The 61,848-nt window shown below is 38.8% G+C and overlaps 2 protein-coding genes across 2 annotated transcripts; one reads left to right on the forward strand and one right to left on the reverse strand.

Annotated features, from left to right (window-relative positions):
• Positions 1 to 27,021: 27,021 nt before the first annotated feature.
• On the reverse strand, positions 27,022 to 43,532 carry ubald2 (UBA-like domain containing 2). The gene is made up of 3 exons (XM_079889399.1): positions 43,249 to 43,532; positions 34,073 to 34,126; positions 27,022 to 29,791 (listed from the first exon to the last, which is right to left on the reverse strand). The coding sequence occupies exons 1-3, from the start codon at positions 43,366 to 43,368 to the stop codon at positions 29,438 to 29,440; spliced, it is 528 nt and encodes a 175-aa protein (XP_079745525.1). The 5' UTR covers positions 43,369 to 43,532; the 3' UTR covers positions 27,022 to 29,437.
• A 9,348-nt stretch (positions 43,533 to 52,880) lies between these two features.
• Positions 52,881 to 60,380, forward strand: foxj1a (forkhead box J1a). The gene is made up of 3 exons (XM_079884868.1): positions 52,881 to 53,098; positions 55,116 to 55,696; positions 58,553 to 60,380. The coding sequence occupies exons 1-3, from the start codon at positions 53,056 to 53,058 to the stop codon at positions 59,402 to 59,404; spliced, it is 1,476 nt and encodes a 491-aa protein (XP_079740994.1). The 5' UTR covers positions 52,881 to 53,055; the 3' UTR covers positions 59,405 to 60,380.
• The last annotated feature ends 1,468 nt before the right edge of the window (positions 60,381 to 61,848 follow it).

Raw genomic sequence — 61,848 nt, forward strand, 5'->3', positions numbered from 1 at the left:
AGAGTTCAGGTCAGGTCCAGAGTTCAGGTCAGGTCAGGTCCAGAGTTCAGGTCCGGTCCAGAGGGATGCGAAGGAGAAAACACGGCGGAATTTGTTAAAGGTCTGCTCACCACAGTTCTACAGCTACCTCAGGATATGGATATAAAGATTGAAACGGCACACAGGGCCCTTGCAGCCAAACCAAAAGACCCCATCGCACCCCCGAGATCGATAATAGTGAGATTCATCATTCCTGGGCTATGCGGTTAAGGACGCAATCTTATGAAAAGCCTGGTCACAGAAACAGGTCCTTTACAACGCGAAACGGATCTTCTTTGCCAACGACTACTCGCCTGAGTTGCAGAGGAAGAGAGCGCAGGTACGAGACGTAATGAAACGGCTCAAAATGAAGGATATGCGAGCTCAGTGTATCTATCCAGCACAGATAAGGATCTACCTGGAGACGGGAGTAAAAACTTTTCCTACCCTGATGGATGCTGCACTAACTCTACGGGACCTGGGAATTAAAGTTCGAGTGGATGAACGAGACCGACAAGCAAGATAAATATCGAAGGCAAGATGGTCAATGCAAGGTTAAGGTAGACGTGGATCGAGCACTGCGCTGCTGTCCGACGCGGATCTTCAAGCACTTTTGCAGGATTGAATCGCTCAAATATAAAGAGGTACATTTAAACGGGATATTTCTGCTTCAGAATGTGAGTAAACTCTGGCTAAATTATAAAAGAAACTGGCTCATTGTAGAACACATATGGTATTTTTTAACTATTTATTTGTATGATACAGCTGCAAATAAGTATCTGACCACCTGTCTATCAGCTAGAATTCTGACCCTCAAAGACCTGTTAGTCTGCCTTTAAAATGTCCACCTCCACTTCATTTATTATCCTAAATTAGATGCACCTGTTTGAGGTCGTTAGCTGCATAAAGACACCTGTCCACCCCATACAATCAGTAAGAATCCAACTACTAACATGGCCAAGACCAAAGAGCTGTCCAAAGACACTAGAGACAAAATTGTACACCTCCACAAGGCTGGAAAGGGCTACGGGGAAATTGCCAAGCAGCTTGGTGAAAAAAGGTCCACTGTTGGAGCAATCATTAGAAAATGGAAGAAGCTAAACATGACTGTCAATCTCCCTCGGACTGGTGCTCCATGCAAGATCTCACCTCGTGGGGTCTCAATGATCCTAAGAAAGGTGAGAAATCAGCCCAGAACTACACGGGAGGAGCTGGTCAATGACCTGAAAAGAGCTGGGACCACCGTTTCCAAGGTTACTGTTGGATTTTTTTTTTTCCAGTTTTTTTTTAGATTATGTCTCTCACAGTGGACATGCACCTACGATGACAATTTCAGACCCCTCCATGATTTCCAAGTGGGAGAACTTGCAAAATAGCAGGGTGTTCAAATACTTATTTTCCTCACTGTACGTTTTGGGTTTTAGGGAGAAATGACAGCGCACCGCTGTGAAGGGAAGGAATTGCGCTGGACAGAATGCGGCTTTAGTTTTTAATGGTTATACCTCAAATATCTTCTTTTTTATAGTCATTGGAATCCAAAATCTAAATCTAAAATAAAATTAGTTTAATATCAAAGTTCTAAAGTGTAACCGTTTGAATGTTTAGTTCTGTCCTCATCGTCACTCATTAAGCAGGGCTGTTGTGTTGTGTGCACCATGGCTCCGCGTGAAAGATCACTCTCTCTCTCTCACACACACACACACACACACTCTCTCTCTCTCTCTCTTTAGCAAAAATGCATCACAGACAAATGGTTCAATATTATTATATATAGAAGTGGCTGGCGAGATTAAATTTGCAAGATAATAATTTAGCAATAATAAACAGCACTTTCTTAATTTCTCCAGTACCGACAATATAATATCCGAGCTTATCGATCCAGCGGTCTTTCATAATTCAGCACCGGTGCCCGTTTAATACCGGGTCTCGGTACCCATCCCTAACTGGGTGTTTCTGGAACAGACTCTAAATTATATGGGGTTTCATGACACTTTTGTAAAGTGGGTAAAGATTTTTTACAAAAATCCTAAATCAAGAGTTCGAGTAAATGGTCAGTGCTGAGAGTTTTTTAACTTGGGTAGGGGAACTCGTCAGGGAGATACAATGTCTCCAGTCTAATTCGCTCTTAGTATTGAGCCACTAGTGGAGTTAATAAGGAGCAACCCCACAATACAGGGGATAACAGATAAAGGAGGGAAGTGTAATAAAATATCGATATACGCCGATGACATATTAGGTTATGAACCTATTTGAACCTATACATAAAAGACCTCCAACAAATGTTGAAAAATATGTTATCAATATTATTGAACATGATCTACCTACTAAAAACCATATAGCACATATTTATGGGAAGTTAATGCAGGGCCGATCTGATGACACATTTGATATCAAAAGATACTGGGAACTAGAGTTAAATACTGTAATAGAGGATGAGATGTCGATAAATGAGTCAAATGTGGAAGGAATTTGATTGGAAAATGAAAATGAGATTCTTTAGAGTTCCACTGGTGGTTGCCAAATTTGACAGTACTTCGCCATTATCACAATGCTGGAGAGGTTATGGGATGGTGGGGTACTATGTGCATATATTCTGGGAATGTCCCAAAATACAAGCGTATTAGCAGGGGGTTAAATGGGAAATCAATAAAGTTTTAGAAAGAGATATTCCAATGCACCCAGAATTTTTTTTGCTTGATGATTTCCCCTCAGATCAGTTCAGTAAATCCCACTTAATTGTATTACATATATTGTTAATGGCAGCTAGGAAGATAATCACTGTGAACTGGATGAAGGTGCTTGAACCCACTGTGACAGAATGGACACATAGACTGAAACAGATATACATGTTTGAGAAGATGACAGCAGACTTGCAGTTGAAATCGGACATTTTTCGACAGAAGTGGGCACTAATTGAAAATTTGCTTGAAATAAATAGATTAAATATATGTTAATGTTTGAACAATGCAGATAATGTACTGCTATGTGGTTTATTCTCTGAAGTGCTATCAAGGATTTGTGTATTTATTTTAACTATTTGTTGATGTTTTCTTTTTTCTTTTCTTTTTTTTCCAGTTCAATAAAAACATAGTAAAAAAAAAAAAAAAGCCAATAAAAATGTTTAAAAAATGTAATACCATTTACAATTTAGCGTATACTTAAAGGGGTCATTTGATGGTTCTAAAAAGCACATTATTTTGTGTGTTTGGTTTAATGCAATGTGTTTACCCGGTTTTTTAACCTACTTTTAGGTTAAAAAAAGTAATTTTACACATACTGTACATTATTGTTGCTCCTCTATGCCCCGCCTTTCTGAAACGCATCGATTTTTATAAAGCTCATCGTTCTGAAAAGGGCGGAGTGCTCTGATTGGCCATTGATCCAGAGCATTGTGATTGGCCCAAAAACCTTAAGCGTGTGACAGAAATGTCACGCCCCTTACCATATATGCAACATCAGCTCCCAAAGCAATAATGAGCGGTGATAATGTCAGCCTAGAAGACTATGTAAACATAAAACTATGTCTGCATTTGTGATCGTAGAAGCGACAAGCAAGTGCTACTCTTTACTGCTCAAAACTTGCGTTTGAATAGTCAGTAGAAAATTCTTAAAATATGAAAACATACTTACAGGCTGTGTCTGCGAGTCAGAAGTATTCGCAAATATGGAATTGCTTTTTAGAATCAGCCTTTGTGCACAGCCGGCCTTGTACTCTCCCAGGTTCTGGAAACAGTCCTCCAAAAAATATGCAGGACACAATCGAAAATTTTAGTTCTGGAACAGTGTTGTAAATAAAGCTTAACCACTGTGTTCTAATTTCGCTTCTGATCAAAATCTGACCAATTTACGCTTTCTCAACAAACAACAGTAATACAGCGAGAATAAGAGTTACGCCTTCTTTCTTTTCGGGCGTATACATTTGGGCGGTGTTACGAAACTCTGCCCCCACACATTGAAGTAGATTTGAGGGGGAGTGTTTGAACAAAGCGTTTTAGGAAGGCGTGGCTGACACTTAACTTTTATAAAGCACATCTCTTAAGGTTTGACAATTTGAGCTTTGTAACTCTGCAGATCTTATACTTACAGCTACATAACAGCTACATAACACACTAAAGAAAAAGGAAACATGAAATCGGATCATATGACCCCTTAAAAAAAACTCCTTATACGGAAATAACATACTTAAGTGGGAACTAAATTTAATGTTGCCAGACACTTAATTGCATACTAATTGCAATTAAATGAAAATGCATTATATTTAAATTAGTGCTGGGCAACGATTAATCGCAATGGACAAACGCGATGGACAAAAAACTGACAAAAATTCTGGTGTTTAGAGTTGTGAGTGGATTCTAACTCAAACACCTCTGATTGGCCACTGCATTCAAGCAATCAAAAGATATGTTTGTGATTGCATTGCACAACGCTGCAAAACACGTTGTAAATAGAAACCTTTGACGCTCTCAAGAGTACAAACACCAAATCTGTTTTGTCATTATGCTGTTATTACAGAGAAAACTGATCCTAGAACAGCAGTTACGGAAAGCTCTTCACTCAATCAGCCTAGGCGAGGCAGCGAGCAGACCTAGGCGAGGCTGCTCTGCTGCAACCTATGGGGAAGCAGCTGTGACGTATGCACCAATTTGCAACCAATTTGCATTGGTTCAGAGGGCGCTCATGCCCTCTGAACGCCACGGCCCGCCAAAATGGGCGTGGCTTATGGCTATAAAGCCCAGACCGGCCCAGGTTGCCCTTGATTTCATTCTCCTTCAGCGAGTGATCCACTTCGCTGACTCTGGAAGAAGCCTTCGCGTCGTCGAATAGCACTTCAGCGGGACGAGCCAACTGCACTGCAGACCTGAAGAAGCCGACCTTCAACTCGCCGCCTCCCGCTGCGCCATCCGGCGCGCTACACATATCCTTTAAAGCTTCCGTGTGTCACCACTGCGTTCACATTCATTCTAAAAGAGTAAATTAGCGGCCGTTGTTGCAAATGCCCCGTGATTCCTGGTTCCTGATTCCCTCACGGCTGGGGACCGCCACATTTTATGTGTTTCCTGCTTGGGGAAGGGCCACGCCGACCACGCGCTCTCCAAAGGCGGCTGTCCGGAGTGCGATGATATGACTCTACCGACCCCGCAGGCACGATTAGCCATCTTCGGCGAGGATGCTTCATTTACTAGCACATCTACTTCGCGAGTACTTCACATCTACCTTGTTCTCAAGCTGGTGCTCAGCATGGAACGTAGACCCACAATGCTGTGGGGTAACGGAGATTCTCTCCTTCCTTCAAGAGCTTCTGGACAAGGGTAGATCCCCCTCCATGCTCAAGGTATACGTGTCGGCCATAGCAGCGTTTCTAATGCCAACGCATGGTCAAGTCACTAGGGAAGAACGACCTGGTCATCCGCTTCCTCAGAGGGACTAGGAGGTTGAACCCTCCTCGACCTCCTGCGGTTCCCGTCTGGGACCTTTCCACGGTCCTAGAGGCCATGAAAGGTGGCCCGTTTGAACTTTTACAGTCTGTGGACTTGAAATATCTCTTCAAATATATAATATATAAACAAACCGTATTCCTGATGGCCCTTGCCTAAGTCAAACGGGTGGGTGACCTGCATGCGCTCTCTGTCGGCGCTACATGTTTTGAGTTTGGGCCTAATGACTCCAAAGTCATCCTCAAACCTAAGCATTGATATGTTCCTAAAGTGCTTGCCACTCCGTTCAGAGCGCAAGTTATTTTCCTGTCTGCTCTCCCTGTGTCTGACAGCGAGAGTGATGCTAATCTCCTCTGCCCTGTCAGGACTCTTGAGAATTTATGTGGAGCGTTCTGCTGCTTTCAGACAATCAGAACAGCTCTTTGTTTCTTTTGGTGGTCCCGCTAAGGGGCTAGCTACCACGAAACAAAGTCTTTCACGATGGATAGTCAATGCTATTTCATTGGCTTATACATCCAAAGGCCTCTGTTGCCCCCTGGGCATCAGAGCTCACTCCACTAGAGGCATGGCCTCTTCCTGGGCTTGGTCCAGTGGGATTTCACTTCAGGATATTTGTATGGTGGCAGGCTGGGCCTCCCCGTCTACATTTATACGGTTTTACAACCTAGAAATTTCCGCTTCACAGGCTAGACTTATCGGTTTAGCTGTGATATCTGCAGTTACCTGCCTGACCTAGGTCTGGCCTAACTGTGTTATAGTGTTTAAGCACTTCATTATGTATACTAGGGCCCAAACTGTGCTTGGCCCTCATACTGCTCGTTAGGCTCACTGTCGTTGGCCGAGATGTTAGCATACTCGTCTCATGAGCCCTGGGGACTTTTGACTGTGGAAGTTCTTAAGCACGAACGGTGTTTTACACTGGGTTCCCGTAGCATAAGCTAGCTTACACAACACGAGAGTACTCTTGTAAGAGAACAACTTGGTTACTCACGTAACCTCGGTTTTCTCTAGATGAGGGAACGAGTGTTGCGTTACCTTGCCGTGCTTGTGCTACGATCTGGTATCGCTTCAGTCGATGAAACCAAGGTCAACCTGGGCCGGTCTGGGCTTTATAGCCATAAGCCACGCCCATTTTACCGGGCCGTGGCGTTCAGAGCGGCCTCATTGGTGCATACGTCACAGCTGCCTCCCCATAGGTTGCAGCAGTTGCCGCAGAGCAGCCGATAGGTGCGCGAGCTGCCTCGCCTAGGACTGCTCGCTGCAGCAAATGCGTTTTAAATTATAGAAAAATTATGGATAATTTTTGTCTTCAATCTTCTCGAGAAAAGGGGTTTTCCCGTAGCGTAAGCTAGCTTAAGCAAAACTCGCTCCCTCATCTAGAGAGAACCAAGGTTACGTGAGTAACAGAGTCGGTTTTGTAATCAGGCTCTCAAAAATGATATACAATTTTTAACTTAGATTCATCAGCCTATATATCGGTTATCGACTTTCAAATATAAAGAGTTATCGGCCAAAGTTTTCATATCGGTGCTTCCCTAGTAAAATGTACTTGCACTGAGACACATGCCATGGTAGGGACTTCCTGTTGACTTAATTTGTACTTAAATTAAGCTAGTTATAATTATTACACCCTTGCCCAACTCAACCCCTTACAGAAACCTTTAGCAGTTATATATGTGAGATGCTGTACGAAGCACATAGACTTATGTTGTGGCTTTTCCAGCGTCTGTACAAGCTTTTGAAGGAACTGGATGAAAAGAAAGCGGACAAGGAACTGGTGGAGATGAAGATTGTAATTGTGAGTTGTTTCTTTATACCATTCATAAATATTTCAAGTTCCCCATGGGACACTCACAGTCAGTGGACGTCGTCTCTTTTCTCCTCAGAAAGCAGACAAACAGGCTCTGGAGAGCAAGGTGAGCCGCATGCAGTTCGACAGCGTGATCGAGCAGCTCAATAACATGTTACAGGAGCTGCTCGGGAAGATCAGCGGGCAGGAGAAGGACTGGAACAAGCTCATCGAGAAGATCTCCACTGAGATGGACTGCAAGGTGAGAGAAGGATGGACAGAAGCAGTGCTGTTGGTACAATTCTTCCTTAAAGGGATAGTTCACCCAAAAATGAAAATTCTGTCATCATTTACTCTCCCTCAAGTTGCTCCAAACCTGTATGACTTTCTTTCTTCTGCTGAACACAAAAGATGATATTTTGAAGAAAGTCGGTAACCAAACGACTGATGGACCCCATTGACTTCCATAGTAGGAAAAAAAATACTATGGAAGTCATTAGGGACCAGCAACTGTTTAATTACCAATCTTCTTTAAAATATCTTCTTTTGTGTTCAGCAGAAGAAAGGAAATCATACAGGTTTGGAACAATTTGAGGGAGTAAATGATGACAGAATTTTCATTTTTGGGTGAACTATCCCTTTAAAGTCATTTAACATCTCTATAAGTAAATAGTAAAGTAAAATAAAGCATCTCTGTAAGTAAAATACACTCTATAAGTGTAATAAATATTTGTCCCACTGTTAGGGACCTGTACGTCTTAAATCACTCACTGATAGGATTGTTCAAAACTTTAAATATTAAACATTATACATTAAATATAACAGCTTTTTTCTATTAGTTCAGAGTTAAGTGTGCTATTATGGTCATTTTTCCCATTACAGTAATGAGAATGAATTTTTAACAGGTAATGAGAATTTGGGGGAAATGTGCTTGATTGCCTTGATTGTAATGTCACTGCATCCTAAAATAGGCATAATTTCTTGTTTCGGCCCCACTTTATATTGAGTGTCTTTAACTACTATTTTAATAATATTGTAAATTAATAATTTAAAATAATTTGTGTTATTTTTTACCCTCTGGGGTTCCTTGTGTGGCAGTCAAAAACGTTTTTACCAATTTTGTGCTATATTTTTATTCAAAAAAGTTTTTATTTAATATTTTGAATTTTTAGGCAATTTTGTGGTACTAAATTATATTTATGTAGTTTATATATTTAACTTAAACTGTGATAAATCTTGAATGCTTTGGAGCACAGACTTGAGTTTGATCTCTTTTCAAAGACGACACTTGGCAGATTATTATTGTAAAGTAAAAAATAAATAAATAACTTAAAGTTATAAAAGTTTAAGTTTATTGTTAGTAAAATGCACAAAAATATTACTTTTAATATTTATATGAAATATTTATATATTATTTTATTTTTTTTAAACTGTTAAACTGCAAGAAAATCAAAGCCATAAATCTACACAAGTTGTGTTCCAAATTTGAGGTTGATATTACCAAACATGAGCTTTCAGTCAGACTTTGTTTGGCCGCAGTACCAAACGTTTCCACTAGATTAAATTTCTTCTACCATTTATTTTCAATGTGTCACTTAGATCAGGAGAAGCACAAGTGTGACTATTTTTGTAGGAGGACCATTTAACTTTTTCGAATCATGTCCACAATTATTTGTGTTTGTAGTACCTGAAGAAGAAGTACAAAAAGATTAAAGAAGAATAAAATAAAAGAGAGCGCTGGCAGTGATTGCTTCTTTAACGGTGTATTGATTCTGAATGGCAAATAATAAAAGCATACATGTATAACAGTACATTACATTATCAGTGCATACATCACTTTTCTTACAAAGTAATGACTAGCTGTAAATATAAGTCACTTCAAGCATGTCTCATCACACTAGAGACGTGTGGCATTTACAACTGACACAGTGACAAACTTTTTCAGACTAAATATTTACCTGGACCCACTAAATGACAGTATGAAATTGATGACAACAATGCAGCTGAGATATCAATTACATGCTCATGTCTAACCAATGTTCACTCCATCGTGTCCAATGTATTTCCTACAATAAAGTCACTAACAAGATTGATATTGAAATGCATAACTAAATTCACAGACATGAAGGAGTTAATTACCCAAATGTGCAAGTTTCAGATAATTCATAAAACTGAAACAACATCATGAACTCTTATATATTCAAACAATGTTGACATAAATGACTCTCTCTCGTGTATAGCGGACTAACGCGCTGATCGCGAGGCATCCATGCTAACCATGTGCTCAGAAATGCTAACACATGACACACTATCACTAAACTAAAATGAACTGCTTTCAATCCGTACAACTCATCCGTGTTGTATTAAACAATTTTACTAAGACCTAAGTGTTTTAAGTTACCTGAAGAAGTACAAAAAGATTAAAGAAGAATAAAATAAAAGAGCGCCGCTGTGATTGCTTCTATTGATTCTGAATGGAGCGTATCACGGTCGCGCGCCACATACCGAAGTGTGCGATGACGTCATCACGCTGGTATGCCAAATTAAAATAATTAAATGAATTAATGCACATAACGCTCTTACATGTTTCGTTTACCTAAAGCACAAATAAACATTTAAACAATATTAGCAATATCAAGAAAATATCATTGAACAATTCTATAATGCATTTGAAGAAATTAATACACATAAAAATCACTATATCACATGTTCACATAGCAAAGTGCCAAAATCTTTTCCAACTTTCATATAAAAAAAAAAGAAAAAGAAAAAAGGAACATAAATTACCCAAGTTCACCAGTCGGCTAATCTAGCATTTCTGTTCTCACCAATCTTAAAGGTGCTCTAAGCGATGTTGGGTGACGTTGGGTGACATACAATTTTAACGTTAGCCGTTGTTAGGACATCTCTCCTCTAGCTAACTTCCCTCTTCATTCTTCTCTCTCCTCCGCTCCCCCCGGTTTAGTTGAACCGGACTGAGCTTGATCCTCTGAAGAAACAGCTGGATGATCGCTGGGTGAACATCAACAAGAATATGCAGACACAGTCGCTCCCCGAGCCAGATGACGCCTCTGGACTCAAAAAGTGTGTGACCAGATTCACTTTTTCTAAGACGTATAACGTTAGACCTTTTGCGCCGGAGCCATCTTTAGAATTTTGTCTTTGAACTTTTTTGCGGTAGCTCTGTATATTATTTCTATGGCATCGCTGTCGAAGAGTGATTAGCTTGTGAAGTGGATTTACCAATTGCAGTGTTAACGAAAGATATCATGAGAGTTGTAATGTCTGAAGCGGATGTCATAACAAATGTCAGTAGACCAGGAAGATTTAAAAACGAGCGTTTTCATTCATAAATCTGTAAGATCTTACCTTAATGCTGTGGAAATACAAACCGGAAGAACACAACCCCTTGGCCCGGTTTTTCAAAAGGTTTAATCCGGATAAAATTGATCCGGATTTAGTAATCCTGTTTTTTTGGATCAAATAGATCCCAAACCGAGTTCAAAGTTCTGAAAAACCCAAAGGGCAGGTTTGATCCAGATCAAATTTAAGATCGGATTACATGATCTGATCTTAGTTCAGAATCCCTCTTTTGCTTTTGAAAAACCCATTTCCAAGATTTGATCCAATCCGTGATCCGAAATCCCACTGGATTACTTTTGAAAAACTGGGCCCTTATGGTCTATAATTTTTTGTCTATTTTCCTGGCAAGTGGTTTTTGACCAGAATTAGCTACAATGTGGAGCAGACTTTAAAGCTTGACCTAAAACATAAAGAAACATAGTGAATCCTTATATGCCCAAAGCCCTCTACGCAAGTGTGTCAATACAAAAACCAAGCTTGATTTTATGTGTTGTTGCATTCATAAGTTAACGCAATGCAAGTAAAGGACCACATGCTGGGAATTAGTTTACCAAGTATTTGCATCCTTGTGTATGTTTCTGAAATGTTCAGTCAGCCACTATCTGAATAACCGTCATATGACTAACATGGTTGTATGAAACAAACCTCACTGTCTTTGTGTCTTTCTCACTTCGTAATAAATAAAAGTATTAAAAATAAAAGTATAAATCAATAAATAAAAATAACATTGTCTTGAATAAAGCACATTTGGGTTGAGTTATTAATCAAATCTATCAGCAGTCAGTTCTTCTATCAGCAGTCAGTTCTCAGCTCCACACACACAGGAACCCAGACCGACCCCTTCCACAGCCAACATCCCTCTGCCCTCCTTTTCTCCACTAACCGAGGAAGAAGTATCTACACTTCTCCTCTCCAGTCACCCTACCACCTGCCCTCTAGACCCCATCCCCTCACACCTTCTACAAGCCATCTCTCCCACACTTCTACCAGCACTCACACACATCATCAACTCATCCCTCCATACTGGCATTTTCCCTACAGCATTCAAGCAGGCTCGGGTTACTCCACTGCTTAAAAAACCAACGCTAAACACATCATTTGTAGAACATTACAGACCTATCTCTCTCCTACCATTCATTGCGAAGACACTTGAAAGAGCTGTTTTCAACCAAGTAACATCCTTTCTGTCTCTCAACAACCAGCTGGATGTCAACCAATCCGGCTTCAAGAAAGGGCATTCTACTGAGACTGCATTACTGTCGGTCACCGAAGCCCTACGGACTGCAAAAGCTGCTTCCAAATCCTCAGTCCTCATCCTCCTGGATCTGTCTGCTGCCTTCGACACTGTGAATCATCAAATCCTTCTGTCCAGCCTCTCAGCACTGGGCATCACAGGAACTTCACTCCACTGGTTTGAGTCCTATCTCACAGGTAGGTCCTTCAAGGTCGCATGGAGAGGCGAGGTATCCAGAGCACATCAACTGACCACAGGGGTTCCCCAGGGTTCAGTTCTTGGTCCCCTCCTCTTCTCCATCTACACCACATCACTGGGACACATCATACAAGCACACGGCTTCTCCTACCACTGCTATGCTGATGACACACAGCTCTTCCTCTCGTTTCAACCAGATGATCCCACAGTAGCTGCACGGATCTCAAGCTGCCTGGCAGACATCTCGACGTGGATGAAGGAACATCACCTGCAGCTCAACTTGGCAAAGACTGAGCTTCTCGTCCTCCCTGCCAATCCGTCTCTACAGCACAACTTCACTATCCAGCTAGAGTCATCATCAATCACCCCATCAAAGTCGGTGAGAAATCTTGGAGTAACGTTTGATGACCAGCTGACCTTCACAGATCACATTTCAAAGACAGCTCGATCATGCAGGTTTGCACTGCACAACATCAGGAAGATCAGGCCTTTCCTAACTGAGCATGCAACACAACTTCTCGTCCAGGCCCTGGTCATTTCTAGGCTTGACTACTGTAATGCTCTTCTGGCCGGACTTCCAGCATGTGCAACTAAACCCCTACAGATGATCCAAAATGCTGCAGCCCGTCTTGTCTTCAACGAGCCAAAGAGGGCCCACGTCACTCCTCTGTTCAGCTCACTGCACTGGCTACCTCTCGCTGCTCGCATCAAGTTCAAGGCATTGACGCTTGCTTACAGATCTATCACAGGCTCAGCTCCCTCCTACTTTCACTCACTCCTACGAGTCTACATCCCTGCCAGAAGCCTACGATCGGCCAACGAGCGACGTCTCGTGGTTCCATCCCAGAAAGCCACAAAATCACTTTCCAGAACATTCTCATTCACAGTTCCATGCTGGTGGAACGCTCTCCCCACCCTCATCCGGAATGCAGAATCCCTGACAACCTTCAAAAAACATCTGAAAACCCATCTCTTCCGGGAGCACTTAACCTCATAAAAAAAAATAAAAAAAAAAACACCTCCCCTTTCCCTCTAAACCTCACTTATCGGGCTTATGCTACTCTGAATAATGCCTGAACTTTGTATCTTGAGCACTTCTTGCGCTGCTTTTTGTTTTTTGCCTCTTCATGATGACTCGCTTAATCTAGTCCTACTTTGTAAGTCGCTTTGGATAAAAGCGTCTGCTAAATGACTAAATGTAAATGTAAATGTAAATCAGTGTGATGCTACCAAAATACAGGGATTTTGTTGTTATGACATCAGTGTTGAGTAAGTTATTAATGCAGTTTTTAATGCAATTACATCAGAAGTGTTATTAAATGACATAAAAAATAGGAGTAATCCCTTACTTTACTTTTTCAAGGGAAAAGTAATAAAATTACAGTAATCAATTACTTAGTAAAATGCTTTACACTCAACACTGTGACAACAACATAAAGCAACTAATTGTATTATAATTGTATAATATCATGATTAAGAATTAATATGTCTATGTGTTAAATATTTTTTTAAGATAATTAAGATAAAATATTTAAGTATATTCAAGATGTTACTTTATGGTTGCATCACTTGACATTTTTTGAGTAATTCAATCAATACTGGGATTGAGATTCAGTATTTACTATTCTAAGACCTTGCCACTTGTTATTTTAAATAGATATTTAAAAAGTTTCTGCTTGTCATATTCTCAAGACGTCTTTGCTTTGTGTCTGTGAATGTTTGCAGGCTCATGCCCAGCCTGCCCTTGGCCTCGGTACTGCACTCTCACACGTCCAGCCGGCCCCACTTCAGGAGGTGAGACCGCTCGATCACACACACATTTACCACTGCCTGTCCACAAGAGGGACTCAACTTCACTGTGTACTGCAGATTCCACACTCTAAACCTGGCATGAACCCCATTGATCTGGACAGCAATCTCCTGTACTCGAGAAAAAAATACTAAAAGTAGATTTATAGGTTTATTTCAAGTTTAAAAATGAAGAAACTTAGACTATTTTTCCTCAAGAAGTATTAAAATAGTACACTTACAAGTATACTACTAGCACATTTATATTAGTATGCATACTATATGAAGCATTCTAGCAAAATATACTTTATTTAATAAAAGTATCCTTGAAGGGTACCTTTTTTTTTACTAGGGGTATATTTATTATTTATATATATATATATATATATATATATATATATATATATATATATATATATATATATATATATATATATATATAGGGAGACGACATATTTAAGTGCAGTGTATGTCTCCCAATATTTGCCATGCCAGTGTAAAATAAAATGAAATACTGGCCACATGACCAGTTGCGATTACTGATGAAGTCTTAATAAGTTGATCAATGAGAACTCTGGCTGTTTATTTGTCTCAGCCTGAAACCTTTTTGTCCAAAAAATGTTTAATGTGCAGGCAAAAAGATCAAGAGCCCAGTCAGTCTCCTACATCAATGACACCCAAGCTCCCTTACAGCCAGGATCTGCCAGAACTTTCTCAGACCCGCTTCCAGCCCACCCCGACTTTTTGTTTTAAGAATGGTTCACTAAAAGATTTTTTTTGTGTGACTTAAAATGGTTCTTTTATGGCATTGCTGCGAAAACCCCTTTTCAGAATCTTTATCTTTAAAGCCTTGTTCATACTGTCAGTCCAAATCAGATTTTTTTGTGAATATCTGATTGGAATTATCATATTTAGCAAGTGTGAATGACAAAAAAAATCGAATGAAATATGATTTTTACAAATCCGTTTCATGCTACATTCATTTCAGTCATGACAACTCTCGAAATAGTTTTAGCATCTTGATGAACATGGAGATGTTCGTGTATTTGGTCTTGCCGGATTATTAGATCTGATATCCATGCTGCTACTGCAGAGCAAGTATGGACTTGCTACTGTTAATAGATACACAGACACACTGCTGTGAGCATGTAAGATATCCTGCTGTTGCTGCATAAAAAGACATACATAAATGATATAAGCTGATATAAGCAGGTGGAGGGGTTCAGAAGAACTACAGCAAACACTGAACCTGAATATTTGTATGTTGAGCAAGTAATCTCATTGGCTGCAGGATCAGCAGAGGCCAATCAGCATTCATGCTGTAATGATGTGATCGCTTGCAGATTGCATGTAAAGGACCGATCAGACGGCGCCCTCTAGAGTTTCATGACTGAATTAGATTCATGTGGTTTGATATCCTATTCAAATCACATTTCTGTAAATCTATTTCAGCAGAGACAGCAGTATGGAGTAAAGCCGCACATGTCAGCCTCCTACATTTCTGCCTTTGCTTCATTAAGCCCAAATTATATATATTTTACTCGTAACCTAGAATCTGTGCACAGTGCTTGTGGCGTGAGCAAATCAGATCTGAAATGTTGTGATACACAGTGCAGAGCAGTGAGGCTCTCCGCGATAAAATTACCCACCATCTCTCCTCGAGAAGGCAAGATCACATGTAAAAATCACAGCAACATCTAGCCTTAACATACACTAGTGGCCGGAGGGGATATTTACACTGTATTTGCTTTTAATGACCCATCAAGTTTGATTAAACCATCAAAATATAAGGAATATGTTATATCGGGGTAAAGACAACACTACATTTGGTGAAGGTTTTGAACTGCCAAATTATTAGGCAAAAAGGCAAACTACAGCTACAAAAATCTACAAACAAAAAGGGTAACACTTTGTTTTGTAAAGTTTAAAGTTTATTACTTTATACAAATCTACGTTTTCCTCGCATCTCATTCTTTCCCCATCGCCATGGCCATTTATGCCAGCTTTCTAGATCTGGAACTGACATGAGAACAGTTGAGCACATGAATGATTGATTCTTGTGTTGGAAACTGTTCATTGATGGTAGAAGCTTCTGTTGTGTTCGGGACAATGTGCAGACTCAATACGGGGGCCCTGATCATGCTGCACCTCACGACTTGTTACGTAACACATCTTAACATGAACCCATCTGTACGCTTGGCCCACTTTATTCTCGTCTTGCAATGGAAGACTGTCTAGACTGCGGGGGAGAAGAAGAGCACCCCGGGATCAGACAGAAATATACAGAAGATTGCGGAAACTTTGATTTAGAGTTGTTTAGAGTAGTTGGTTGCATTGTAATTTTATTCAGAATTGAGGTGAAAGGGTAAAAGGAGGGCAATAGGGCTTGGGACTGGATTTGTATGGGGGAAGGGGTTTTATGTTTCCTTGCTAAACTGCAGAGCTGCAATGAGAAACCATTGGGAAGTGACAACAGACCTGGAGGAAAATTAGCCTCAGATCGTTGCTCTTCATTGTGTCACTGAATCAAGGAAAGATGGTTGAAAGTCATCCGAAAGACACCTGCTTGGCAGATGAGCCATATCATGCTTGACCGAGCAAAAGTTTGGCAGCTTGTCCATGTCACGCAGTAAAGAGATGATTTATGAGAAGATGAGTCCAGTTTTTAAGGTCAGAAGTTGTTATCTGTTTCCCAACAAAGCAGAAGTCTTTTTCTTGGAGATTCATAGAGGAACAATCATAACCTTCTAAGACAGACCATTGTACCGTTGTTTCTGATTCAATTACATGATTATCAGTAATAAGCATTCAATTTCCTCATAAAAGACGTTCTCACTGTCACCTGGTTTCACAAACGGCTTAGATTAAGCCAGGATTAGGCCTTAGTTAAATTAGGACTTATAAGTAGCTTTTATAAACTCAGACACATTCGGAGATCGACTATTTTTGACTGTCAAAATGCCGGCGGACGGAAACAACAACAGCTACAGTGAGTTGTTCAAAATCTTTCTTTTTAGTAAACTCTGTGTACACAAACAATGTTCTCAATGCTCGAGTTCATGTGTAGAGCTCCTGGTGATACTTCGAGCAAAGTTTCATGTTGTGTCGAGCCTTCTTCGTGTTTTAAAAATAGCGATTTTTGATGCGATCATAGAAGTGCCCCAAGCAAGGCAATTCAAAAGGCAATTTGACCGAAAGCGAAACTACGGTCAAACTTAAAAGTGGCGTTTCCATTCTAATTATGCATTTAAACGAAAGTTTGCCTTGGGTAGATTAACAAAAAGGTTGCATTTTGGTGAGAGTTACCTTTTAAGATATGCTAGTGCAAGTTGCTTTCAGTTAAAACAGCTCAAACATTCAGTTTAGTCTGGGACTAGATTTAAAGGGTTAGTTCACCCAAAAATGAAAATTCTGTCATTAATTACTCACCCTTGTGTTGTTCCAAACGTGTAAGACTTTCTTTCATCTTCAGAACACAAATGAAAATCTTTTCAATAAAATCTGAGAGATTTCTGTTCCTCCATTGACAGCTACGCAACTACAACTTTGACACTTCAAAAAGTTTGTAAAGAGATTGCAAAACTAATCCATATGAATTGAGCGGTTTAGTCCAAATTTTCTGAAGACTCGATCGTTTTATATGATGAACAGATTTAATTTAGACTTTTATTCACATTTAAACATACATCAGCGAACAGATGTGCTGCGTAACACAAGAATGAACCTCACTGATTTCTATATATAAAAAAACAAACAAACAGATAACTCTGAAACACCCTGTGAAATCCGAGCTTGCAAAGTCCATGCTTGAAATCCATTCTGCACGATCTTCTTGTTCGTTAACATTGTCAGGGTCTGAATCGGGTTTGAAATGGTTTGAAATGATGCCATCGTTAATATTTGCATCTGAGTAGCTTGCGGTTATGGAGGGGCGGGTCAATTCCTGAACACACGCTAAGCTCTGCGAATCAAAACACACTGTTCCAGCTAACCAATCACAGTACATTTCGCATTTCGGAAGGAGGCGCTTCAGTGAAAAGGACACGTTCAACCAGACTGGGGAGAGAGGAGCTGTAATAATGTAAAATATGTGAAAAATAATGCGTTTTTGAACAATCAAGCATGAAAACATATTCTAGTACACCCCAAAAACAAAATCAAGACTTCGTAAAGGGATATAATAGGACCCCTTTAAACACACGCACAGCAGTGAAGAACGAAGCTGTTTAAGTTGGCTGTAAATGAACACTGCACAAGCTATTTTAGTTACAAGGCTAACGGTGTTGAAGGGCTGGTAACACTGAGGTGCTGTTCTTGACCTTTGAACTTTAAATACCCTGTCTCTGTCCAAGTTGAGGCTCACAAGGTTATGGCCTGTGCTGTGTGTATATTTTATCCATGCCTGAACTAACGGAGACGTCAAATTAGTCAATGGTAAACAAAGTCAGACTGTTTTTTTCTGGGCGGCTCCCGAGTCCCAGCAGCAGCATGTGTGAAATGATCAGTGGTGTTTGTCAAGCCAAGTATCAAACCTCATTGGTTTTCACACGTCAAGTGAACATGCTTGAGCTTCCGTTTAGCACAACTGATGTGGGAGTTGATGAGCAACTTGTGAATAAAAGCCTAAAGTAAATCTTTTCAAGTATTTAAAGCAATAGTCTCTTCAGAAAATTTGGACTAAACCGCTCAATTCATATAGATTAGTTTTACGATCTCTTTATGAACTTTTTGAAGCGTCAAAGTGGTAGTTTTAAACATGATCATCATAAAAGAGGTGTATCTTAGTCATTGCATGTATGAATTGCATTTGTAATGTATTTCTGAATTAATAGATCTAGACATACACAGCTGACTGACTTCAGGAACAAAGCTGACTGATAAAGGTCAGTGTTTCTGTCACTGCCCTCATGCCTGACATGTGGATTGTTGATGGTGTTGCAGGAATATGGAAGAGCAAAGACATCCAGTGTAGTGGATGCTGGCCGTGGAAGTGCCAAGACTCAGCGCAGCCACTCAGGTGTGTTATGAGGAGCCGGCTGTAAAGGGGTCCTGTTGTGCTTTTCCTCTTTTTCAACTTTAGTTAGTGTGTAATGTTGCTGTTTGAGCATAAAAAAGATCTGCAAGGTTACAAAGCTCAACGTCCACTCCAAAGGAGAGATATTTTATTTAACAGAATCCACTTTTCAAGAACTGCAACGAACTACTACGTTCGGACTACAACGCGATTTTTCCAGATCTTATGAAATAGTTGTTTATGGATCACAACTTGTATGTCTTATTATTTGTAGTTGTGTTTTCTATTAACAGTTCCAATTATACATTTTATGTAGTTGCTATAATAGCTATGATGTAAACGAAGGGCAAAGCTTTGCCTCTGCTAGCCTGTTAACTAACATCAAATACATTTTAACTTGCATGCCCAAGAGGGGTCTCAAAGATGGCCGCCGAGTGAAATGTGAAATGAACATCAAAGTCCCAACTCAAGTCATTTCACTCGGGCGGCCATCTTTGAGAGCCATCTTGGGCATGCAAGTTCAGCTCCTATCTTTTTGAATGGGGAAATATCAAATTCTCCAAAACTGTTCGCCAAGCTTACGATTAAATGTGATATCTTAAATCACCTATGAAACCTGACAACAACTGTCTCATAAATTTTGTTTCTAAACGCTCGAATCATGACAGAAAACAAAATTTTTCAGGCTGGATCAAGCTAATGCACATGCACAGTGGAAGCACGTCTGATTGTTTCTGTTGGAACCGGAGCTTCTAACAGCAGCTGCAGTGACACGATAACTTTACCAATGTCCGATTGGCTCTTATTTAGAAGGCGGGACTTATTCGCCATATTGAGCGTTGCACTTTCTCCCATTCAAAACAATACGAGTGACGCGTCTTGTGTTATTCTAGTGCTATTCTAAATCTTTGCTAACATTACAGTATTGATGTAGTGTTTACTTTAGCTTTTGTAAGCTCTTGCTTTTGTAAGACCGTTCACCACCCCTTAAGCAAGGGACACACTTGTAAGGTCGATTATGAATGTAATTTGATACTTACGACTGATAATGCTCAAACGTGACGAGTCAGAGACAACTAGTTGTGTTCAGTCGGTGTTCAAAATCTGCTCCAGTCGTTGGAAACAGTCTGTAAGTGTGTTATCCATGATTTTGTGATCGATTACTTTTTGTATCATCATAGTTTTCCAACATACACTCACCTAAAGGATTATTAGGAACACCATACTAATACTGTGTTTGACCCCCTTTCGCCTTCAGAACTGCCTTAATTCTACGTGGCATTGATTCAACAAGGTGCTGAAAGCATTCTTTAGAAATGTTGGCCCATATTGATAGGATAGCATCTTGGAGTTGATGGAGATTTGTGGGATGCACATCCAGGGCACGAAGCTCCCATTCCACCACATCCCAAAGATGCTCTACTGGGTTGAGATCTGGTGACTGTGGGGGCCATTTTAGTACAGTGAACTCATTGTCATGTTCAAGAAACCAATTTGAAATGATTCGAGCTTTGTGACATGCCAAAGTAGCCATCAGAGGATGGGTACATGGTGGTCATAAAGGGATGGACATGGTCAGAAACAATGCTCAGGTAGGCTGTGGCATTTAAACGATGCCCAATTGGCACTAAGGGGCCTAAAGTGTGCCAAGAAAACATCCCCCACACCAGGGTTTCTCAAACTCGGTCCTGGAGGGCTACTGTCCTGCACAGTTTAGCTCCAACCCTGATCAAACACACCTAGCTGTGAGTTTCTAGTGATCCTGAAGACATTGATTAGCTTGCTCAGGTGTGTTTGATCAGGGTTGGAGCTAAACTGTGCAGGACAGTGGCCCTCCAGGGCCGAGTTTGAGAAACCCTGCCCCACACCATTACACCACCACCACCAGCCTGGACAGTGGTAACAAGGCATGATGGATCCATGTTCTCATTCTGTTTACGCCAAATTCTGACTCTACCATCTGAATGTCTCAACAGAAATCGAGACTCATCAGACCAGGCAACATTTTTCCAGTCTTCAACTGTCCAATTTTGGTGAGCTCGTGCAAATTGTAGCCTCTTTTTCCTATTTGTAGTGGAGATGAGTGGTACCCGGTGGGGTCTTCTGCTGTTGTAGCCCATCCGCCTCAAGGTTGTGCGTGTTGTGGCTTCACAAATGCTTTGCTGCATACCTCAGTTGTAACGAGTGGTTATTTCAGTCAAAGTTGCTCTTCTATCAGCTTGAATCAGTCGGCCCATTCTCCTCTGACCTCTAGCATCAACAAGGCATTTTCACCCACAGGACTGCCGCATACTGGATGTTTTTCCCTTTTCACACCATTCTTTGTAAACCCCTAGAAATGGTTGTGCGTGAAAATCCCAGTAACTGAGCAGATTGTGAAATACTCAGACCGGCCCGTCTGGCACCAACAACCATGCCACGCTCAAAATTGCTTAAATCACCTTTCTTTCCCATTCTGACATTCAGTTTGGAGTTCAGGAGATTGTCTTGACCAGGACCACACACCTAAATGCATTGAAGCAACTGCCATGTGATTGGTTGATTAGATAATTGCATTAATGAGAAATTGAACAGGTGTTCCTAATAATCCTTTAGATGAGTGTATATGATTAAATGGTGGATAACATCATATCTATAAGAAAAACAACAACAACAACATACCACTCTGAAACACCCTGTGAAATCCGTACTCGTGAAAGTCCTTGCTTGAAATCCGTTCTGCACGATCTTCTTGTTCGTTAACATTGTCAGGGTCTGAATCGGGCTCGAAATGGTTTGAAATTGACGCCATTGTTAATATTTACATCTGAGTAGACTATGACTATGACCTCTCGGGGCTGGACGATTGGGATGTGCCGAATGGAAGTCTTGGAGTAGAGATGGATCCAGGATGTCATCGTGATTGACCCAACATCTCTACTCTGGTACGAACCCCTCCCAGTCCACCAGGTATTCGAGGCGGCCACCCCGTTGCCGGGAGTTGAGGATGATGTTGACTCTGTAGATGGTATCGTAAAAATTGCTTTAAGACTGGGGAGAGGAGCTTGGAGATTGTCTGTCTAGGCTAACAGCAGGTGGCAGTAATGAAGTGTGTTATTTTGTGATTTGCCCTTTGACTAAAGAAGAAAAGCTTACGCAAAAGGGATAAAAAGCTGTATGAGAACACTAGTTGGCCTTCACTGAAGAGCTATCTTCACAGGTAAGAAAAACAGTTTATAACAGATGGTGCATAATAATGATGATGATGATGATGATGATGATGATGATGATACTATTAATTAAATTGTGAATGCTAAAGACCTATATTTTTGCGAATTGGTGAATATTCAGGTGAATATTGTTTCGTGGCCACGAATTAATAATACCTCAGCACGTTTTACTAATTTATTCCCTCGTTTTACTATTGTGGCCATGTTGTAATTCATTCAATCAAAATGAGGGAGGCAATTAGTTCAACGTGTCCACGATTCATTAAATCGAGGGAACAAATAAGTCGTCGTATCAACGAATTATTATTATTATATCGTAAAAAAAAAAAAAAAGTGATCATTAGAATACCTAAATTACGTTGCTTGTAGAAAGATTTTTGCCTCAGTCAGTTGAAGGGATGGTACAATGTGTGCACATGATCAGGATGACATGGCACCAGCTCTGTCAGGAAAAACAATGGTAATGCTATACTTTTCCTAATATTACAGTTGACTGGTTGTAAAACTGCAGTGCTTTATATAGATGGCCTGAAGTTTTGCCCCCTGAGCTTTACAACCCATTCTCTACTCATGACAGGATCTTTTGGAAATCTACAAAGTTGTACACAAAAAAGCCAAATAAAGTCTTTATTTACACAACATTAAGCACATGGTTTGAGTTTTTGAGCATCACTTGATTAGAGCTGTAACATTTCAAATGGCAGATAAACAATTTTAGCAGTCAAATAAAACAATGAAAGATTTGTCACTGAAGAAATATACCGGTCCCTGGCTTCCCTATTTAACGTATCCCCGTAAATACCACATCCTTTTCGGGACTTTCACATCTTTTTTCTTTCTTTTCTTTCTCCCAACTCTGCTTCTCCTCGTTCAACTTGCTGTATGTTTACATTCGTTTAATGTTTACATGGCCGCCACGCCAAGTAATGACGTCACAATGCCCAAGCCCTATTATATGCTGTAAATATGCTGTAGTCATTGTGTCATGGTGGTGACTTTACTGCACAAAAGTACATTTAATTTATATATAGCATTTTTAAAGGTCAGTGTCTGACAGATACATTACACGTTTGCCGGTTTACGACTTCCAGTTGTACCTGAAGCAGTTGAGTGATCTTTAACCTTTCACCTCTGCCCTCCACTACCACAGCTTCCAGTATCTCAGTGAGGGATCAGCCCCTGTCCTCCATGGACTGCCTGTCGCAGGACGTCCCGCTCCAGTCCTCATTCCATGACACCACCACAGAGCGCAACAAAGACCTCAACCAATCAGAAGATGAGCTGGTGACATCACTGTAGAGCTCCTCCAATAGGAGCCGCTCCATTGTTTGAGTGAAATGTTTACAGCAGGGCGAGACACAAGCTCTGTTCGTGTACAGAGTGTTCATCTGTAACGTCAGTCTAAATAAGATTTAATAAACCTTTTTATGCATACGCATCAAGTTATATCAAATACATAATATGTGATTAGTAACTCTTTCCCATTCTTAACCTTCCCGCAGTGTTGATCTGAATCACACCAGTGCTTTCAGTCAGTTCAAACCTTTTTTTTTCTTTTTTTTCTAGGTAAAAGGTACAAAAGTACACAGTGTCACAATACATTTTTCACGTGCAGATCACACACTCACAAACACACACGTGCATTATATATATATATATATATATACACATACATATTGTGCCCTCCACCCTAACCCTCCAAAACACGTCGGCCACTATTATTGGCACCCCTAGAAATTCTTATGAGTAAAATATCTCTGAAGTATATTACCATTAATATTTACACTTTATTTAGCACACCAGGGTGACTAGGAACATGAAATTGTCCAGCTATGACTTCTTGTTTCACAGAAGTTTAAATATGAGGAAACACAAAGGCCAAATTCCCTTAATCATCAGTCAGTCACAATGAGTAAAACCAAAGAATATAGTTCTGATGTGCAGCAAAAGATTGTTGAGCTTCACAAAATAGAAAGTAGCTGTAAGAAAATAGCTAAAGCATTAAAAATCCCCATTACCAACATCAGGGCAATAATTAAGAAGTTATAATCAACTAAAGATGTTACGAATCTGCCAGGAAAGAGGATGCGTGTCTATATTGTCTTAATGCACAGTGAAGAGGAAAGATTGAGTGGCCAAAGACTCTCCAATGATCACAGATGTAGAATTGCAGAGATTTCGTTGAGTAATCTTGAATGTGGGCCTATTTTTTTGATGGAGGTCCTGGACTTCTTTTTCAGATACATGGCGTCATGGATTCTAGCAAATACCAACAGATAAAAAATCAGAGCCTGACGTCCTCTGCTAGAAATCTTATAATGGGCCTTATAGTTGTCTTCCATCAGGACAACGATCCAAAACAAACATCGAAATCAACATAAAAATGTGTCACTGAGCCCAAAATGAGCTTCTGCCATTCTCCCAGTCCCCTGACCTGATGAGTGGGCTGAACTGAAAAGAAGAAGCAACAACATGGATCTGGGAATCTGAAGGATCTGGAGAGATTCTGTATGGAGGAATGGTCTCTGATCTCCAAACTTATCAAGCATTATAGGAGAAAACTCAGGGCTGTTATCTTGTGGAATTTTTTTTTTTTTAAATTCCTTTTTCCTTTAAATCCTCGCCTATCGGACTTAAGCTACTCTGAACAATGCCTGAACTTCATATTTTGAGCACTTCTTGCGTTGTTTCTTGCCTTTTCACGATGACTTGCTTCATTTAGTCCCAATTTGTAAGTCGCTTTGGATAAAAGCGTCTGCTAAATGACTAAAAGTAAAGTAAAAGTAAGTAAAAAGGAGGTTGAAATAATTGGTCCCAACGTGTTTTGAAGAAAAAAATGTATTTCATAATGTGATGTTCCCCCCCACTTTCAATTGTTTTACTTCAATGAAAGGTTAGATTTGTGGGGTTTTTTTAGTTTTTTTTTTTTATTGAAAGATCAAAAGGAAAAACAATGCAGATTTATTTTCATAAGTCACCTTTGCTAATTATTTACCAAGGTTTCCAATATTAGTTGAGGGCACAGTATACAAAATGATATAGGCCTGCCTAATATACAGTACAGGCCAAAAGTTTGGACACATTACTATTTTTAATGTTTTTGAAAGAAGTTTCTTCTGCTCATCAAGCCTGCATTTATTTGATCAAAAATACAGAAAAAAATGTAATATTGTGATATATTATTACAATTTAAAATAATTGGTTTTCAATTTATTATACTTTAAATTATCATTTATTTCTGTGATGCAAAGCTGAATTTTCAGGATCATTACTCCAGTCTTCAGTGTCACATGTGACATCCAGTCAATCACATGATCCTTTAGAAATCATTCTAATGTTCTGATTTATTAAGAGTGTTGGAAACAGTTCTGCTGCCTAATATATTTGATGAATAAAAGGTTAAAAAGAACTGCATTTATTCAAAATAAAAAAAATTTTTTTTAATATAAATCTTCTTTATTATCACTTTTTATCAATTTAACACATCCTTGCTGAATAAAATTATTGATTTATTTAAAAAAAAAATAAAGAAAAAAATTACTGACCCCAAATTACTGACCAGTAGTGTATATTGTTGTTATAAAAGATTTCTATCTTGAAAACATTTGCTTCTTTTTTTTCTTTTCTTTTTCTTTTTTTTATTCATCAAAGTATCCTAAAAAAGTATCACAGGTTATGAAAAAATATTAAGCAGCAGAACTGTTTCCAACTTTGATAGTGAATCATCATATTAGAATGATTTCTAAAGGATCATTTGATAGACTGGAGTAATGATCCTGAAAATTCAGCTTTGCATCACCGAAATAAATGATAATTTAAAGTATAATAAATTGAAAACCAATTATTTTAAATTGTAATAATATATCACAATATTACATTTTTTTCTGTATTTTTGATCAAATAAATGCAGGCTTGATAAACAGAAGAAACTTCTTTCAAAAACATTAAAAATAGTAATGTGTCCAAACTTTTGGCCTGTACTGTATATATATGTATGTATATATGTATATATATATATATATATATATATATATATATATATATATATATATATATATATATATATATATATATATATATATATATATATATATATATATATATATATATATGTGTGTGTGTGTGTGTGTGTGTGTGTGTGTATACAGTATATAACGGTCATAAAACAATTTACCCAAGAATGGTTTCGTGACAATTTTTTTTTTTTTACTATTTCATTCTGTTTGCGCTTAAACTCAACCCTAAAATTTAACCAAGAATGTGTAAACAGTTTGCAAACCCATTCTTGGTTAAATTGTACCATTGAACATAAACAAGCATAATGAACAGTGAAACAATGTTTAAAAATAAATAAATAAAAATAAATCAAATTTGTTCTCTGTGTTTAAATCCCATGGTACAATTTTACAGAGGATCTGAACATAGTTTACAAAACAATTCTTTGTATAACTTGAACTTGTGCAAATTTTCTGCAGCAAATTACAAAAGAATGGACCTGTGAATGATATGCTAACAATTCGCCTAATGAAACAAGCCGAGCAAACGTCCCTCTTCAGAGCCCCATTCACTTTAACTGTCTGGAAAAGAGCAGCGTGAACATTCATCAAAACATCTGTGTTGGTAAGGGTTTGGATGGACGGTGAACCATATCATGATACGTCCGGCTTAACATCTTCACTTTGAACTTGCTTGCATGTGAACTTGTGTAAGCATGTCCTAGTTTCAGTCACGGCAAGTCTCAAGACAAATAACACAAAACACACTAGTCATTAAATCATTTATTATGACCTTAATATAAACACGATGACCTCCAAAATGGTTTCAGATCATAGCTTTTTTTTTTTTTTTGTCAGACATATAAATACAAATCTCAACAAGGGAGAAGAACAGATAGTACAGGAGGGAAATCGATACAAAAGGTTGTTCGCCAGTGAATTGGTTTCCTCGATGAAGGGATTGCTCATGACTCGCTCTGTGTGTGTGTGTGTGTGTGTGTGTGTGTGTGTGTGTGTGTGTGTGTGTGTGTGTGTGTGTGTGTGTGTGTGTGTGTGTGTGTGTGTGTGTGTGTGTGTGTGTGTGTGTGTGTTGTTTATCACAGTCCAAAACAAAAACGTCCTCAAAGAACTGAATCACCGGCCAGTGGTGTCAATGACATCGCGATGCTCTGAGATCTACGGCTGTTCAAACCGTCAATGCTTGACTGGAGAGAACGGCATCTGAGACTCGAGTGTTGGCCCTGTTGCTGTGGGATTTGGACAGAGCGACAGCTGAATAAAATGGAGAGCGTTTGGACCTCAAGGCACTCGAGACACTGACACACATCTTCACCCTTCGGAGACCAACATTTTAGGTTTCGTTCTACATGGCAAACAACAGCGAAACCAATTGGATGAACAAAAAATTATCTGTCATATCGATCCACCCATGTTTTCCAAAACCAAGGGTACTTTTCGCATTTCACATGCATTTTCTGGGCCGACATGCAGAGGCTGGTCTATCAGCCCTCGATGATTACATGAAAATGGCCAATGCTAAAGAAGACAAAGCTGTGAGGCGATTCAACGGACCTCGTCTCTCAAAAAACGAGAAAAACAAATGCATGTAAAATTGTTCTTAAAAACATTCATGCCTGAACTGTCGTAAAAGTTTACCCAAGAATGACTTTATGCACATTTACAAATTAATTTGGCTTGTGCTTAAACTAATTCAGACGATTTATCTGAGAATGTACAAATACTTTGTTCGCGGTTAGTATGTAAAACCAAATTAGATTTCAACTTTCGTTTCAACGGAAATGGATGTAATATATATGACAATTTAACCGCAAATGGAATTATGAACGTATAGGCTACACATGATCATTATTTATTGTGTGTGTGTGTGTGTGTGTGTGTGTGTGTGTGTGTGTATAAAGCAAAACAAATTCCTGGGCACATCAAAAAATCACTACCGAATTAAAAATGATTGCTTTTGAAGATTGCTTTTGTAAATAACTAAAAAAATAAAATAAAATAAACGTTTCTGGAGCACAAATTCTTCGTTTTTCCATCATCTATAAACGACCGACACAACAGAACAGAACATGTCTCGCCTCACAGCCTTGATTTCAGTCTCTTCGAATTAAATAAACGAACGAGGTCGTACTAAACCACAAACGGCAAAAGTGATCGTCTACGGTGAACGAATGAACGTCATGCGAAACTATAGAAACGGGCCAATCAGCGTTCGGATCTAGACTCAGCCTTCCCGCGCTATACCTTCAGAAATGCCAATAAGTGATGCTAGATCCACTGAGACGAGTCCGATGGGTTTCACACAGCACCTTCAGCAGAGAGTGAGAGGCATTCGAGAGACACACACACACACACACACACACACACACACTCAGCCGTCGCGAGGTCCGATCAGAGGTAGTGTGGATCCCATGAGCTGGACCTCAAAATGTCACAGCGCTCTTTACTTATCAAACAGGAAGTAATTTTAGTTTTCTGCGGGAAAAAAAAAAAAAAAAAAAAACACTTTATTTATTTATGTATATATATATAAAGCTTGAGTCTGCATTTCTCCACCACAGTTTCCAATCTGTCCTGATGTACACAATAAAAGTTGGGAACTTATCAAACCAAAACAAAACTGAACATTGCATTTAAAGTCGTCATTACCGAAACAATAAACCAAACGAAATCAGGGCGTCTTCATCTGAAACAATTCTGACCAGGATTATTGCAAAACTGTTCCTGGTAATTTCCTGTTTTTTTTTTTGTTTGTTTTTTTATTTAAATCTAGAACAAAGGTTTGTTTTGTATGATTCACAATAACTTCAACTCAGCATCTCCGTTATGTCTGAGGCCTTGTGCGTTTGGAAACAAACAGACGATAGTCATATAACAGCCTCTGTTAGGAACTCAACAGAACAACTACCTCTACAGAAACATCCTCATCATCATCATCATCATCCTCCTCCTGCTTCTTCTTCTTCAGGACAGCACGACCACATGATACGCCCGTCATCTTTACAGTCCGTCGGCCGCTTTATTGCGAGTGCGTGTCTCCGACACAGAGGAGGAGCGGGAACAAAAGAGCGACGACTGAAGATTCGCTCTCCGGTCTGAATCCGTGGCTCGCCGTTGGGAGAGTTGAACGTCTTTTGGGCGCCTCTTTTCATACCTTCCATAATTTTTTTGTTTGTTTTTTTCCTCATAGTGGTTCTTTCCCAGGATTGGACTAGAAATGAAATCGACGGTAGATAAAAGAAAACACAAAAAAAAAACAAAAAAAAACAAGATCTCCGAAAGGAAGAGAGATTGTTCATCTTTAGAAAACTGAACGAAAGAGTACCGTGTCTTCCCACAAAGTCTCAGTGAGTGTTTAAACCCCCCTTCAGGCGTCTCATCTCTGGCCGGTCAGGGCTGAAACGACGGGCGTCTGCGGGCCGCTGGTGGACTGGGACACCGGTGGCCACGTGAGCGGCTGGTGCATGTGGTGGTGGTGGTGGTGGAGTGTGTGGTGTCCGGTGGGAGAGGACGGGGGCAGCCAGACGGGCTGGTTGGGCGGCGAGGAGGCCCAGAAGGAGCCGAAACCCTGTGAGGAGGAGTGTGAGTGGGGCGGAGGAGGAGGGGAACACGCCATGGACACCTGGGCAGAAGAAGCGCCGCTGGACTCGGACGTCCTCAGCTTGGAGAACATGGTGATGGCGTCGGGGAAGTTGGGTGGCGTGGCTGGAGTGTTGCGTGGAGTGCACATCTAAAAACACACACACAATCATCAGATCAGTTTGTGAAGAATCCAGTTTAAAACATGTAGGGTTGTTGTATTTAACTTTTAGTTTAAAAAAAAAACTTTTAGTTACTTGAAATGAAAGAAACTGTGGTAGCACGTCACAATAAGGTTTAGTTATAATGTATTAAAGTCCCCCTGTGGTGAAAATCAAGCGTTTAATGTTGTTTATATGTCTATGTGGTGTTTTTAAATGTGCTTTAAGACAAATCATGTGCAAATTCATAAGTCGACACCATTGCTGAGTATTTTCTCCATAAAACTGCAGTGAACCAAAGACAGTCTCAAAAACACGGTTTGAAATCGCTGGTGTTTCTGACGTCACAAACTACCTTGTAACCAATCAGATCAACGTGTGATCGTCAACCAGTGGATCTCTGAGCTGGTGTGAGTGAGTGGAGGCGGGGCTCATTTGCATATTCATAGAACCGCGTATACTAAATGAGGCAAGGGTGTAGAGTTACAATTCAAGCTGTTTTAAGGCATGAAGATTTTTTTTTTTTTTTCAAGGAAACGTGTAATTTTGGTGATCAAAGATGAGTTTTAAGCGAAAATGTATTGACTACAGGGGGACTTATAAATTAAATGTTAAAGTAAATGTTGAGATTATCTAACTAAGATTAATAAATGCTGTAGAAGTATTATACGTTATAATACATGAACGGCATGATGCTACAAGCCGCTAATGTCCGATGTGAAGTTTGCAGTCATCTACATCACACACACAGATGCGCATGTCAGATACTGATGAGGCTTTACGGGACCCTTAAACAAAAGTATATGCTCAGTAAGCAGGGTCAGATGCTCAAACTCCACAACATTGTGCTGAGCATCAGTCCCATGGTTCCCATAAAGCCCGAGTTTATGTTTGCACTGGTGCTCTTAGTCTGTCTCTCGGCTGTTATGAAGGAAAGTAGGACACATATAATTGACAGCAGTTTGAGCTCCTGATAACTGCTCCTTTAATACACACACACACACACACACACACACACACACACTGAGATCAGCTGACTGATACAAGAGGAGGAAGGGTTTGTCAGTTTATGGAGTTTAATTTAGGTTGAGAGCTATGATGAGGGTCAAAGGGACGAAAACACATCGGCCTGTTAAGTAGGTCATCATCCGTGTGGATATAAACACTGAAAGGTCAACACATCTTCACCCTCCTCAGTGTTTACATCAACACTGACTGGAAAACTACACTACACTCCTCTAACAGATCTTACATTCTGTATATGTGACCCTGGACCACAAAACCAGTCACAAGTCGCACGGGTATATTTGTGGCAATAGCCAACGATACATTATACGGGTCAAAATAATCGATTTTTCTTTTATGCCAAAAATCATTAGGATATTAAGTAAAGATCATGTTCTATGAAGATATTTTGTAAATTTCCTACCGTAAATATATAAAACATGTATTTTTGTGAGTGAATGCAGCACAATCGCCAACATAAATGGACAACTAAGATTTTTTTGCACTCTCAGATTCCAGATTTTCTAATAGTTGTATCTTTATGCCATCAATTCCCACAATGGAAGTTAAGAGGGCCGACGTAAAACAAACACTATTTGAGCTGACGAACAGCGCATACGTTCACGGGCTCGAACTGCGGAGGATGGAGTGTTTTGCTATGAGACTCCCTCTTCAAGGACAGTCATAACAGTGTGTGCCGGGCCCAGCGTAAACATGACCTACAGACAGCATGTCCAAGGACCTGTTTGAGACCAGAGGGATTATCTATAGGACTCGGCACTTAAAAAAAAAAAAAAAAAAAACCTTTATCATTACAGCAAATTGTTTAAAAAAAAAAAGAAGAAAACTGTGTACTTCGGATAAAAACAAATGTATAGGCTATTATTTTTTTTATTTCTTTTGTGTTGAGAACAAAACGGAAGTGACATCTGTGGCCCTCAGGAAATTGGTCCCGTGTGTTTATAAATGTCTTTGTGTTGACTGACTGTATCATATAGACACACTCAGTAACAGCACATACACACACAAATGCTTCTGATGCAATCAGATCCTGCTCTTGGCTTTGCTCCGCCCCTTTGCCCATATATGGTCCCCAGCTGCATGATGTAATGGCTGCTCTCGAAATAAAAACAAACACAGCTACGCTTCCTGCCTCTGCTTTCCTCAAACACGCTCTCTTCACATACAGCCAGATTAAAAGAGGGAGAGGAGAACACATCCAGGCACGCACATGTCGAGGGCGGAGGCCGACGCTGATCTGACTGCAGGAATCGTATCGCGGCATGTCCACGGGGACTGGTTCTGTGAGAAGAGAAACTGATTGCGTAAGCCTCGGCGGACTGAAGAACTGGGGTTGCACGTCTGTTTTAGTTCGAGAGGAAACGGCTCGGCTCATGTTTCAGCCGTCTCAGTGATGAGGTTTAAAAACAGCTGCATGTGTGTGTGTGTGTACAGACACAAAAATCACTTCATCAAGCCCCAGACCACATGACTGAGGCTGAGATCTAGGTTTAGTCCAACACATCTTCAAATCAGTGATTGATAAGACTACATATATCATCATATATATCATGATTTTTCCCTCTGATACTTCTTAAATGCCGTTAACTACTCTGTAGTCTATAGACTAGTCTAGTCTTCCCTGATATTTTTTGTCGACTAAAAGGGGGATGAAATAGCGCTTTAGCATGCTGTGCTTTAGCTAAATGCTAAAAGTTTAGTTTAGTTTAGTTCATTTATTGTCCATACGTGGAAATTAGTCTTTGGCTTCACTGTACACCACACATTTACAATAAAAGTCTTACAATAACTGTTAAAAACTTGAGCACAGTTTATAAACCACAAGGCTCGAAATTGCGACCATTTTGGTCGCATATGCTCCCGAAATTTAGTCTGTGCGAGCTCGCAATTTATTTGGGGGCATTTGTGCCACAAAATAATTGTGGTACGACCTGTTTTTAGTCAAGTCGACCGGCCATATAATATATTTTCATTATATATATATATATATATATATATATATATATATATATATATATATATATATATGTTTTCACATGATAGATTTCGAGTTGATTACTAAAATATGTGATTTTAGTGTCCATTAATGTGTGCCAAGTGTCCATTAATTAAGCCTGTTTTTTTTTTAAATTCCGTTCCTGAAAATCATAGCGATCAGGTAACTTCAGATAACCATAACTTTTGTTATCAACAAACAAAAAAAATAAAAATCGATTTGGAAAGGGCTTGAAACCAGCTTTCATATATGTAACGTTCATATGTAATAAGTAAAATTTCACCCAGATGGGTGATGGGTTTTCCCAGACTGCATCACATATTGGAACCGGACGGTTTTTGCTCCAAAGACTCAATCGTTTTTTTGTTTTTTATTTTTTGCCGATCTTGGTTCCGGACTTGCACACAAACTGCATTGCAATAATTTCTCAAAATGTAATTTGTATGAAAATATCAAAAAAGCCCTATTCGGACGGGACTAGTTTTCCAGGTGGTAGTTAAGAGAAATTCGAGAATCCAGTCAAATCCCGTCCGAATGCGAATGTCTGTGATTGCTGATGTTGTATTATCCTAACGCTTCTCCTCATGTGTTTTTTGACCCACTTGAGCCACCGTCTGCGCACCAATCTTTTACATGTTTTAATTTAGTTTCGATATGGACGGTATCCGACGAAAAAATAACATATAAAATTAATAAATAGAGCAAAAAAAAAAAAAAAAAAAAACCTGCGGAGACTACCAATTTTAATATCAGTGTCAGGTAAGAGTAAGATACTTGTCTAGATTTCTCTGCTCTCTTATTTATTACAAACAGCCACTGAAATAAACTTGTGAAGTTTCCTTAAATGTTTTTTTATCAACAAATAATAAGTTAAAAGACATAAACATGACCTTCTGTAACGCCCACATCTAGAAAACACACACTTCCACTTCTATAATACACATGGAGATGTTAATCCCGTCTGAATCAGTGCATGAAATCAAAGACGTCGAGTGATAAGAATTGTAACTCAAATGTTGTTTCAAAAACTAGTCGTGTGAAAAACAATTAACAACATTGTCCACGAAGCCCCGACTAGTGTATTTCAGGCTCTTTAATAATATCCGTGGCCTTCAGGAAGTTCAGCCCCTCATTATTCTCTCAGATGCTATGTTGAGAACGGGGCCGTCTGATGACAATGACAGGATGTTGAACACGGCATTGCTTTGCTTTGTTTCTTCCCTTCTCTCTCCATGCTAAACACACTTACCATCTGGTGATGACTGGGGATGTTGGACTCCTGGAAAAACGAGCTCAAAGCCGTCTGTGGAAAGAGAGAGAGAGAAAGAGATGGGGATGAGACGGAGGAAGCGGTGTTACAACATGAATGGGCAGAGGGACTGGTTTGGAAACGTCGCGCTCTCTTCCCTCCTCCCTGCCACGGGTCAGTCGGTTCAAGCACTCGGCGATCTAAAAGAGGGTTTCTAAATCGGCACACGCAATCTGTGCAGGATTCTAGCAACTGATACACTATACGGGCTCAGAGCTCCGGAAAAATGTCAGATTGAAAAATACACAAACACCTGGGCAAACCAGTTGTGCTCCCCAAGACAAGCATCACTACTTCCACCAGTGTTATGTAATCAGATTACTTTTTTTCAAGCAACTAACTAACAAAGTGTTAAATTTACAACAAAATATATTTTTCAACTTTTTCAAATAACTCTTTTATTTCACTTTTGTTTGGGACATGGCATTTAATGGTGAGACTTGTTTTTGTAATCAAGCTCTCAAATTATATAAAAATTTGGATTTAGATTTATCGGCCAATATATCGGTTATCGGCTTTCAAATATAAAGAATTATCGGTTATCGGCCAAAATTTTCATATTGATGCATCCCCAATTGTAAGGCATTACTTTTAAAAGTAGCTTTTTGAGGTGATCTGAGTCTCGTGGATGATAAACTGAGCAAAAAAAAAACCACAGACTTGCAGTGAAGGAGAGACCCGGGACATTTGTAGCTCTTATGACTCTAATGCTGCGTTCACACTGAATGCGAATTGAGCGTCTGGAGCGAGTGATTTCCATGTTAAGTCAATGTAAATACGCGTTGACGATCGTCTGGAGGTCCTGCATCACGATAGACGCGTTTAGCGCGGGCGCGATGGATGCAATTCTGCCTCGTTTGCATAAACTGAAAAAAGCGAATCCGCGTCTAACGCCTGAGTTGAAAAATCTGAACTTTGGTGTCTGTTCACGCCGCGTTAACCAATCAGGAGCCTCCTTGCTGCTGTCACGTGGTTAAGTGAGGTGATAAACAGGGGCATCCTCGAGGGGATTCTCACTCCGACGCGGGACAACAGGTCATCAAATTGGGCGCGGCACAGGAGCAGCTCCTGCAGCAAGTGGTGAAACTCGCCAAACTGGGTACGCCTCTGGAGGGTCTGGTGGACCCAAGTACGGCGACGATGACCCATCCACTGCTGTTCTGCTCTCCAGAGCAAATACAGAGTGGTGATTCTCTCGATGAATGCTCAAACAACATCAGCCATCTTGCAAACACACAACTGCCTAGCACTTGCCCCTCCCAGAAGAAGCAAATTTCGCCTAAAACGTTCAAAATGTTCAAGCGTCCAACTAGACGCGATAGAAGCGAATTTGACGCTCAATTCGCGTTCAGTGTGAACACAGCATAAAAATGTCATTTAAAACAAGCAATTTCCCTTGAATACATGTGTACACATCTTCATCAATTATATATATATATATATATATATATATATATATATATATATATATATATATATATATATATATATATATATATATATATATATATATATATATACACATACACACACACACACACACACATTTATATATATTTTTTTTTTTTTTTTACATAACCATTTTACAAATATATTTTAAAGATAAAAAAATTAATAACATTGTATCATGCCAAAGTACAAACAAAGGTTTTCTTTTCTAGATTTCTCTCATCTTTTTATGAACCCTCTTTCTTCATTATACCAGGAAAGTTGACTTTTGTATTAGTCATTGGATATATACAATCTATTTTGAATAAATGATTCATTGGAGCATCGTGTCAAGCCAAGAGTATCGCATCAATGTTTTCCGAATAGGATTTGCTGATGATTCACGTATTCAGAGCATCTCTGAACTCAACGTCTGGCCTTTAAACGGTCATGGTTTCAAAATATTGCCCAAGAACACACGAGAGTCTGGCCTCCTGTCCCTCAACCCCTCGTCTGGTAACACTTCCCTCACACTGAGCGCCCTCTTCTCATCCCCCGCCCGGCCCCTTCCCCCTCTCCAGTCTCTCTCCTGTTCTCTAGTTTTGTTTAACAACAGCCACGGCTAGTGCAGGAATGTCTGCGGCTTGACGTGACACACATATCAAGATGAACTCGCCAATCCGCCATTGTTTCCGCTGCTACAGAACCACACGGTTCTTTGTCATCAAATCTTCTCCGTCCCTCCCCCAAACGCCATCATGTGTACAGAGATTGTTCTCATTTAAGTGCGGGACGATTGCTCATTTCCGACTGCACACACACGGTTATGGCTCTAAACAATGCTCGCTTGTAACACAGAGCATCTGTATTGTATTAACACTGGCACTAACTGCTAAAAGAGGGTTCCTCAATGTACAAACCCGGCATCCAATCTGAGTCAAACCCTGTTTGTTGAGACTATTTTGGATTATTCATGCACTACCTGATGCATATTTGCACACAAAAATGCTAAAACCTTACAAAAAAAAAAAAAAAAATTCTGACAGCTGTAATCTAATTGGCTTGGAGTTCTGGGAATTAGGTTTTTATTGGTCTTAAAATTCCAGGCTGTTATAATGAGCTTCCCAACATAAACCCTAGACACCAAATTTGAATGTTCGTAAAAAAAATGTATCTTTAAAACTAGGGATGCACCGATATGAAAAATTTGGCAGATACCTATACCTCTTTATATTTGAAAGCCGATAACCAATATATTGGCCGATAAATCTAAATCCAATTTTATTTAAAATAATTTTTGAAAGCCTGATTACAAAAACAAAAGTCTCACCATTAAAATCCATGTCCCAAACACACAATTATAATGTTCTCATTATAATGTTATGTAGCCTATATGACAGACTTGCACTGCACATGTTGAACTGAACTGGATTTTCCTTTTTTGAAGTGATTCCAATCATACTTCAAGCAGTTCAAAAACATCACGGCGAACAGTTTGATCTGAAGTGTCTCAGCTTAAGGAAATAATCCATTATTTATCGGCTTTAATATATCGACCAAATTTTCTTATTGGGACGATAACATTTAAAATGAACATATATCGGCCGATACCAATATGTTTGCCGATATATATATATATTGTGCATCCCTATTTGAAACACATTCTGATATCAAGATAATTCTTCGCACATTACACCTGATTTCAGATTGTATAATGTCGATAAATATCACAATGCTCCAGTCAAACGGCCAATATATTCGTTATCGGCTTTCAAATATAAAGAGTTATCGTATCGGCCAAATTTTTCATATCGGTGCATCCCTAGTTTCAGTTCTTGACGAGAATAATGCAATGTGAATCAGGCTGAAAGGTTTCATGAAACCTGTACTGCAACCGATGCCGACCAATGACAACAGACACGTTTGTCTGGTTTTGTCGGATCAGTGCGTTACCCCTGTCGCCGTTGGGCAGCGATTGGTTTCCCCTATTGAACATGTTGAATCGACACTTGTTGGGTTATGGAATGTCGTGAAAGTGGTGTACTGTAATCTGGTGATTGCCGGCATTGGTTGAAATCTGTTGTGTAGTATGAATTGGCCTTCAGACGGCCAAAAATGCTGTTTGGCTAGGTAGCAAAAAGAATTTAGTTTACACAACCTAATCAAGAACTTTGTTGATTACAGATTAAAGGTGCAGTCACACTGTTGTTTGGCGAATTTCAAACTTCACACGTAATTGGACAAATTAGGCTAAGTTGTGGAACAAGACAAGTTGTGGAATTGTCAAGTTCACGTAACTTAATTTTCTCAATTAAATGAAGTTTATTTACTTAAAGTCCCCCTGTAGTCAATCATTTTATCCCTTAAAACTAATCTTTGATCATCAAAATTACATATTTAAACGTTTTTTCCTTGAAAATAAAATCATTCATGCCTTAAAATAGCTTGAATGTAACTTTGCCTCATTTAGTATACGCGGTTCTATGAATATGCAAATGAGCCCCGCCTCCACTCACTCACTCACTCCAGCTCAGAGATCCACTGGTTGACGATCACACGTTGATCTGATTGGTTACAAGGTAGTTTGTGACGTCAGAAACACCAGCGATTTCAAACCGTGTTTTTGAGACTGTCTTTGGTTCACTGCAGTTTTAAGGAGAAAATACTCAGCAATGGTGTCGACTTATGAATTTGCACATGGTTTGTGTTAAAGCACATTAAAAACACCACATAGACATATAAACAACATTAAAAACTAGATTTTTTTCCACAGTGGGACTTTTAGGCATTTTAGGAATTAAGGCAAGAAGTTTGCCATCTTGAAACTGATGCAATGTGAAATGTGAAATTCCAGGCCACAACAAATTTTGGATTTCGATAAATATCACTGCATAAAGTAACTGTAAATGCGAGCGCACCTTAAGCCTGCAGTCAGTGACGGCATCAATTTTGTTGCACTGTCATTTTCTATGTACAATTTCTTAACATTTCATTTATTCATGCTAGCAGGACCAATATGTAGTTGTTTAGCCGTTGTCTTCATTTACCGATTCATGAATCCGCAATAAACTAATTTAAATTCGGTTCTCAGCTTGTTTTTTGATGTGTAAAGAAAGCATTCAGGTAGCCTACAAAAGTATTATAATGTAAATTACAATCACGATTACAATATCAAGGGAAACGATTGACAATTATGCTTACTGTCAGTTTCTATTCGGTTTTGAGAGTCGTGTCCAGCCTCGCTGCAAATACTGCTGATTTCTGCCGTTATGGTGGAAATTAGCGGGTACAGAACATGCCCACAGAGAGCCATCTAACCAACACAACACAATAAACCAGGTCACTTATGTGCAGAAAGGGACGGCAAATCGACACACAAGCTGCTGGAGCGAAACAAACTCATTATGCTGTCAAGTGGACACTGGTCTGGGAAATAGGAATATCAACAAACACTCAAATGTCAGCGAATCTGTTTTCACACTTGGTTTGATGGCTTGGCCCCGGCATACCTTTGATTTGAACCTTTCCAGAAGGTCTCTTTCCACATTGTAGTGTTTGTTTCTGAACTGTGATGATAGTACTAGCGTCAGATGTTTACCACTGTCACCAGGTTACGGCAACAGCTTCTCCAGGTTTATTCAGGTTCATCATTCATCCTCTGGCTTTACCAACACAACAGCACTGCACTTGCGTCCGCCACAGATGCAAGAGACGCAGGCCGGTAATACATTTCCTAAATAAGAGCTTTCCAGGAAAAACTAGGCGTGTTCGTGGTGTAACAACATATCGTGTCACAATATATCGCAATACAAAAATACAACAATATGTATAGTGGATAGTTTCAGAATCATGAATATTTTTATTCTTGTGTCACTATTGTCCAGTGCATTGACTTTCCAGCACCAAGTCCAAGCCTTTTCATTTACACCCCAATGTAAAACCAAATTAAACATTTTAATAAATTTTTTGTTAACATTTTATCAAATGTCTTGGAGTATCGCAATAATGTCGTATCGTGAGTTCAGTATCGTGATATGTATCGAATCGTGACACGAGGGTATCGTTACACCCCTACTTTACGTTGATATTCAAAGCTTCCCGAGACTAAAACACATACTTCCACAGCATTACATGCTTTAGCTGTCCTGAGCTCTCCTGATGTTATCACAGAAGGTTAAGAGCAGAGCTTTCTGACTCCTTCATCTGTCACCAAACCTATACGTCGTATAAGAGCCGTAGAGATCTAAAGGGGACACTTGTCCTAGACATGCACTTGGTACAATCAATCAAACCACTACTACACAACACCAGAGAGAGAGAGAGAGAGAGAGAGAGAGAGAGAGAGAGAGACCCTGTTAGACCACCTGTTCAACTCAGAAGCAGATACATTTAAGAAACCATCTGGACGTGGCCGATACTTCAGGATCAAATGGAGAACGTCAGTGCTGAGAATGTAAACAAGCGTGTCTGTTAGTGAAGGTGTGGTTGACTTCCTTTCTTTCGCCATAAAAAAAAAGAGATCAGTAAAAGTTAACAAACACTAACCACAGAATATGAGGAAAGAGTTATGACAACACCCTGATAAACAAGCGCCGTACACCATGTATACTACGAACACAGCTTGCAAAGATTTAAGGCCCGTTCACACCAAGAGCATTGACTATTAAGATAACTATATTATCGTATCATATACAGTCAAACCATAATTTATTCAGGCTTCAACATTTCTCACATTATCACAGTTTAGTCGCTATAGTTTAGAAAATGGTAATAAAATATGACAAGAACTCAGAGTTATTAAATCAGTTGATATTTCACTGGTTTTGGCCATTCTTCTGTTAGACTGTCTCACAGATGAATTCGGTTGAATATCTGTCCGCTGTTAGATTTAACTACACAATTAGTCCAGTCATTTTATGAAAAAAGGTAGAACAAATTGCAACAGAAGCAAACTCAACTGATTTTGCATCCTCAATATGTCCTGAGTAAGGGGAAAAAAGCCCCGAAGAATCCCATTAGGGGAAAGTTTCGAAAAAGACCCAAATATACCCCATTCATTCTTTTTATCACGTGAATAGGGTAAAAAATTTAAAAAAATTTGGGACTGTTTCTGGGGTTTCACTTTTTATTTTACCTACCCTTTGTCTTCTGCATTCCCCTTACCATTGTCCCCTCTTCCCTCAGACTCGTCCCCCAGAAACAGTCCCACAGACCCAGCCCCAAACCCCATCTCTGCAATAATAATTAATAAAGGCTGGTTTAAAGTACTTCTTCCTGCCTCTATGTATTAATGTTCATGGGTAGCCATAATGGGTTCCATTCAGACCTTAACATTAAGTCTCAACAAGATTCAACAAGTCATTTTCACCTGGCTATACCCAATGTTTGGATCTGTTGTGGTATTTATTGCCCATGTTAAACAAATAATAATAAAAAAAACTTGCAATACATTTTTTGTTTGTCTTGATGCAAGTAATCAACTCAGTAATTTTCATGGTGATATCTAAAGGTTACATTTTTTACACAATTCACGTGAGAGAAATAATGAATAGGCGTATGAATGGGGTATATTTGGGTCTTTTTCGAAACTTTCCCCTAATGGGATTCTTCTGGGCTTTTTTCCCCTTACTCATGACATATTGAGGATACAAAATCAGTTGAGTTTGCTTCTGTTGCAATTTGTCCTAGGTTGACCCCCATTTTGGCTTAAAATGATTGGACTATATTAGATAATACCAATTTAGGTCAACCAATCACCAAGCAATGCTTAATTTTGTTCAGTCTGTGGTGTAAAAATGTCACATTAGCAATTCAAGAAAAAACACTTAAGAAAAACATAGTCAGGTCAAAGTGTCTGAATAATTTTTGGTCCCAAATTTTTAAACATTTTACTGGTAAGTCCACTGTATGAAGAATTTTTTAGGTAAAATGTGTCACAGTTTACTTTATTTTGCTATCCTCACTTACATAAATGAACTATAGTGTCCTGCACCCACTAGTAAAAAAATGATATCTGGTGTGTGAATAATTTTTGGTTTGACTAAGTTGCAGTTTAGGCTGAATCTGAAAAACTCCCTGCTATGAAAAAAATGCATGTGAAAAGAGTTTTTTTTTTCTTCTTCTGCCTCCTTATTTGTTTAGTCTACCAAAATAAACTATATATTTCTTATTATAGTATAAGTTTAGATTGGCAAAATAACTGGACACCACTTCCTAAATTAAATTTCCATGTAATAAGGTCATGTGATAACAGCATGGCATACTAGTTATTATACCGTTATCAATTAAAGCGGTTTCAGACACTGTTCTTTGTAAAAAACAGGCAGCATTCGAGTCCAAACACGGCAGAGTAAACTTTACCCTACTTACTAGGGTTGAGCTAAAGGGAACTGACTTGCTCATTGGCTTACTACACGTATGTGCACTTTATAAACAATGCACACATTAACTAGTCAAACCAGTGTGTGTGTGTCCTAACAAAAACCACAACAGGAACAAAACACACACACGTGAGAGGATGTGAATGATTAAAGTGTGCTTGGGTTCATTTGGCTGAATTTTCACCAGGGAATGTAAATATAAAACTGTCTCTCTCCCTCTCTCTCTCTTTCTCTTTCTTTCTCTGTGAGTGTGTTGCAACACTGCTGATGAGATCGTCTCTGAGGCATGTCCGTTTGTGGCAAACACTTCTTCCTTACAGGAAACACTCAAAACAACCACACGACACTTCTAATGTGAGCTGCCGTAAAACTGGAAAACACTTCTTCATAAAAACCATCATAACAAATAGAAATTGACAAGAAATGCAACACTTAAGCTGCATGAACTATTTCTGTACTGTTCTTCTGTCACGGTTGTTTGGCAGTATTTTGTCTGTTACACTTATCTTTGGTGTAAACATCTCTTTGGGTGATTTTGTGCTCACATATTTTCAGTAAATGTATGATGGTTGTGTCTAGTCATATCCATCCATCTCTCTATCCATGTGTACCAAGGTCATGGGTTCGATTCCCAAATGAATGGATGCATGAACTGAGAAAACATTCACTGAATTCAGTGTTGCTTTGGATAATAGCATCTGGCAAATTAATAAATGTACCTCTTCACATAATCTTTTCATCCATCTACCCATCCAAGTTTCCATTAATCTATTTACCGTCTATCTCTGTATCAATCCACCTCTTCATCAATACATCCATTTAATGTTACATGTTTGAGTCTTCGAAACTGCAAATTTCAACACTGCTTCCTCCCTGACCACCTTCGCCTTAATTTACATAACTGTAAAACACACACACACACACACACACACACACACACACACACACTTCCACCCGTGTTAAACAGACAGATAATCTCGGTGAGCTGCTCGTGGCTTTATAGTGGATTCAAACACAAAGCTGCTCTGCCTCAGACTGGCTAACAGGCTAACAGCAGACTAGCCCTTATAAAGCCGAACACATTACCGAGATAGTCAACACGAAACGCTTTACTCATTGTTTACAAGCAAACAAATGCGACGTGGCTTTACATAACGCGGTGAATGCATCCGGCGCGATGAAGAGGCGCTTTGAACGAACACACATACAGAAGCATCTCCGTCCACCTCTACTGATCTGCGGCTTAAAAGGCTAGTATACAGTATATGGTGAATATAGTGTTGGTAAGGATGATTGATCGACGGTTACCTCGAACTGCCAGTGCGCCGCTTGCAGAAGCTGCTTCGCCTGATCCGCCGCGCAGCCCGCGGTCAAAACAAACTGGTTAATCATCACTTGATGTCTCAGTTCGTCCATATTCACCGACATTCGCTCCTCCGCGACTCCCGTAAACGGAAATCCCCGTGCGAGGTGTGTGTGTTCGTTGAAAGCGAGGCCCTTGCTTGCTTCACACTCTCTCCGTCCTCGCTCTCCTTTCCAGTAACAACAAATATTTTCATGTCATCATCACCACTAACAACAAACCCGAGCGCGGCCTCTGATTGGCTTACAGAGCCAAAACAGCGAGTACACACGGGCGTCCCATTGGTCAATCGACAAATTACCTATCGGCTCAAGTGACGTAATTTAAAGCAACGCGTCGCGCGTGGTTGGACGCTAGCGATCGGCATGAGCGCTCTCATTGGTCAGAATAGCAGGAAGGCATTGCGAATACTTTCTGTTTACATTGCTTTCACTGGACACACACACACACACACGCGCGCGTGTACTGTGCACTGCAGTTCATTGGGCTAGTAAAGTCTTTTAAAATAAAGTCACCATGAAATCAAAATGGACAATTCTTATAAGAATATTTTTAATGGTATATTGCATCTTATTATAAATTATTTATGTGCCTGGTAATCTGTAATCAAAATAACCTCCCCTCCCTCTTGCAGCTCATCTCATCTCTTCTCAGATGACGTGTTTACTGGCATGGGGGCGGGGCAACCTGTCACTCACATGAGATCCACCAATAGTAACCACAACCATCCAATCAAATCCAAATGGACAAAATCAAGCCCCACCCTACTTCTTTTGTCTTCCATTTCACTCAGATAGTCCCCATGAAATCAAAATGTATAAGTTTTTATGGCTTTAGGTATGAATATGTTAACCTCAAGCCGCTTTCACACAGAGATTCAGGAAAATACACGGATAATGTGTTCTTTCTTTGTTGATGACGAACACAAATTTTCTTCTAAGAGCAACAGAGTCGCACGATAACTATGTCATTGTGATGGCACGCCACTACGACCTTACGACACACCCCTTATGGCATTGATCCTGGCTTTTGTTCATACAGGGTGTGTTCCAGGACTGATCCTGGCATGTTACTAGGTCCCCATCCCGGCATCAATTTACTGATTTAGTGATTTACTGTCAGATTTACTGTCAGATTTACTGTCCAATCAAACGCTCTCTAGAATCTGAAGCCCCGCCCCCTACACTATAAATAGACGCTGAAGCCGTGGCTGAAATCTGTCACTTGTTCACACAATTACTGTTCTACATGGTGAATGCCACATAGTGCACTATAGGGGATAGGGAACGATTCAGACAGTGTAAATATGCTTTCCATCGGAGCGAATGAAGTCTGGTTTCACGTTAGTGTCACACAAACACAGCTGCGTGAACACAGTCTGCTTCGGTCCAGAGACACGACACACAGAGCGGATCATATGCGCGTGTCACCGCAGACCAGAAAACGTATCGAACCCATTGAATTCTGCACAGAAAGCTATTTTAAAGGGATATGGAAGGTATTAGGATGAGAAACAGTTAGAGATTATCAAACTCTTTATCAAACTCAACAGCTCTGGCCGAGATGTGATATAAACGAAACGCTATCGGTTATTTAAAACTACCGCTAACCCGGACGTTGAGGTCACTTCAGTGATTTGGGAAAAGCCTGTAAAAGTCCTGGCAGAAAGCGATGCATGGGTGTAGTGTAACAACAAATTATTATTTTTAAGTGTTAACAACTTAGTGTTAACTAATAATTGTTGCAAACTGGAACTACCAACAAAATATTAGTGCATTCCTGGAACTGGGCGTCGTTACACTACATCCTTATGCATTGCTTCTGCCGGGACTTGGGCTTTTCCCAAATCATGGAAGTGACGTCGATGTCCGGGTTAGCGGTAGCATTAGCCATCAGGCAAGTGTTATTTAAATAACCTCCTGATGTACTTACAAACTTTCCAATGCCTCATTTTATGAGTACAGAACCCATTTGTACTACTGTAGAAGTTTGGTACCATTCTGGGCATTATTAGTGGGGTAATTTACAAGACACAGCCTTGGATCCATTGAGCCATTCGGCTAATATCTCTAAATAAGCTCTAACTTTAATAATGTTCGACCGAGGGGAAAAAGGCTTCTGGGGGGGTGTTTGGCTCGAGGTCATGGTGCAAAGGACCCTAGGTTGATTTTACTCCGAACCATCCCTTTAAGACAAGACCAATATTACATATTAAAACCACACGCCTATAATAAGCTAAATTAAAATGTAATAACTAAAGAATATGAATAGCTCACAAAGGCTTCAGCCAGGTGTAAATTGGGACATTGTTAGCCACTGCTTTGAAATGAATGAAGGAGTTTCAACCCACCCAGCTGAGAGAGTGTGAATAATTCAGAGCGGGTGTCAGAGAAAGCCTGTTATGGAGAAGGCTATCTATAATGTAATGCAGCTGGGCGTTTCTCCTGTGATCTGTGTGTTGAGTTGTAACACAGTGATCTGGATGTGAGAAGGGTTACAGACACTCGAGTATCAGCACACTGAGCGACTGCATGCTATATATGGCAAGGCTATAGAAACCACACCTTCAGTCATAATAAACTGTTTTGAGAAATGACGTGAAAAGGCTTTCACAACTTTTATTGACTATCTCGCACCAAGCACTGAAAGTGTTCTGCCCTAAAAGTGATGTGAATCATCTGAGACCGTAAGTCATAGAGATCCCACACACACACACACACACACACACACACACACACACACACACACACACACACACACGCACACATACACACACATACGTCGGACATTAGGTGGCGCTATAGCCTAAGTACATTTGCGTTTTGGTTCATAACTCTGGAACCATAAACAGACCTTTTTTGTCAATCACTGTCAAATAACACTAAATTATATGATCAATAAGTTATGACAACATATGTTTTTAGCTAAATTGCTTTAACTTATCAAAATAAGGTAATCATTTACAACTTTTTTATTTGTTATACAAGATTCAACTAATTTTTTTAAGTCCCCCTGTGGTGAAAATAAAGCTTTTAATGTTTATATGTGACAAACCATGTGTAAATTCATTAGTCAACACCATTGCTGAGTATTTTCTCCTTAAAACTGCAGTGAACCAAAGACAGTCTCAAAAACACGGTTTGAAATCGCTGGTGTTTCTGACGTCACAAACTACCTTGTAACCAATCAGATCAACGTGTGAGCGTCAACCAGTGGATCTCTGAGCTGAGTGAGTGAGTGAGTGGAGGCGGGGCTCATTTGCATATTCATAGAACCGCGTATACTAAATGAGGCAAAGTTACATTCAAGGTATTTTAAAGCTACACTGTGTAATTTTTTAAATTGATTCTTAGCAAAAAACACTTTGTTCTTTCAAAATGATATGTGCTCATTAATGTGTAATTACTTCTACCAACTAATCAAGTATTCTCGTAAGCGTAGAATCTGCCATTTAGAGCGAGTCGCTCGAATGGCGGCAGCCATGTTGCGCCTCCATCTTGAAAATACTTTAACCAAAGAGGGACATACCTGGAAATTCAAGCTTCGCCTTTCGCGTTTTTACACTCAGTGGCACCGTGACGAATGCGAGGGGGAGATTACTCGCGACTGCCGGCAGATTTGAAGTAATACGCCCACCGTAGGAGTTAAAACACCATAGGAATGGGAGGGGCTAGAAAGAAATATTCAGATGGTAGTCATAAACAATTTCACCGCTAGATGGGAGAAAATCCTACACAGTGTAGCTTTAAGGCATAAAGATTTATTTTTTCAAGGAAAAACATTTACATGTGTAATTTCGGTGATTAAAGAGTTTTAAGGGATACAATTATTGACTACAGGGGGACTTTAAGTCAGTTTAATGTATTTAAGTTGAAATTACTTAAACATCCAAGTTGATTGTACTTAAAAATATAAGGCAACAACTTTTTTCAACTTTTCTACTTTTTGCAGTAGCACCTCAATGCAGTACACAAGATCCGAGGGGAGGAGTCGGATCTTATATAAGGGGTGGAGATTGGTAGGTTTAGGGGTGGAGATGGGTAGATTTAGGGGTGGGTTTAGGGATCAGGGGGTGGAGATTGGTAGGTTTAGGGGTGGAGATGGGTAGATTTAGGGGTGGGTTTAGGGATCAGGGGGTGGAGATTGGTAGGTTTAGGTATGTAAGGTGGGAGGAGTTGGATTTTATCCGACTCCTCCCCCCGGATTTTATGCTCTGCAGTGAGGACCATCTCACTTTTTGTGTAATTTATCTACTTAAAAACAGCATTAAATGGAAGTCTTTTCTTCTCTATAGTGACTGTATATCTGAGTGAAACGGATTGTGGAATAAGAACAGATGTAGGGCGGGGCTTGACTTTGTCTGTGGAATTGATTGGATGGTTGTGGTTTGCTATTGGCTGATCTCGTGTGAGTGACAGGTTGCCCCGCCCTCGCGCCAGTAAACACATCATCTGAGAAGAGAAGAGGAGAGTTTATTTTGATTAAAGATTTAGAGGCACATGAATTAAAAAAATGATAATGTGCACAGATAAATCACTTATAATAAATACTGTAATATTCCATAAAAAATAGTATTTGTCATTTTTGATTTAAAGGTGACTAAGAAACAACTACATACAGCCTTCTTCAGAATGACTTTACTTTTTCCTACGTTTTCACACTTTATCTAAATTATGGGTGGCACTTCAGGAAAATCCTGTCATTGGTGTATAACAAGAATATCTGCGACAAGAGCTGTTTTCAATCCACTGTACCTCCTGATTATCTTATTTTTCCTTTAATACGGAGCTGATAACAGATGCTACACTTTTAGACTGATTTCTGAAGGATCATGTGACACTGAAGACTGGAGAAATGATGCTGAAAATCCAGCTTTGATCACAGGAATAAATTACATTTCACAACATATAGAAATCAGATATTTTGATATTTTGAATCAGAAATATACTGTTTTTACTGTATTTTACAGCAAACATGCAGCCTTGGTGAGCATACTTTCAAAAACATAAATAATTATTCCAAAATTTTGATTGCCAATCAGTGTAACAGGGCTTTAAAAAGATGATCCACCCTTTTTTGGGATTAATACTTCACATAGTAAATCTTGTACAGTTCTTGTACGGTATTTTTGGTCTGTTTTGAAGTTGGACGGATGTAAACTCATCACCGTCTGCCTCTGTTGTGTCTTCACGCTGCTAGAGGACCATGTTTGTACAGCTTTTTATCTCCATAATCTTGACGTGTTTTTGAGGCCTTGGGCTGCACTTTCCCTCTGACTCCTGATTCATTTGTTTTCACAGGATTTCTATCAGTGAATGACTGATCAAAGTGAAATGAGGGGACTTTGGACGGTCTTCAGAGCTGATGCTCTTCTTCTTCTTCTTCTTCTTCTTCTTCTTCTTCTTCTTCTTCTTCGTTTATTTGATCAAAAATACAGAAAAAAACAGTAATATTGTGAAATATTATTACAACTTAAAATAATAGTTTTCTATTTGAATATACTTTAAATTATCATTTATTCCTGTGATGCAAAGCTGAATTTTCAGCATCATTACTCCAGTCTTCAGTGTCACATGTGACATCCAGTCTATCACATGATCCTTTAGAAATCATTCTAATATTCTGATTTATTAAGAGTGTTGGAAACAGTTCTGCTGCCTAATATATTTGATGAACAAAAGGTTAAAAAGAACTGCATTTATTCAAAATAAAAAAAATATTTTCTAATAATATAAATCTTCTTTACTATCACTTTTTATCAATTTAACACATCCTTGCTGAATAAAAGTATTGCTTTATTTAAAAAAAAAAAAAAAAGAAAAAAAAAATTACTGACCCCAAATTACTGTCCAGTATTGTATATTGTTGTTACAAAAGATTTCTATTTTTAAAAAATTTGCTTCTTTTTTTATTTTATTTTATTTTTTTTACTTTTTATTCATCAAAGTATCCTAAAAAAGTATCACAGGTTATGAAAAAATATTAAGCAGCAGAACTGTTTCCAACTTTGATAATGAATCATCATATTAGAAAGATTTCTAAAGGATCATGTGATAGACTGGAGTAATGATCCTGAAAATTCAGCTTTGCATCACAGAAATAAATGATAAAGTATAATAAACTGAAAACCAATTATTTTAAATTGTAATAATATATCACAATATTCCTTTTTTTTCTGTATTTTTGATGAGCAAAAGAAACTTCTTTCAAAAACATTAAAAATAGTAATGTTTCCAAACTTTTGACCTGTTCTGTATATATATCACTTTAGGTTCTTTATTTTAAATAGGCTATATGCTATATTTGGATTGATATATAACAATGATGTTCAGACATTTTAAGTGTGCATAATAATTAATAGGCTATTAATCTCATATTAATATTGTTAGCAACTGTAAAAACAGAAAAGGTAAGTATGATGGATATAAGTAAATAAGTATGTTATGAAATAATGAATGTTGCAGTAGAATGACACGTGACTCAGTTGTGACAGGCTTTATGCTCGCGCCCTCTAGTGGTTAAAGTCATCTGAAAACTTCTGATGGTCGTACTACAAAACAACACCTTTCTAAAAGCAAGTTGAAGAGTACAGGTTGGTAGCATTTGACATTGATACTGATTACATATTACATTTTATTTAAATTTAGACTAATATGTCAATGAAGAATAGCGATTTGACACAGCTTTTCTTTTCTTTTTAGGCTCAAAACAATTGATTCAAGCAGGCGTATTATCATTAACTAAAACCAGAATTGAAAATAAAACCATTAAAAAACAGTTTTTTTTTCTTGAAATTAAGTTTCATGAAGTTTCAATGAAGTTGAAAACTTTTTTTTATTTTAGATTCGTTGCCAAAGCAATATATTATCAAAATTTTGTATACATATTTTTTTTATTATTATAAAAAACGTCTTTTATAATGATCCTAAATTATTAATAATACTTTTTCAATAATACTAAAATAAAACTGATTTTGGTTCAAACATTTGATATCATAAATTGCTCATTTTGATAATCATTTCAAAGCCACCTATATCAAGCCTTTTTTACTTTTAAACATTGACAGGATATGTTTATATATATACACACACACACACACACACACACACACACACACACACACACACACACACACACACACACACAAACAATTTGGAAACATTTTACAATATGGTTTCATTAGTTAACATTAGTTAGCCTAACTACTACCTTAGTTAACATGAAAGAATGACCTGCACTTCTAAAGCATTTATTAATATTTGTTAATGCTAATTTCAACACTTTCTAATACATGATAAAAAATATAATTTGTTAACGTTAGTTAATACACTGAACTAACGTGAACAAACGATGAACAGCTGTATTTTTATTAACTAACATTAACAAAGATGAACAAAAACAGTAACAAATGTATTGCTCATTATTAGTTCATGAAATACGTTAACTAATGTTAACCAATAAAACCTTATTAGTCTTACCAAAAGTCTTAACAATTAAATTATCACTTGCTAAAATGCTAATTCTTTATATCAACAATGACGTCATCACTCACAGAAATCAAGTTACTGTGGTAAAACCATGGTTAATTTGGTAGATTACTGTGGTTTTACTACAAAAATCATTGTTGAACCATGGTTACTGTGGTAAAACTGTGGTAAACTGGTAGTTTACTGTGGTTTTACTACAAAAATCATTGTTGAACCATGGTTACTGTGGTAAAACTGTGGTAAACTGGTAGTTTACTGTGGTTTTACTACAAAAATCATTGTTGAACCATGGTTACTGTGGTAAAACCATTTAACTTTCATTAATATCGTCAGGATGATTCAGTTATATTAAATTATTGGTTTTTGAACTCGAATAAAACTTTTAGTTGGATGTTACCACATGAAAGGTTGCACGGTTTCAGCACTGCTTGTGAATTATGAGTTTGGTCTGATGTCCAAAGGCTCTGTTTGCTTCTTTTTCTCTCATCCAGAGCCCGTCTGATTGGTGTTTGTCACTTCACACGTGAAGCAGAAGGCTTGAAGAAGGACGAGCTCAAGAGATGCAGAAGCTTTTATTGCTATGGTTGCTTTTGTAGAGTTTCTTTAGCGGGAAGCCACTCAGCCACACTAACAGAAGAGCGCTCAAGAGGACAATCCCTCTTGTATCTTTTTTATCCTCCATTTAGTCCCTCTATGTTACCAACAAAAAGTGCATTCCTTCAAAAACAACCCCTTTAGATGCACTCAAACTCTTAACACTTATCGCCTTAAATCTGTCCTGAGAGCACGTCGAGTTTGAGCCTCATCCCTTTAACTGTCAGTTTCGTTCATTTAAACACATCAATGACTGTATAATGTGGCATTTGTGTGGAAACAATGCTAATACGTGTTACATGGTGCTGTTGAATGCAGTCTGACGCCTGAACTCTTGTCGAGAGGCTGCAGACTGTCCTGCTCCCATTAACAGGCATTGTATTGAGAGTAAAGAGACAGTTCCTGAAGCCCTTTCCTCTCTTGCCTCAGTGCCAGTCACGCGTGAAATCACTCCAAACGCATTCCTTATTGTTTGACCCCCGACATGTTTGTTTTTGGTCTGATCTGATTGTTCAAGACAATTTTAGACCTGTTCTTCCTCTTCAAGTAAAGAAACAGGTGGCTTGTGACTCATCAGTGCCAATTTATACAAGTCAAAATAACATATATCAAGAATAATAGCTTTTACTGTCGCATTTGCAGTAATTACAAAGTTAACCATGGTTTTACTATAGCATTTGCACCAAAACCATAGTAAAATACAAAATTAACCATGGTTTTACCACAGTAACCATGGTTCAAACTATGATTTTTGTAGTAAAACCATGGTAAACTACAAAATTAACAATGGTTTTACCACAGTAACCATGATTCAACAATTTTTTTTTAGTAAAACCATAGTAAACAACAAAAATAACCATGGTTTACTACAGCATTTGCAGCAAAACCATAGTAAACTACAAAATGAACCATGGTTTTACCACAGTAACCATGGTTTAGCTATGGTTTTCTAGTAAAACTAGCAACTACAAAAATAACAATGGTCTCACCACATTAAGCATGGCTTACCTCTGATTCTTGTAGTAAAACCATAGTGATGACAAAACCATCATGACTGGTTTTACAGTCATACAGTTTTAGTAAAACCATGGTTCATTTTAATAAGGGTCAGAATGACCAAAGACATTTTAATTTGTCAGATAAAGTAGAAATAACTATTTTTCAAATTGGTTATCAAAAAGGACATTAAAAAAAAAAAAAAAATTACACCAAAAATCATTCAGCTCGTTGAGTTAAAAAGTACCCAGGTGGCAAGAATGCGCATTTCGTGTTTCGTTTGCAATTTTTATTTATTACATACAATAAATTATACAATGTCATTGCACACAACAATGTTTCTCGTTTGTAAAGTATCGTTTCCGTCACTCTTTCTCTCGAAGCGAACGTGTGTTACGTTCACAAACCTGTCCTGTGCGCTCGCGATTATGAGCCCAGTCACCATAACAACCAGCCGACCAATAGAAGAACGGGAAGCTGTTTACAGGGGGGTGCGCCGTTGCTAGGGTGACCGGACAAACGTCCTGCAGCAGCAGGTATTAAACTGGCCCCGGAGCTCCTGCTGCCCCGGAGACCTTGAGCTGAGACGCGCACAGACGCACATTCTCCAGCAGCTGTACCTCTGGAAGTCACACACACTTAATCGGATACACTTTTCCTTTCTTGAGTTATTGGATGTTATTTCCCTGTCACTCAAGGCTCCTATCGGTAAAGACAGGTGAGTTGATGTCAGGTTTTCTTCAACGAGTACGTTAGACATGACGTATTATCATCTAAAACAAAACAAAAACAGGTTACACTTTATTTTAAGGTGTCCGTTTTACAGTGTGTAATTATACAGTTAAGTACTGAGTAATAATAATTAACTACATACATGCACTTACTATAGGGTTAGGAATAGGGTTAGTTGCATGTAATTATGCATAATTTATAGTTATTAACTACACATGTAACATGTGAAACGAAGGAAACTGTAAATAAACTGTTACCAAATGTGTTTAGAAGTATTAGTGAAGATTATGTGCGTGATTAAATGACAAAATGCGTTATCTGGTAATTATTAAAATGATATAAAACTAAATAATAAAAAATAGCTAAAAAAGGAAACCAAGTAAACTTGCTTTATAGTAGCAATACTAGTTTACTGAGTTTTGTTAAACTAAACATATTGGTTGCGCTTTACCTTGTTACAGTGTAATTATACATTTAAGTACTGAGGAATATTAATTAACGTACTTGCTATAGGGTTGAGGTGTTATACATGTTATTTCTGTTAAGTAATACTTTATTTTACATTGTTACATGTAGTTACTAAAGTAATAACTATAAATTATGCATAATTACATGCAACTAACCCTAAACCAAACCCTAATCCTAGCCCTATAGTAAGTACATGTAGGTACTTGATATTACTCAGTTCTTAAGTGTATAAAAGTACAGTGCAACAAAGACACCTTCGAATAAAGTGTAGCCTAACCTTGTTGTTATTACTAGACAGTAAGTGCATGTAACAAGGACGCTGTACCAAGATCTTTGAATATCGAAGGCAAAACATAATATTGTGTGAGTCCTAATGCACCTGCCATGCTGAGGAATGTTAGTGGTTTGGGATCTGGTCTATTGTGTATCCAGTTATGAGATGTCGTAAAGAGTGACCTGTGAAGTTTCCGGAAAGTTCTATGACCTCTATTAGCCGGAGAATCCAAATAAAGCAACACCATAGTAAACTACAAAATTAACCATGGTTTTACCACAGTAACCATGGTTCAAACTATGATTTTTGTAGTAAAACCATAGTAATTACAAAAATAAACATGGTTTTACCACAGTAAGCATGATTTAAATATGATTTTTGCAGTAAAACCATAGTAACTAACCATGGTTTTACCACAGTAAGCATGATTTACCTATGATTTTTTCCAGTAAAACCATATAATTAACCATGGTTTTACCACAGTAAGCATGATTTACCTATGATTTTTGTAGTAAAACCATAGTACGTACAAAAATAACCATGGTTTTACCACAGTAAGCATGATTTAAATATGATTTTTGCAGTAAAAACATAGTAACTAACCATGGTTTTACCACAGTAAGCATGATTTACCTATGATTTTCCCAGTATAACCATAGTAATTACAAAAATAAACATGGTTTAACCACAGTAACCATGATTTACCTATGATTTTTGTAGTAAAACCATGGTAATCTACCAAATTAACCATGTTTTTACCACAGAAACCATGATTTACCTATGATTTTCCCAGTAAAACCATAGTAATTACAAAAATAAACATGGTTTTACCACAGTTACCATGGTTCAAACTATGATTTTTGTAGTAAAACCATGGTAATCTACCAAATTAACCATGTTTTTACCACAGTAACCATGATTTACCTATGATTTTTCTAGTAAAACCATAGTAATTACAAAAATAACCATGGTTTTACCACAGTCATTGTTAATTTTATAAGGGTTAGGATGGCCAAAGTAATTTGAACTGTCAGAGTATTACTTTAGTAACTACATGTAATGTAACAATGTAAAATAAAGTGTTGCTTAACAGCAATAACATGCAACTAACCCTAACCCTATAGTAAGTACACATTGTTAATCAATATTACTCAGTACTTAAAAGTATAATCACTCTATAAGCCGGAGAACCCAAACAAAGCTTCCACAGTTGCCTGATAATGAAAACAAGCAGTTGGTCTAATCTTCATTGTGTCCTCAGGATTTGGCTGGGAAAGGAGCATGCTGTCCATGAGTTACACGGACGACCCCTGGCCCGAGGGTTCGGTGGGGCTGGAGGAGGAGGTGGTCACGGCCGCCGCTCAGGCCGAGTGCTTGGACCACAGCGGTTCAGTCGAGTGCAACAGCGCCGAAAACCTGGACGACAGCCTGACCAGCCTCCAGTGGCTCCAGGAGTTCTCCATCCTCAACGCCAGCTCGTCCCAGTCCACCCACCAGCACAGCCACTTCTTCGGGAGCCGAGTGGGCTCGGATGCGCCCGCGTCTCCTTTAGCGGGAGACCCGGCGTCCATGGGCATGCCTCTGACTCCTGGCAAACCCACGGCGGCTTCTTTCTACAGGGTGCCGTCCTTGTCGGCCCTGCCCAGCCTGGTGGCCCACGGACACTGTCCAGATGAAGTCGATTATAAGACCAACCCGCACATCAAGCCTCCGTACTCGTACGCAACTCTCATCTGCATGGCCATGCAGGCTAGTAAGAAAACCAAAATCACACTCTCGTGCATCTACAAATGGATCACGGACAACTTCTGCTACTTCCGCCACGCCGACCCCACTTGGCAGGTGAGACGCAATGTATAGTCAAACCTCACAGTGTTATAAAAAAGCTGTTTTTTTATTTAAAATGTTTTATTTTTTAGGGAATTTTATGGTACTGAATTATATTGGCGCTGTGTTTATAATCCATTTATTCACTTTTTTTCCCCAAAGACGACACTTGGCAGATTATTGCTGAAGTGGAAAATTTTTTAAAAAGTGAACTTAAAAAAAGTTACTGAATTTGACTTTATTGTTTTGAAAAATGTGTAAAAATACTATTTTCAGTTTTTTTATGAAACATATTTTCAAAAATATGTTTTACGCTAAAACTGAGAGAAATCAACTCCATAAATCTAAACAAGTTGTGTTCCAAATTTGAGCTTGATATCTAAAAGAAAGAGCTTTCAGTCAGATTTTGTTTAGGCCGCAGTACCAAACGTTTCCACTAGATGAAATTCGTCTCCCATTCATTTCCAATGCCGTCATTTTTTTAATCTTTTTTTCAGTTTTTTCAGGACCATTCAACCTGTTCGAATGATGTCCATGATTTTGTGTGTGTGTGTTCACAAAGCAAGTGCCAAACCCAAATACCAAGTTTCATAACATTCCGATGAATAAAAAAAATTCTTTAAAAAACGCATGTACAAAATTCTCGGTCAAGAGTGGCCGAAGAGCACCAGAGAGGGTGGATGCACCTAATAGATGGTTAACCATGAGACCGGCATCATTTGCATAGCTGGCAAATGCCAAAAGAGTGGTGTTTTGCTATTGTTTGAGCGGACTGGAGCGAGATTAAGCCTTCTTAGCACCTGCTGAAGTAGGTTGTGTATTGAAGAGAGACCAGCAGAAACCTTCCAGAAGGCCGTGGTTTAGAGGCTTGATATTTTTAGAGCTTTTGATGATAGTTGTTTACTGCTAATGAAGTGCCCTCAGATGTAAGAATAGCAGCAAAAGTGTAACCCTAGCTGACTGCCGAAAGGTGTCATGCAAAAAAAGATACATTTGTCCCCTTTTGAAACGTGTTCGTGAGGCAAGGAGGAAGAATGAGCTCATAAGTTGGATATTTACAAAAAAAGAAAAAGAAAAAAATAAGCGGGGGGTTTCTGAAAAGATTTAGTTGTTGGTGAATTATTAATTAACCCCTTAGCCATAACCTCCTTTTCTCTGAAGAAAACGCAGACATTCCCTCAGTTTTTAGATATTTTAACTCAAAGCAATGGTTAACCAGGATTAGGAAGTCAGTGCTTCATTTAGGCTAAACGCAATTAGCTTGTGGTGGCTGGCGTGCCCGAAATATTGACATTGGACATTTGTGGCTATTAGTCCATCTTTATTAGCTGTGCAGTCTCTTGCATACTACTGCAAATTGACAAAATTATCATTAGGATGTGCATGTATATTCATAATTCAAATATACAGTCTTCCTCTTCTAGGAAATGGTCCACAAAAATCAATGATGCATTTTGTACTCATTTGCATAGCAAAATATTTGTCCAGTTAAATGCTGTTCTGAATGAGAATGTCCCTCCATATACCACCTACTTAGCAAGTAGCAAATGAGGTAACACTTTACAATAAGGTTCAGTTTGTTAACATAGTTAATGTATTAGGCATTACAGATGTCTAGATTTTTCCTGCCAAATTTTGCTGAGTAACTGTAAATGTAAATGCACCTTTAATACATACTAATTGAACTTTTTGTATACATGTTAAAAATGCTCAAACATTGAAAATGTATTAGTATTTGTAGACATTAGCATTGATCTAGACTGATAAAGGATGTAAAAGTATTGTTTTTTTTTTAACGATACACTGTAAAAACAATTTAATAAAACAAAGATTACTGAATGATGTTTTACAAGAAAATACTACTTCTTTAAAATTGAATAATTAATTAAATGTGTTAATGCCCGTTTACGTCAATGACGATTACTATAACAATATAGTTGAGATCTAGGTCAAGATTTTGTCCTGCTTACGAACGACAGCCAATCAGAATCCATCCTTAAAGAGCTTGAGTATTTAAAGCGACAGACGACAAAACTGCAGCACACACTTGTAATAAACAGAACATTATCATCCGTTGGTTTGGACAGTAATATAGTCACCATTATAGTTATCCATCTTGGTGTGAACTGGCCTTAAGTTGCCGTTTCTTTGTAATTATTTGTAAAATATAGTAGCAATTTCTGATACCAATATTCAGTGTACTTAATGCATTAACTAAAATGAACAAATTGAACCTTCTTGTAAAGTGTTACATGTCATGGGTAAAGGATGGGAAAACTAAAGCCTAAATTAAAGGGTTAGTTCACCCAAAAATGAAATTTCTGTCATTAATTACTCAGCCTCATGTTGTTCCAAACCCGTGAGATCTTCGTTCATCTCGGGACACAAATTAAGATATTTTTGATGAAATCTGAGAAGTTTCTGAACCAGCTATAGGCAGCAACGTCACTGCAACTTTCAAGGCCCAGAAAGGTAGTAAAGACATCATTAAAATAGTCCATGTGACTACAGTGGTTCAACCTTAATGTTATGAAACGACGAGAATACTTTTTGTGTGCAGAAACCTCTCAGATTTCATCAGAAATGTCTTAATTTGTGTTCCGAAGATGAACGAAGGTCTCACATGTTTGGAACGACATGAGGGGGAGTAATTAATGGCAGAAATGTCATTTTTGGATGAACTATCCCTTTAATTTAACGCCTAAAATCAGACAAGCGATATATATATATAGAAATACGTCCACACAAGGAAAACTGCACTCAAGGTATTTCACAAGGTCTTTAATGCCTGACTTCCACGTGTTTAAGTGCATCATCCCAACACACAGGTGAACTATAAAGATTAATACATTTTCTCACTCATCTTTGCAGAATTCCATCCGCCACAATCTGTCGTTGAACAAATGCTTCATAAAAGTCCCGAGACAAAAGGACGAGCCAGGCAAAGGTGGGTTCTGGAAGATCGACCCCCAGTACGCAGAGCGCCTCCTCAGCGGGGCCTACAAGAAGCGCAGGATGCCACCTGTGCAAATCAACCCGGCTCTCCAGAACCGCATCAGGGTGAACCCCCACAGCGGACAAGCTGTAGCCACCGCAGGAATGGCAAGGAGCCTTTGCGTGAGTCCTGAGTCCCAGCAGCTCCTGAAAGAGTTCGAGGAAGCCACGGGAGCAGATCAGAACTGGGACCCTCGTTTGACCGAAGCCACCATGTTTAGTTGTTGGGTTTCAGGGAAGGGCGGAAAGAGGAAACAAGCGTACAGCCACAGGATCGGTGGGAGCAAAACTGCTCGACGCTCAAGCTCCCCGCTTCTGGCCATGGATGAGCAGGAGGACTTAAGCTCCCTAAAGGGCAACTTTGACTGGGACGCCCTCCTGGACTCGGCCCTGAATGGAGAACTGAGCTTGAACGAAGGGGGTCCGTTGAGCCCCATTCCACGAGACGAGGACTTGATGGTTAGGGGCACCCACATCAGCCCCCTCGAAGCGGCTCCTGGAGGGGTCGTTGAGAGCCACGTGTTGATGGAAACCCAGAGGAGCAGCGAAGTAGACTTTGAGGAGGAAACTTTCCTGGCCACGGCATTCCTGCAGAGTCCCTGGTCGGAGGTGGACGAGGGCAACCGTCCGGATTTCCTCTGTAGCTCAACGGTCAGCATCGATCAACTCTTCGACCTGGGAGACTCTCTCGGAGGGGACTTAAGCAGTAAGATCGAGTCTCTCCTTTGAAGAGACTCTTGAGTTACATTCCGTCCTTTGGAGACTCAAACAAGTCAGCGAATAAAGATTGTTTAGACCCCAAAGATTTCATTCTGGATTCCGTGAACTCCACGCGAAGATGTATTTTTAAAAAGCGTATCTATTTCTAATACTGATTTTTATGATTGTTTTATTTTTTTTTGTATTTGACATGTTATCTACCTTCATTAAAGTTAATCTAATCAAGTTCCTTAGTGAGTCCTCAAAATCATGCATCACGTGGATTCGGTGACTGAAGGCCAACCATGAACGGACAGCACTGGAAGTTAGAGATGCGCAAGGTTGTTGTTTACAAAAGAAAGAGTTTAATTAAAGAAATGAAGAGTCGTATTCAAACTAATTCTGTAAGATGTACAAAATCAGATGCGCAACTGAAATGATGACATGCCTTGTGACTGCAAACGATGTGCTTTCTGTGAGTTTAATGCTGTTTAGAGCAGTCGTTCTCAGGAAGTCCCCATGCAGGGATACACATTTGTGGATGTCCCACATGATTTATATCATCATCTTTATCATCTCTCTGGCAGAGACTCCAAGACCTGAACTGGAGGTGTGTTAGATCACTGACCACTGGTTTATAATCTTTCAGAGTTGTTTAGGTTTATAGTCAACAAATGAGCTGTTTTAGTGCTGAATGGCTGATACGAAACAGTGTATTCTGATAGTGAAAGAGTCATTTCATGAATGGGATTTAGGGGTTCCTGCCCGTGTTGGATTATTAAAACGTATGTGCCAAACGTTCTCTTCTAGCTCTGGTAGATTTATACAGTACATGCACATCTAACCACTTTCATGCACATATTGTGTTTCAGAGTGTTACGCTGACATTTTACACCAAGACTACTTTTATCTTCTTATTTAGATTGTTAGTACTAAGTAAATTTAAATGGGATGAGTTAATCGCTTGGGAAGACATGTCATTAAAGCAAATAATAAAAAGGCTCTCATATACCAGACATTTTTGTGGGTTTGTTCATATCAGTACAATTATTTTCTAATCTTCATGTTGTAAGTGCCAGGGGAAATGAGGTAGCACTTTATTTTAAGGTGAGAGTTACATGTTACATTTACTCACTATGGTGATAACACTATAATTACAAGTAACTATGTAATCCTAAACCAAATCCTAACCGTAGCCCTATATTAAGTACATGTAGTTGATTAATTTGTGTAATTACACTTAAACAACGTCACCATAAAACAAAGGGTTACACATTTTATTTTAAGGTGTCATTGTTACAGTGTAATTATGTATTTAAGTACTGAGTAATATTAAGCAACTACATGTACTATAGAGTTAGGATTAGGATTTGGTCGAGGGTTAATTGCATGTAAGTTAATTGCGGTAAGTACATGTAACATGTAAAATGGTGTTACCAAACAAAGTGTAACCGAAAAGGATTGTCAAAACAGTAATATTTTTTATGCCAAAAAACATTTAAATATTCATGTTACCTACACTCTAATTTTTGTTGTTGCTGCAATTAGTTATTTAAATTAACGTATACTTTGTTGAGATAACTTGAGATAACTAAATTAAAGTTAACTAAACTTAAAATTTAATGTCAAGCACAAACATTTACAGTAAGTTGAAACAACACATTATTACTAATTCTAATGTTGAATTTTAAGTTGTGATAACAAATCGCAGCAATCATTTTTTTACAGTGTTTGTTTGTGTTGAATTTGTCATGTCCTCAAAAGTTATTCAAATTTGGTAATGCACCTATACATATATATATAAATCAAATGATTGTTTAACAACAAAACTTCTTCCAAAGTACTAGTGGGTCAGTTAATGTTCTGTAGGTTTCTCAAATTTAATTTGGCCTCAAGTTGTTCTAAACCTGTATGAGTTTATTTCTTCTGCTGAACACAAAATATGATATTTTGGAGACTATGGTTATGGTTATAGCCAAACAGTTGATGAAAATAAAGAAAATAAAATACTATGGAAGTCAATGGGGGCCATCAACTGTTTGGTTAACCATAGTCTTCAAAATATCATCTTTTGTGTTCAGCAGAAGAAAGAAACTCATTCAGGTTTGGAACAACTTGAGGGTGAGCAAATAATGACAAAACTTTCATTTTTGGGCAACTACGTTTTTCTTTCTTCATTGACAATGATACAGAATTAGTCTTCACACTGCACCTGTCTGCCTTATTTTAGAGATCAACCTATCATGATTATTATGGGCATACTGTACTTCAAATTAAAATACAATACAGATATCTCATGGTGTGTGTGTTGTGTAAAAGAGCTTGAAAAAGATCTAAAACCGAATCCCCCTCTCAAGGCAACATCTCTAACTCAGCTCATGCTTGATTCCGCTCCACTTGTGCTCTTGCTTTTATTATGCGGTGGGAGGAACGTCAAATAGAGCAGGACAGTGTGTGTGTGTGTGTGTGTGATT

The sequence above is a fragment of the Squalius cephalus genome, assembly GCF_949319135.1.
Source record: "Squalius cephalus genome assembly, chromosome: 1".
NCBI lineage: Eukaryota > Metazoa > Chordata > Actinopteri > Cypriniformes > Leuciscidae > Squalius > Squalius cephalus.

Excerpts from the sequence above, each read along its gene's own strand:
- foxj1a (XM_079884868.1), top strand. The coding sequence starts at position 53,056 with ATGTTATTTCCCTGTCACTCAAGGCTCCTATCGGTAAAGACAG. Across the intron at positions 53,099-55,115 it reads GCTCCTATCGGTAAAGACAG|GATTTGGCTGGGAAAGGAGC; the intron begins GTGAGTTGATGT and ends TTGTGTCCTCAG. Across the intron at positions 55,697-58,552 it reads ACGCCGACCCCACTTGGCAG|AATTCCATCCGCCACAATCT; the intron begins GTGAGACGCAAT and ends TCATCTTTGCAG.
- ubald2 (XM_079889399.1), bottom strand. The coding sequence starts at position 43,368 with ATGTCGGTGAATATGGACGAACTGAGACATCAAGTGATGATTAACCAG. Across the intron at positions 34,127-43,248 it reads CGGCGCACTGGCAGTTCGAG|ACGGCTTTGAGCTCGTTTTT; the intron begins GTAACCGTCGAT and ends CTCTTTCCACAG. Across the intron at positions 29,792-34,072 it reads TCCCCAGTCATCACCAGATG|ATGTGCACTCCACGCAACAC; the intron begins GTAAGTGTGTTT and ends GTGTGTTTTTAG.